The sequence below is a fragment of the Primulina tabacum genome, chromosome 13 (assembly GCF_025594145.1).
Source record: "Primulina tabacum isolate GXHZ01 chromosome 13, ASM2559414v2, whole genome shotgun sequence".
In the NCBI taxonomy this organism is placed as follows: domain Eukaryota; kingdom Viridiplantae; phylum Streptophyta; class Magnoliopsida; order Lamiales; family Gesneriaceae; genus Primulina; species Primulina tabacum.
Genome location: NC_134562.1, coordinates 6,581,794 through 6,653,882, shown reverse-complemented (window position 1 = coordinate 6,653,882; position 72,089 = coordinate 6,581,794). Strand labels below are relative to the sequence as shown.

General features: G+C 37.0%; 2 protein-coding genes across 4 annotated transcripts; both read right to left on the bottom strand.

Moving 5' to 3' along the window:
• Positions 1-9,129: 9,129 nt before the first annotated feature.
• LOC142521825 (uncharacterized) lies at positions 9,130-10,005 on the bottom strand. The gene has a single exon (XM_075625002.1). The coding sequence runs from the start codon at positions 10,003-10,005 to the stop codon at positions 9,130-9,132; it is 876 nt and encodes a 291-aa protein (XP_075481117.1).
• A 6,912-nt stretch (positions 10,006-16,917) lies between these two features.
• Positions 16,918-31,509, bottom strand: LOC142521684 (nucleobase-ascorbate transporter 3-like). 3 transcript variants are annotated; one of them, XM_075624813.1, is made up of 15 exons: positions 31,299-31,509; positions 30,993-31,184; positions 30,233-30,330; positions 29,960-30,136; positions 28,836-28,936; positions 28,616-28,691; positions 28,460-28,519; positions 28,188-28,372; positions 22,699-22,795; positions 22,173-22,259; positions 22,002-22,060; positions 18,543-18,634; positions 18,260-18,337; positions 18,019-18,179; positions 16,918-17,261 (listed from the first exon to the last, which is right to left on the bottom strand). In XM_075624813.1, exons 2-15 carry the CDS (start codon positions 31,153-31,155, stop codon positions 17,043-17,045), a joined length of 1,653 nt encoding a protein of 550 aa, XP_075480928.1. In that variant the 5' UTR covers positions 31,156-31,184; positions 31,299-31,509; the 3' UTR covers positions 16,918-17,042. The 3 variants fall into 3 exon arrangements, with proteins under 3 accessions (XP_075480928.1, XP_075480929.1, XP_075480927.1); XM_075624814.1 differs by having other exon boundaries at positions 31,304-31,509; XM_075624812.1 differs by having other exon boundaries at positions 30,993-31,509.
• Positions 31,510-72,089: the final 40,580 nt, after the last annotated feature.

Here is a 72,089-nt window from a genome sequence, read left to right as displayed (position 1 = left end):
TCGGTATACGCCTTGGCTCCTCTCTTTGTTGATCGCCTTCCATTCTTTCCTTCGCTCTTTGCTGCTGTAGTCGACGTCTAGCTGTGCGTTCGATTTCGGGGTCAAAAGGCTCAAGCTTAAACTCGAGTCATCTTCGCATGCACCACAAGAAAAATCTGCAACACAATGAGAGTATCAAATAACAATAAAATAAATAATACTAAAGAATTTAACTGAAAAATAAAAAATTGTGAATCAACAGTCCCCGGCAGCGGCGCCAAAAACTTGATCGAGCAAAACTTGCACAGTGAATAATCCCAAAATTTATTTTATAAATGAAAGCTCGATTTAAATATCGCAAGTGCACGATAGTCAAGTTATAATAAACGTAAGTGAATACGAGTATCGTTCCACAAGGACTGCGTTACACTATTTTTATTTTCAATTAAAATTTCTTTAGTAACGATAAATTGAGTTGATGATTAAACTAATGTAAAGTAAACAATTAAAATAATTAAAATGCAAAGAAAACGTGTTCAAGAACGCAATGATTAATTTGGATTAAATCAAATGAGAAATGAATTTGTTGGGAATTATCAGTTCACCTACCGCTCGTGTTTAACTAATTACACTCGACGTTTACTCGTGCGTTCGACGGAATTCCCTAGACTAATTAATATACTATGTCGAGCTATATTAATACTAATCAAAAACATGCAGTACTCAAGTGTCCTCAAATATTTAACAGTTCAAGATTGCATTACATTCTATGGAATCCACTAGCTTTCATTCGGGTGAACTATCACTATCGACACGTACCCAATTCCGTATATCTACTAAAATTGTAAATCCGTGGTTTATACTATTTGATCGTATTATTAACTATTCTATCGAACTCATCAACAACATGAAATAATCAAAGGAAGTTAGCTAGGCTTCGATTGAAACACGAAAGAACAATAGCATAAACAAATCACTAATAAAAACGTCGAGAAATAATGTTCAACACCGAGTACGGGGTAGGATCCCCTCAAATCCCAACAAATCTAGAGTTTAGCTACTGAAATTCATGATAAAAACCAACAATCAATGTAAGAAATAAAATACTGAATAATGAAAATACTAAAGATGACGATGGATGACGGCCACGACGCGTGGAAATCTCGAGGTCTTCGAAATCTCCTTTGCTCCTAGCCTCCTCTCCAAGAAAAATTAATGAAAAGTCTGATAAAGTGTGTCAAAAAAAGGCTGATCTCGTGTGTTAGGTTATAGTGTAGGATAGAGTCCCTAGAAATTTGGAAACAAATCTTTCTCAATCTCGCTTCTCGCTAGGGCGGTATATTTTGACAGCCCTAGCGAGAGGTCCTCGAATAAGCTTCCTCGAGCTTGTCCCATGTTTTCGCTGGGGCGGTCACTTTTGACCGCCCTAGCGAGACACTTGCGCAAAATAATCCTCGGCCAGACCACAATGCTCGCTGGTGACCGCCCTAGCGAGACCTCTTCGATATTATGCCAAAGTTTCTCCCACTTTTTGGTTCAATTCCTACAAAATAACCACAGAATACACGAGATTAGTCAAATGCTCAATAATGCTAAAAAATTGCAAAATTCAACTAAAACAAACTAATATGATGCATGAACGCGACTCAAAAACAACACTAAAAACACGTAAAAACGAGTCCTATCAATTGCCAAACCCAGTTTCGATCCATAGTCATCCTATAGTATCCATGATTATAAAACACCTTAATAACTGGTACTTACTAAAACCTCATTCTTGTATATGCCGATTGTCCTTAACACCATCATCAATATATATTTGTTTTCTTAAATCCCAAGCATTCCAAGTACTTAAACGATTCAAGTCTATCGAGTCACCATTTCGCATCATGATTTCATTCTAGATCCCTCTGTAATATCAAATACTTTTATGTAACCTCGGAACCCAAGATTATGTCATATGGCCTTACAGTTACAAAATCTTAACACTCTAAGGACAAAAACTTGTATCCACCTTCCCAAAATAATTTACTCTTAGTATCTTATAAATGCAAAACTTATTATGCTACTCTTTCCTCAATGCTTGTCTATATTTTGTGACTTATTTCACGTAAGGTAGTTATCTAATTGTTATCCTTAAAGGTAGAGTAATTTCCTTATCCCGAAAATTTTATTTCTTAACTTACTGTAGTCAAGATAATTCAAGATTCTACATAACCCAATTTAAGTTTTTAGCATTACTAAAATCAAAACTTTATATTCACAAGGTGAATCCTTGACCCAAAAATAATATGTCCTGTATTGGAACTCGAAAATTTATCCACAAGGCTTCAGTTCCATCAATTACCATAAATCTCATAGTCCACAGAACCTAGCATCCATAAAATCATTATTATTTACCTAATAAAACTTACTACATAATCCCAATGCATATTTACAATTGGTCATAAAATAATTGTCTCATAGTAACAACTATACTCTTGATCACCAATTAGAACTTGGATTTTCAATTTCATAATCTCAAAAGAATTAACTATTTTATGACACTACGAGTTGTTTCTTAACAACTTTAAATATTTCCCCAAATGAATCCATCCTTATAAGTTTTAGTGAAAAAGTTCAAAAACAAAAGTTTCTGAAACCTTAGAAATCATAGCAATCTCGCATTGTCAACCCAAAAATGAAATTATTTCTTTTTAACTTACTTCTCCAAATTTTGCAATTACCTCTGTTGGAACATTTTATGATCGCAATCTTGATTTTGTTGTTAACAAAACTTGTAATTTTGTTTCTAATGAATTTACCTAAGTGTGCAGAAAGCTACAAAGTCTAAACTGAAGCTATCGAGACGCAAACTGAAAGTGTCAACTGATTGCCCAAACTAAACAGTTCAACTGATTGTCCAGCTGATAGGTAGTTCAGCAGAAGACCTTCAGAAGCCCGGTCAGCTGATGAAGAACTCAACTGATAAGAGCCCAGCTGACCAGTTCAACTGAAGCAGTGAAATTAGTTCAGCTGACAACCCAACTGATCACCAAACCAGTTCATAGCATCAGTTAGGAGCCGACCAGTTTGTAGAACACGACAAGCTTATCTAAGTGGAATACAGCTGTGTGCATTAAGGAAAGTAATTGTCCAGTCAAAAGGACAATAATGAACGTTGCAGCAGAGCTTAAAATCAAAACATTCTAGAATGACTATCAGAAAGGAAAAGACACAAATATCGAGGAACAGATTCAAACTGCAACAGACATATTTTATGAGTCTTGAAGAACGGTCACGAAGCCTCTATAAATACAAGATCATGATCATCAACAAACAAGTGTGTGAAAATCATGAGAAAAGAAGAAGGGCACGCTCAACTTATATCAGCTTACAAGAAGCAATCCGTCCCATATTTGAGGAAACACTTCAACGTGTTATCAGCTTAGATTAGAAGCACAAATCCCTCAGTGTGTGAGAACACTTGCGTGTTGTATTCGTAGATCAGTTCTCTCACATTCACACACAATCACTCACATATATAGAGATTTAAGCTTATTGAATAGCTGAGGGAGTCTTGCACAATGACATTAAACTTGTGTATGTAGTCTTTAACACATAGACGTTAAACAAGTGTTGGATAGAAAGTGCTGCCTTCAGTCTAGGCTAGTAGTTCAGTTATGCAGTAGCGTAAGTCCTAAGTTGAGTGGGTTTGTAAAAGTTGTTGTTTTAATCAGAGTCTTCTAGTGGAACCTACCTGAGGTGGTAGAAGGGGTGACGTAGGAGTAGTTAAAGTCTCCGAACATCCATAAACATATCTTGTGTAGTTAACTGTTTAACTATAATTTTCTAATTGATTTGATCAGTTCGAGCTGATATCAGTTCAGTTTTCACCATAACTGAACTGATACAAGCAAGAACTGATCCCCCTAATTCAGTTATTCAGTTCACACAAGGTAATAGACTTTAAATTAATCAACTTTCTTAACAAAGGATTTTTTCGAGTATTTTTCGCTTGATTTAAAACCAAAATCGGTCTAATTCATCGGTGTTTACAATCTTAGAACACGAGCTATTGCAGCTCATTGAGAATGTTTAAAACCAAACTCGATCTAATTCATCGGTGTTTATATTATTAGAACACGAGCTATTGCAGCTCATTGAGAATATTATGTTTGAAGCACCTTTGCAAGTTTTAGAACCGATCCATCAACCTCGTATAGTCTCCAAATAATATTTTTCTCAAATCTTATAAACCGAAGCTTACAAAAATTATCCGAACTCCGATATTCTTAGCTTGTACTCCTCGACTCCTTCATAACATTATCTCCATAATTTTGCCTAATATCCCAATATACACGAATTCCGTTTACTGATTTTCTCCTCTCAATTGTCTTACCTAAATTCTGGAATCAAGAGTACAAAACTCCAAAACTTCTTGATATAAAAGCAATCGTTGAACCAAGGGTATTTGTATCTTACGATAAAACCAAAAATAAAAATATAGTTGATTAAATCTTATCTTTAATATTTATATCCTTCGTGTTTCACGACATACGCTTATAACACCTATAATACAATTGTAATTCCCTATAATCCACTATGGTACACAAAAGTTAATAATTTGACAAATCTCACTTTCTCATCAAAAATCGCTAATATCAATTTTTCTCGTTCCTCCTAGAACATCCTCATACTTACATATCTGTCTAATTTCCTCAACCACAATTCTTTATGTAACCTGTCATGCCCTGAGACCGAGACGTCAGCCAAATACCTGTCTATTTCATAAAATTCCGTTGTATGTACATAAAAGGAAAAATACAGAGGTTGCGGAAGCAAAAAGTACAAACATTACTAAGAAAGACAAAGGAACACTAATGGGCTTGAACATCCAGAACTTGAATTACTTCCTTCTAATTCTTTACCAGCCCCAGAACTGCTCGTGCTCCTTATGTTCTACATGTTCTTCCTCATCTTGAGAGGGACGTAAGGGAGGTGAGCATTTTGGGAAACACTCAGCACGTAGGCCGATCGAATACCAGAAAACATTTGATACATAATACTTTTAAAACATTCTTCTTTTTACGTAGCATAGTATATCAGAGTTGAATGAACAGAAGTCAAACATTGAACAAATCAGAGCTTCAGAGTTAGATGAATAGAAATCAGACATAGAACAAATCAGAACTTCGAATCAGAACATTTCAGAACAGAATTTATCAGAACGTATCAGACAAACAGATTATAATGATCATGGGCTATCTTTGATCTTGAGCTCCCTCTGGGGCTTCTCCTGTAAATGGGCTCCTTCTGGGGCCTTTTTTCCCGCATTCAAACTCCCTCTGGGCCTTCTCCCATAGACAGGCTCCCTATGAGGCCTTTTCCCTCACAGGTTTTTCCGATGCACCATTATCAGATTCAAACAGATAACTTATCGTTCGGAGACAAACTGGTTCGAATGGAATGACACCAACATAGAACGAAACGGAGAAGCATAAACGAACAAACAGACGAAACAAAACGATTTTGAAGTAACTTAGTGATTTTCTAAATCCACACTTATTCACATCATGCAGTAGAAGATCGAATTTTAAATCATACATAATCTTTAAAACATATAAACCCACTTACCTGAAAGATTGTTCCAAAAATCTTGAAATGAACAAATTGGAGTTTGACACTAAAAACCAGTCACCTTGCAAAAATGTTTGCGCCTAATTGAACCGTTGGATTGATCTGAATTTTGGATATGTTGTTCCAAACACGTGTACGTATATTCTAAACGGTGAAAATCGGATTTGGACGTGTAAAAAAATGAGAAACACTTTCTGAAATTAGGCAGAATTTTTGGTACTCAAAAATTACAACTTTTGGAGAGAACTTTTGATGTTGTTTTGGTGCGATTTCACTCATTCCATTGCCACTATTTATACGCACCAATGTGACTTTAGGCCTTCCTCCTACATACCAAAGTTTGCATGATTTATGGCATTAATCATCATGTGACTTTAGGCCTTCCCTCTCCATACCAAAGGTTGCATAGTTTATGGCATTAATCACCAATGTGACTTTAGGTCTTCCCCTTCCATACCAAAGGTTGCATGTAATTTATTCTCCTCTATGACATAATTCATCTTCAATGCAAAAACTAAAATCAACTTGGTACTTTGTCTCTTTGTATAGTAAAATTTGGTTCTACACATCCTTCCCTCCTTGTTTAAAGTTTCGTCCTTGAAACTTGAATTAGCTTGGTCTTTAAAAAGGTAGGGATAAAGGGTGTGCATCTTCTCTTCTAGCTCTAATGTTGATTATCGTTCAGTATGGTTTGACCATTGTATTTTCACGTACGAGATGGTGCGGTGACTTAGCATTTGTTCTTTGGTGTCCACTATACGAATAGGGACTTCTTCATATTTAAATTCTTCATTCAGGTTGCCGTTGAGTAGCAGTGGTGCAACCTCGAGAATATGACTCGAGTCGGGAATGTAACTTCTTAGTTGCGAAACGTGGAAGACGTTATGTATTCTAGACATGTCAGGCGGCAAGGCTAGCCGATAAGCTAGGGTTCCGATTCTTTCCAGAATTTCGAAGGGTCCGATGTATCTTGGGTTCAATTTTTCCGATTTTCTAAAGCGGACCACTTCTTTCAAACCTTGACATAAGCCTTTTCTCGGACTTCAAACTCCAACGGTCTTCTCTTCAAGTCAGCCCAGCTCTTTTGTCGATCATGTGCTGCTTTGAGTTTCTCCCAGATAATGGCTACCTTTTCAACCGTGATCTGTACTAGTTCAGGCCTGGTGATGGATTTTTCCCCGATTTTGTCCAAATACAGGGGTGATCTACATTTTTTCCATAGAGCGCTTCATAAGGGGCCATCTCCATGCTACTGTGGTAGCTGTTGTTGTATGCGAACTCTATTAAAAGTAGATGTTCACTCCAATTTCCTTTGAAATCTAGAGCACACGCCCTTAACATGTCCTCTAAGGTTCGAATTGTTCTTTCGGTTTGGCTATCTGTTTGCGGGTGAGGCCATGCTGAGGGTGACTTTGGTTCCCATGGCTTCTTGGAAACTTTTCCAGAATCGGGACACAAACCTTGGATCCCTATCAGATAGTATACTTGCTAGAACTCTGTGTAATCTTACTATGTGTCCATGTACAAGGTGGCTAATTTATCTAGGTTGTAGTTCATTCGCACCTGTAAAAAGTGTGCCGATTTGGTCAGTCGATCGATGATGACCTAGATCCCATCATGGTTATGTCTTGACTTTGGTAATCCTACCACAAAGTCCATGGAAATGTGCTCCCACTTCCATGTTGGGATCTCTAGCGGTTGTACGAGTCCTCCAGGTCGTTGATGTTCGGCTTTGACCTGTTGACAATTTTGGCATTTAGCGACAAAGTCAATTATGTCCTTCTTCATTCCATTCCACCAGTAATTCTGTTTCAAGTCTCGATACATTTGGTGCTCCCAGAGTGACTTGAGAACTTTGACTTGTGTGCCTCAGACATTACTTCTCGTCTTATCTCATCAAGGTCTGGTACACACAAACGTCCTTTCATCCACATGACGCCCTTCTCATCAGTTTGGAATTCTTGAGCTTTTCCTTCTTGAAGTTGCTCCTTAATTTTTGCTATGGAAGGATCGTGATTTTGCTTCAGCTTGATGGTTTCTTGAAGGTATGGTTGAGCTGAAAGAGCCGATAAATTAACTTTTCCTACGTCTCTTCTTCTCAAGGCATCTGCTACCTTGGTGGCTTTACCCGAATGGTAGTTGATTGTTAGATCATAATACTTCAAGAATTCAATCCATCGTCTATGCCTCATGTTTAATTCCTTTTGAATGAATAAGTATTTGAGGCTTTGATGATCGGTGAATATCTCGCATTTAGCGCCATATAGATAATGTCTCCATATTTTTAGTACAAATACGATGGCCGCTAACTCAAGATCATGAGTTGGGTAATTTTGCTCATAAGGTTTTAATTGTCTTGATGCGTAGGCAATTACCTGACCTTCCTGCATAGGTACACACCCTAATCCTCCCTTTGATGCATCACTATATATGTTGAAGTTCTTGCCATCTTCAGGAAGTACTAGCACTGGCGTAGATGCAAGTTTTCTTTTAAGAATCTGAAAACTCTTCTCGCATTTTTCGCTCCAAATGAATCTAGAGTTTTTTTCTGTGTTAGTTTGGTGAGGGGAATGGCTATTAAAGAAAATCCTTCAACGAATTTCATATAATACCCATCTAAACCCAGAAATATTCGAATCTCAGTTATTGATTTTGATCGAGGCCAGTCCACAATTGCCTCTACTTTCTTGGGGTCCACTGAAACACCTAGTTCAGAGATTATGTGTCCCAATAATTCGACACTTGTTAGCCAAACTTCACATTTCTTAAATTTGACATATAGTTATTTTTCTCTGAGAGTCTCTAGAGTGAGGCGAAGATGTTCCTCGTGATCTTTCTTATTTTATGAGTACACAAGGATGTCGTCTATGAATATGACCACGAACCTATCGAGGTATGGTTTGAAGACTCTATTCTTGAGGTCCATGAATGCTGCTGGAGCATTGGTCAATCCAAACGGCATTACCGTAAACTCGTAATGGATGTATCTCGTCCTGAAGGGTGTTTTAGGAATATCTTTTGCTTTGACCTTCAGTTGATGGTATGCTGACCTCAGATCGAGTTTTGAAAAGACCTTGGCTCCTTTTAATTGGTCGAAAAGGTCATCTATCCTCGGGAGAGGGTATTTATTCTTAATTGTAATCTTGTTCAACTCTCTATAGTCGATACATAATCTCATACTCCCGTCTTTCTTTTTCACAAATAGTACAGAGGCTCCCCACGAAGATGCACTGTATCCAACAACTCTTGGAGTTGGTCCTTGAGTTCTTTTAATTTTGTTGGGGCCATTCTATATGGTGCTTTTGAGATAGGTGCAGTCCCATGAATCAAGTTGATCTCAAACTCCACTTCACGGTCGAGAATCGTTCCAGGCAATTCTTCAGGGATGATGTCCGGAAATTCCTGAATAACTGGAATTTCCTCTATCTTCAGGGTAACTTCGTCATTTACCTCCCTGATCATTGCTAGGTAAATTTCTTCACAACTTTTCATGGCTTTCCAAGTTTGTGATGCCGATAGAAGAGATTTTTATCAAATTTTGCAATTTTGATGTACCTTATAGGTTTCAATCGTTTTTCTAGCAGGCATTGATACTCTTAATGGTTCACTAAGAGTTTCTCCTTCTATTTTCAGTTTCTTAGCAAATATTTTGGATACAAACGAATGGGTAGCACCACAATCAAACAGCACATAAGCATGCATTTTATTGATCAGAATAGTACCTGCTACCACGTCGTTTGAATTATCTACTTCCTCTTGCATTATGGCGAAGATCCTGGCATTGGGCTTGTTCTCCCTCGGCTTGTGATTTTCTGTGTTTGGTTTAATCCCTTTCTCCTTGTTCTCTGGACAATCATCAATCCGATGGCCTAACCTCCCACACTTGAAACAAGCACCAGTGTTCCTGTAGCATTCTCCTGAGTGTCTGATGTTGCAATTTGAACAAGGCCTGATTTCCTTGTTGTAAGGGGTTGGGAAGGCTCCTTTTGACGGTCCACTTGTCTGGTTGGGTCTTTTAAAATCCTGTCCTCTAGGGGATGACTGACCAGGAAAGGGTCGTTTGTGCTTAACCTCTTCATCTTTGCGCTTGATGTCAGTCTCAGCGCTCATGGCAGCTTCCATTAAGTCAGCAAAATTTGTTGGTTTGAATACAGCTAACGCTGACTGTATTCGACTGTTTATCCCTTTCTTGAAACAATGCATCTTTAGGGTCTCATCTGCCATAATAATTGGAACGTAAGTTCCGAGGTCATTGAACTTTGAGGTGTACTCAATCACCGTCATGTCTGAAGTTTGTTTAAAGCTTTCAAATTCACTCAACTTTTGCAAACGGAATTCCGCCTGATAATACTGCTTCAGGAATTCCCTTCTAAATGATTGCCATGTAACTGGCCCATCCTCGGCCATAGCTGGCAAAATAGTCTCCCACCATTTGTGTGCTCTTTCCTCAAGAAATGGTATCACCACTTCTACCTAGAGTTCTTCGGGCACTTCCAGCAGATGAAGTTGGCTTTATACATTTTTGAGCTAGTTGTGGCCAACTTCCGGGTTGGGATTCCCATCATAGGTTGGGACTCGGTTTCTTCGTAGGGATTCATAGTGGTACTTAATACCACGTGGCTGGGGTTCAGGTGGTTGCTGGATGGCATTGCTAGTGTTTGGGTTCACAATCCCTTGTAAAGTCGCGGCCACAATAGTGGCAATTGCCATCATGTCTCCTTGAATAAGGTTAACTCCGGGTGGTGGTGGAAGTAGGTTCTCTTCATCATCCTGATTGGCTCTTCGTGGGTTACGATTGTTTCTTGGTGGTCTTCCTGCCATTTCCTATAGAAATCAAATGAAAAGATTTAGAATCAAAGTAAAGTCAAAATTCAACATTGGACAAATAATTGGGTCGAACAAAATCTTTCGTTGGATTTTTCACAAGTGGAAAGAAGTGGTAGTTTCGCATAGATTGAAAGCAGTGACAAGATTGAGTTTCAAGATTCTATGCGGAGGAATAAGCCATCTAACTATGGAGACAGCTGGAATTTGAGAATTTAAACAAACGGAGATGATTATGATGTATCGGAATAATTTGGATAGAAAGGCATGGGCATTTGCCAAAATTTTACTTCGTCAAATTTTGTCTATCAAACTCCCAGCCTGATTATGAACATGGCGGCTCTGATACCACTTAAATGTCAAGCCCCGAGACCGAGACGTCGGTGACATCCGGCATTGTTAACCAAATAACAATAAGCCTCGTAGAAAATAGCCAAATACCAGTCTATTTCATAAAATTCCATTCTCTTTACATGGAAGGAAAAATACAAAGGTTGCGGAAGCGAAAAGTACAAACATTACTAAGAAAGACAAATGAACACTAATGGGCTTGAACATCCAGAACTTGAATTCCTTCCTTCTAATTCTTTACCATCCCCGGAACTTCTCCTTCTCCTTATGTTCTACATGTTCTTCATTCTCATCTGGAGAGGGACGTAAGGGGGGTGAGTGTTTTGGGAAATACTCAACAAGCGGGGCCGATCGAATAACAGAAAACATTTGATACATAATACTTTTAAAACATTCTTCTTTTTACGTAGCATAATATATCATAGTTGAATGAACAGAAGTCAAACATTGAACAAATCAGAGTTTTAGAGTTGGATGAACAGAAATCAGATTTAGAACAAATAAGAACTTCGAATCAAAACATTTCATAACAGAACTTATCAGACAAACAGATTATAATGATCATGGGCTATTCTTGATCTTGAGCTCCCTCTGGGGGCTTCTACTGTAAATGGGCTCCTTCTGGGGCCTTTTTTCCCGCATTCGGACTCCCTCTGGGCCTTCTCCCATAGACAGGCTCCCTATGAGGCCTTTTCCCTCACAGGTTTTTCCGATGCACCATTATCAGGTTCAAACAGATAACTTATCGTTCGGAGACAAATTGGTTCGAACGGAATGACACCAACATAGAACGAAACGGAGAAGCATAAACGAACAAACAGACGAAACAAAACGATTTTGAAGTAACTTGGTGATTTTCTAAATCCAAACTTATTCACATCATGCAGTAAACGATCGAATTTTAAATCAGACATAATCTTTAAAACATATAAACCCACTTACCTGAAAGATTGTTCCAAAAATCTTGAAATGAACAAGTTGGAGTTTGACACTAAAAACCAGTCACCTTGCAAAAATGTTTGCGCCTAATTGAACTGTTGGATTGATCTGAATTTTGGATATGTTGCTCCAAACACGTGTACGTATATTCTAAACGGTGAAAATCGGATTTGGACGTGTAAAAAAATGAGAAAAACTTTCTGAAATTGGGTAGAATTTTTGGTACTCAAAAATTACAACTTTTGGAGAGAACTTTTGATGTTGTTTTGGTGTGATTTCACCCATTCCTTTGCCACTATTTATATGCACCAATGTGATTTTATGTCTTCCTCCTCTATAACAAAGGTTGACATTAATAACCAATGTGACTTTAGGCCTTCTCCCTCCATACCAAAGGTTGCATGTAATTTATTCTCCTCATGACATAATTTATCTTCAATGCAAAAAGTAAAATCAACTTGGTACTTTGTCTTTTTGTATAGTAAAATTTTGGTCTTCACATAACCCTTAATTGGTAATTTACTTGCTAACTACATTCAAATAGACCCTTTTATTTTTCAGTCCCAAAGTTCTCGTATTATTTGATTAAGCCTAATTTATGGCATTCCTAGCTCCTTAAACTATCGAATTTAATGCAAAACGGCTCCCATAGATTTCGAAAATTGCTAAATGACCCCATAATTCTCCTAAAATTTGCAATCAAGACCCAAAAATTCTCGAATTCTCCAATTTTGCCCCAAATTTTCGTATTTTAGCCCTCCAAGTTTTCGAATTCATACAACTATGCCCCTATATTTTCGAATTATAGCAAAATCACCCTCAATATTTCCAAAAAACTTGCAATTAATTCCCTCAAAGTATTATAATTCAGTCCCTAAGTTCATGATTCCTAAAAATTCAACCCAAAACATCAGCTTCAAAATTCTCTTCATACACAATGTCGAATTCGAAACAAACAGTCCTAAATCATCAAGTTCAATTCGCCTCAACTTAATCTAAGATAGTGCAAAATTTCGAGATACACAAAAATCAAATTCTCTCCACGTCTCTGAAGAATAACTGTACACACCGTCCAAACCACGTAACCAACATGCATTTAATTTAGAAAAAGCTACCTCCAAATCTCTATATGGCAAAAGCATTTTAAAAATTTTCCAGCATGAAAAATTCAAAGCAGTAAATACTCAAAGACTTGAGGCGTGACTAAGCTTCTCGGAGTGGCAGTAACACATTACGTGAATCTGTGTGTACGTGTAGGTATGTGTATGTGTGTTTAGGTCTAGGAGTCTTTATTTTATTTTTATTTTTGTTTATTTCTTTAAATAAATAGTAAAAGTCTTTCCAAATATTTATTTAATAGGATTAATTAACTTTAGTTTTTAATTAATAAATTAAGCCCATTAAAATTTATAAATCATTAAGCTTCAAATTAAACGATTTAATAATACTTATTTCTAAAAAAATCCTTTATAAAATACATAAAATTCCTTACTCTCATTAATTAATTTAAACTTGAAATTAAAAATGCAATAATTCTTAAAATATATAAAATAAATATTATCTTAACTAAAAAAATAGCTTTTAAATCTTTAACACTTTAATCGTCTCCGGTCATCTGTCCCCAGCCAACCACCGATATTCGTCTGAAAATCTTTTAAATTATGAAACCAAGCAAAATTACACAATTTATCATTTAGTCACTCAAATATATCATTCATGAATCTAAAATTATTTAATTAAAATATTTTAGCAATTTAATTATTTTCATGCATGCGGTTTACATGGACTGATTTTTGGACGTTACATCTGCATTCTTCACATACGTGATATCTGATCGTCAATCAAGATTAAAATTTTTTGATGGATTAGGCTTTGAGTATTCTAGTAAAATTATAACTAGTAGATGTCCTAGATAGAGAAAACACCAAATATGAGTTTTTACTCATTGGACTGAAATATCTTAATCAAACTATAAATATATGAGATCACATAATCTAGATGTGATCTAGATAAAATTTTATATAGATAATTTCTAATGTTATGTAAATCTCCAATTGGCACGTTGGAGTTTACTTGAGCTGAATTTTATGAAACATGAAGGGTTGATGTAACGTCCAAAAAATTTGAAGATCCACGTGAACCACATGCATGCGAGTTATTAAATTTCTTAGGTATTTTATTAAATTGATTTAAAGCATTAAATGCATGTGTATTTCATTAATTTGTGTTTAATTATTTTTATGCATTTTATGCATAATTCATGCATGATAGGATTCAATTCATGAAATTTTATAAGTTCACGCATTAGGGTTTCTAGGTGCATTTCACGTTCGAACGAGGATCGGACACCGGAGAATTTTCAGGAAAATTATTTTAATACATGATTAATTTTTATAAATTAATATATGGTGTTTTAAGTGGATTTTTCAAATAATGGGATTTTACTGGGTATTCTTACCCGCAAAACTTTATTTTTACCTTGTACGCAAATTTTATCGAATCAGGGGACTTTTTAATGATTCGTCTAATATTTTCAAAATCTTTTCAACACAAAATATTTTCCGGGAATGCGTTTGGACTTAATAGGCTTACGTTTAAGCTTGTTGGGCTAAAAAATTTTTTTTAAAACTTTTAATTATCAAAATTAGGCCCATTAATTGGTTGTTAACTATTTAAATATTGCCTAACCTATCATTAACCTAAACCTAATAATCCACAACAGCCGACACTATCCCCAGCTGCTGTCATTCTCGGTTTCAGCAAGAGGCCCCATAGGTTTTGCCTTGCTCTTGCATTAGAATTTCCTCCAACATTCACCTCGGGTTCCTCGTGTTTGTACATCATTTCAGGCACGCTTTTACTCCTCTTTCTGCATCATACACGTTTATATTGCTGATGATTTGCTTTTGTGCATGAAAGTTTCGATCTAGTCTTGTGCTTAAAGGGTTTCGGATTTTTAGTGTTTTTCTTGCAAACCGTGGTTGTTATTCACGTTTTTACTGTTCGTTTGTGCAAGGGGCTTCGAATGCTGTCTGTAAGAGATAGTGAATTGTGTCAAGGGGGCGTCTGAGGGTTGAGATGGGTCAGGGCCTGTGGTAGGCTGAAGAGTTGAAGGGATGTGCGAATTGTGTCTTGTTCGGGTTGGGAGCTTGGACCAAGAGTGAAGCCGACGGGGCGTGGGAACCTACAGGTCGGAGACTAGCCTCTGAGGAGTCTGAGTCACGATCTGGTAAGGCCCGCACGCCGCTGGTCTTGACTCAAGGGCTGCGCGAGGGAGCCGTGGCAAGGAAGGGGGAAGGGCCGAGAGTTGAGAGGAGCCTATCGAGAAGCTTGAGCCTCCAGCGTGCATGGGCTGATTTGCGTGGGTTCAGTAGGCTCGGGATAGTCCTAGGATGGTCCAAGAAAGGTTGATGGGGGGCTGGAGCCATCGGCTTTGGTGAAGGGGTGGTGATCGTGTGCTAGTGGCTCGGTTAAGGGTGAGGGATGAGTTGCTGGATTTTTCCAGCAGCTGCCCAAGGGTAATTCGAACGTTTAAAAGCTGGGTTTTGGGGTTTTTAGGGTCTTTTGAGTGTTTTTAAAATATGGTAAAAAGTTAGAAATTTTGGGTTAAAATCGGGACTCCGGTCCAAGTTTCAAAATGACTCGATTAAGTTTTGTATTGAGCTCGAGTTTAAGTCTAAGGAATGCTTAAAAAAATGTTTTGGGACATTTTAAGTAGTTTGGTAAGCTTCGAGTCAATTTTAGAGGTCAATGGGTGAAACAATAATTTTCGGATTTCTATGGGCAAAAATTTATGACATTTTAAATGTTTATGCATCATGTTCATGATTTTTATGGAATTACGATAAATACGTTGCATGCTTGGTTTAAAGGAAAAGTTAAGCATACGTATGTTTTTATTAAGTGATGAAAATGATGATATTTTAAAAGGATGAGAATTGGATGTGACTAACGATGTATATGTATACGATGACATGAGATATGATGAGCTGAGGCCCGGGCTCAGTGGGCGGGTAATGCTGTCGCTGATGTCCCCCGCCGCCGGGTACCACGGTTTATAGATGGATTCATCGATAGAGCTGATACGATAGAGCTGATACGAAAGTCACAACTAATGAATTGAATTCAATTAAAAGAAAATGTTTAAGTTTATGATGACACGATGAGCTGTCTTGACACGTATATGATGATTTGACATGACACGTTTACGAATATGATGATATGAGATGACATGCTTTGACACGATATGATTTTAGACAACACGTTTACGTTATGATTTTAAGTTCATAAAATATATGTTGAGTATGATATTTTTCACTGCTGTGTGCTATGTATATGTACTTGTTATTCCTGGTACAGGTGTGTTGAGTCCTTAGACTCACTAGGCGTGTGTGATGCAGGTGAGCTTCATGATGAGGAGACTGGAGGTACCGAACTCTGAGCAGGCAAGCCTGGTGCGACGACACGACCCGAGAACTGCATGTTTTCCGCATTATAATTTATGAAATTGAAAGGAGATGAATGTTTTTATACATGATGATTTTAAGATTTTTATTCGTTTATGTTTATGTATGATTTTGAATGATTTTAAGCTTAAAAAAAAAATATTCCGCACTTTTAAAAAGGAGTAGACGTTGTCAATTATCAGGTTAAAAGATGGAACAATGTACTGCGATCAGAAATGGTCCGAAACAAGACCAGAAAATCGCATCAATTTTGCAATCGGGGAAAAAAAAACGAAACGAAAAGAATGTGGCCTGAGAAATTAGATCCGACCTTTCTCTTTCATGCGAAAATATGTTACATATTGTATATTTCTTCAATAGTATGCACATATATTTACTTACTTGCAAAGCAAGATCAGTCCTAGAATTAGAAACTTGCTATAATTTTGGGATTCCTACCAACTAATCCCCTAATCTAATCTATGGCAATCAAATCAAATATACATTCAAAATTCAAATAATCAATCTAGTGAATCAATAATCTCCAACATAGACTTTTCCCAAGTCAACTTTTGAATAGCAGCACTTGCATTAGGCCATAATCCCAGAAGGAGAGCCTAAACTGGATAGCCAACATTCTATGTTTCGCGAATTCCTTAAAATTATTAAGGACTTCACATTTTTATCGTAGAACGAAGGTAGGATACACAACGCATTTCTCTTACCTCTTTCTTAAATTTAATTTAATTCTCAACAAATGTAGCAAAATGAAGCATATAGAGATCAAACATGACTTGAAGCAAAGCGATGCCGCCTATTCATACATTTGAGCACACGGATTGTCACAACTGTAACTGATCGAGAATGTACAAAACCAAAGTCTAGTCAGAGAAATCTTGAGGGAATATACTCATTTATTCTCAAAGGATAACTGTAAAACTCTTCGTTTCTACTATCGCCCTTCCGACGCTGGAAAGGCACAAACCATGGAAGGCCTCGGTCTTCAAATGAATGATGAGCTTCAAGAGTGTTGTCTAGGAACGTCCCAACTATTAGGGCCACGGCAGGTGGTGAAGAGAATATCGTATTCAATATATCATTGAACTGCATGAAACCAAAAAAAGAGAGATACATCTCATTTGAATTTTAAGCAATACTGTAAGCACTGAAAGGCAAAAGGAGATCACAAATGGAAATGAAAATTACTAAATATTTTCATAGTTTCATATTTCTAATACAGGATGAACTTTCTCTAGTGCGCCTACCAATGGTCCATAACAATAGATATTAGACTAACAATATAGTTTCTCCTACTCAGCTGATCAATCAATTTGGTAGGTGAAATTAATAGTAGTTTTTATTTTCCAACAGCATAAAATTTGCTTAGGTGCTTCTCTACAGAAACTTAGGGCACTGGCAAAGCTTCAAAAATAGATGGAAGAAGATCTTGTAGCACAATTTAGAAGAAATAGGTAATCTACCATCACCATTCTTGAGCAGGTAGACTCCTCGCTAGTTGGGGTGTCGCATAAAAATCATAAAAATAACCTACCAAAGTATCCTGTGTTCCATGCTAATATAATACGGAGCCTCATGCACACTTCAATATCCTTAATATTTTTTTAAGATGTAAGTTTTTACCCCAATACATCAGATGCTTTTCGGCTAAACATATGGATCCATCCATGTTCAAACTAAAAGGAGAATACCTCAAGTGAATTACAGAAAATCGATCCATACCTTTCCCATTGTTGCAGGATATGCAAAATTGGCATCCGTAACTAAAATATCCTTCATCCCAAATTGTAATGTGTTTTCAACGTTAACATGAAGAAATCAGAGAAAAAGTCAGGACACCTACCCATCCTGCCTTCGTTCTGACAGGTCCATGTCCAGACATATCTGTGTTCATCACAAAATATTGAGGAATAGATATACCCAAGAACAAAGAGACGCCCAATACGTAGATGTTTCGCATTGAGTTGCTATTTGCGAACTGTATAAATGAAATCCCAACAGCAGCTGCAAAAAGCGTGCAAAAATGATAAAACAAGTAAAATACATGATGGTAACAGGTATTACTGCTCAGACAAGTGACTCACCAACAAAGCCGTATAAGACACAATATATAGCAGCAAATATTGGCAATGGAATTGATGCGAAAAACGCACCAAATTTTCCTGCAAGGCAAGAATTATAAAATCATAAATTCAAGAATTTGTGCCTCCACCCAAACAACCTTCCGTAAAATACCACCCAGGCCAATAAAGAAAAATTCACACTTTAATCTTATTCCAATTATCATCTGCGACTTGCCTAATCTTACATTAATAAACAATTTAAATGAAAATAGAAAAAGAATCAAGTGAGGCTCAGTTAACGAACCAAATATGGAAAAGAAGATCATAAAAACGGTGGATATCTGAACCACTCTTCTGCTCCCAACACGTGTTAATCCCAGTAGCCCAACATTTTCTCTGCATAAAGGAAGACCAACAATCACATAAAACTTGTTTCATAGGAGTTTTCACAGCAAGGCTGCTTAACTCAAATTAACCTTGAATTACCATAGTCCTACTTCTTCATACTCTTCTCCACTAATATTAGAGACACAATTCAATATTTTAAGCATTTCATTAAGCTTTAGAGTAATGTTTGCTAACAGAAAAAAATAATCAAGTAGAAGACGAAAAAATTTCTTAAAACTATCAGTTCTAAGCTTTGTCGTTTGATCATTTGAGAAGGAAAGCCTGTGATCAGTCATCAGTTGAATATTCAGTTTTCACAAACTGAGCTAAGTAGCATTCATGATACCAAACAATTGTACCTACACATCAAATGTTTTAGTTCTATTAAATAATGTTAGAAACTTGATCTCTTTTAACAAGTGTTGTGAGACATTTTTGGGCCTGATTTTGATGGGGATTTAAAAGTTGACGTGGAAAGCAAGAGGTATTCCTGAAGGATTGTCATGAAGTAGTGCATGCAAGCTTCTTTAATTTTTTTTAGGAAATGAAATTATATCAAGATAGGAAAACAGAGTACATGGAGACAGATAATATATCCGCAAAAGCACAATACAAGAAAAACTACAATGTTGATCCCTGACTAGATCTGAAATAGAGAAATGATTAAACTCTGCAAGCTTTCTTGTCCAACTAGCAACCCTAAATCTGATCTTTTCCCAAACCTCATCTATAGACTCTGTTGTATCGTTGAAAATTCTTCTGTTCCGCTCAACCACATTGACCAAAAAAGGTAATGAACTACCACATTCCAAAAGGTCCGACATTTCCATCGTTAGGTAATCCGGATCCAAAAGAAACATATCGTGCGTTGCTCTTGGGAATATCCACCCCATACTCAATTCCTGCAATACTCTATTCCAAATCCCAGTCGTGAACGAACAATGCAAAAATAGATGATTTCCCCCTAATGGAGGTGCCTACATAACAGTAGAATTAACTGGTCGACGCTCGGCTTCCTTAGGTTGAACAAAGTCTTCTTATCTTTCACCAATTCCTCATTGATGCCAATCCCGATACCTTCCACTCTATCTCCTAAATAAGGTTCACGCTCTCGCCTTACATCAGATTCTTTGATAGCAATATTAGAGCAACTGATAGATCCCGCAACTCCGTCTTGTTTTCTACGAATATTTGAATTCCCCAATTCCGCCAACATCCTCTTACCATTTACCACGACCTAAGCATACGATTGACGTTCGTAACACTCACAGGCTGCTAAATCAATAGAACCAACCTCGATTTTGATCTCTAAAATCCCTTTTTTTAATGGAATTTGCATCCCACCGTTAATAAATCCTCCTTCGGTACCTCTCACATTAATCTTTGCTGCCCCACGATCTCTAAAGCATGCAGTGTCATCATTTATATCCAACAAACCACCGCATTGATCCCCGATAATTTCGAAAGTATCAAAAGACCAAATATTCCAAGGTAGACCAAAAATCATAACCCAACTGCTGCAACATTCGTAAACCATGTCCTTCTTACTGATTTATGGTCTCCACTCAAAAACCAAAGACACCCTTCTATCAAAAAAACCTCTCAAGGTTTAGAAAATATGAATATTTTGTTTGATTGGAAGGCCACCACACTGCCTTACTAGCATGAAAAGGAAAGAGCTCAATCCTCTCGTTGACAAAATTACCAAGAACAGTCCGAATCTGCTCCCATGAAGTGTTAACACTTCCCTTAGTAACAATAAGTGTTTCATACCAGTTCTTAACCAGCCTCTGCCTACTACCGTTCTCGATTTCCTTCATCCCTCGATGATGCCGCCACTCAACTTTTTTGTCTTTCTGAAATGCGTTGTTAACTCTTCCTCGAGCAACACCGCAATGAAAATAGGCTGGACCTTCATCTGATTTTTTATAGACAATATATTTAATATTCTTTTACAACCCCACAAATTAAGAATGCTTGGCACTATGATGAGTTGTTTTCTACCGAGCTGGTTATGTTTGGACACTCCAGTAAACTTTCCCGTTTATTGGTATATCTTTCAATGGTAAACACAACATTAGTATCCCCGAACCAATTGAAAGCCGGACACAAAGATGGAGAGTAGATTAAGTCCTTTCACTTGGACCAGATCCAATGTGCCCGTTTTCGATCTAATTCAACAACATAACTCGCATTCCTAGTTCTCTCTGACCAACAAATCGAAGATCCCCCACTACCCAACCTAAACCGGAACACTTTTTGTTTGATCTTCATTTCTTCATCCCATATCTCATTCCTTGATGATTGATACAGCCTCCGCTGCTGGAACAGATCCCTGCTCAGAGCGTACATCCCTGTAGCGTTACTTGAGATCAGGGAACCAGAAGAAAGAATCTCGGAAGTGTGATTCTCAATGAAAATACTGAACGAGGTAGCAGCAACATCAAAAGGGCAGAGAAAAGACGAAGAAACGAGGAAAGAAAGGATAGACAAAGTCCACCAGCGAAGGTGGTCGGATGCCTGCAGTGGTCGCTTACAACAGGAAAAGAAAAAAGGGACGAAAGAGGAAGGAAAAAAACAGAAGGGTAGGACGCCACCGGCTGTCGGCACCGTGGTCAAGGACGCAATAGGTACGAGGGAAAAGGTGGGTTATGGAGTAATCTGCCACCAAACTTCAGGAGCAAGAGGAGAGCATTTTCAAAAAATTATCTCTCTAGGGTTGACAAGTTGCATCAAGTTTCTTAATTTTGATCACGAAAGGCAGAATATTGTTTGGGAGTGTTTGATAATTAAGTTGTATACTTCCCAGAAAACTTTTCAAGTGCTTTTTGGTCATTACTTTACAGAATTTTTTGGATATAAGAAGCTTTGTAGATGATTACCAAGAAACTGAAAGTGAGATATCTAACAGATCACGTGCCTAGCCCATGAGAAAGCAGGCCTAGCACATCTTGCTAAAAACAATAATAGGTCTCCATTGGATTGTGAATTGTAGCATGTGGTCCACTACAATTCTTCAATACGATCATCCAGTTTGCCATGCTGGCAAATAGTACCAGGCTCCCAGCCTAGTTTACCTTGAGACGAGGGAGGAGTCCTATGGAGGCATTATTACTTTTAGCAGGAGATTTTACAGGTTCTCCCAACTATCACAATTTCTATAACTAACAAGATCTCTGAGATTGACACTTGATGAGATGGGGTGGAGAAGAAAGAGAGCGAAATTGCCAGACGCTTGGAGTTTATTTTGTTTTTCTCATCTCCCCTCTTTACGAAAAAACATACATATGTACTCAAAAGTACTAGTTGCGGGAAAAATTCGAACTAAAAACAGATGTGAGAAAGTAAAAAATTCAAGAATGGCATCAGATCTTACACAGAAGCTGTCGTCCCAACAATGGAACCAAAGATTCCTTCAAGCAGCTGGCCTATACCCTGAAAATGAAACACAGAACAGTTTCACATTATCAGTCATCATAAAGGGGTTAAAATATACCCTTTATCAGAAAACAGCAAAACAAAATCATTAGCTTTCATGAGCTAAGACCTGTAGACCAATGCTCCGGCTTAGGACATACGCAGGAGGTGAAGTAGCACCAGCAAGCCGGGATGCAGCATAAAATGTTCCAGTCGACTGCAAATGACCTTAATTATAGCACTTACAAGCAAATAAAACTCGAAGTGCGACTGCATTAAGATTATCAAAAAAAAACTGAAGCCGAATGACATTGCCAATGCTAATATACAGTGATAAGCTAATATACCGTGATAATTAGTAATGCGGCATCCAAATAGTTTTCATCAATAACCAATACTAGTCTCCTGCGCATGCACTGTAAATGTTTGTATATAAAGGATGTTTCTGAAATGTTCTTTTGTAAATTTAGGAGTAAAAAGTATAATATGGACTGAAGGATATTTTAAAAAACAAATTTGGGGCATTTTGCAAAATCAGTAAAAGATTCAACGGGAATTTTTGTGTTTCCTAATAAGGAAGACATGTTTAGATTTAGGTACTTCCTTGCTGAATAAGGCAAAGTAGGGATAAGAGTTTTGGAAAAGGATCAACAAACCTCTGCAGAAGAAACAAGAGCAGCACCCATCATCCCAAATACATGACTTGCTCTGAATATTGGTGTACCCCACTGGAAAGGATATGGAATCTTGATCCTGAAATGAAGTAAACCGAGCAAAACGTAAGAGAAAAGTATATTCCACGACCCATAATCCCTATGTAAGATGAATCTTTTGTATTTAATCCCGCTATGATGAATAAGGTATTATACGAAATTTCATTCAAAATAGTCCATGAGATCGGAGGTTCTCTCAATCGAGCCTCATCACACATTCACCACCATAGGTCGACGAAGATGAAAATCTAACAAGCACAATTACTCGCTGGATTATCAGGACTTCGTGGTAAACTGGCCCATTTAAGATCCATCTCACAAGCACGTAACATAAACCCATAAATTTGTATTTCTTCTGGCATGGATAAGTACATAGATGTTTAGCATGGCCATATATGAATCACATTATCAAAACCAAGCTGAACAGCCAAAGCATTTCAAATTCTGGATCTCCAGCAGGCGATGAAGTTCAAGTTGTCAAAGATGTCGCATTTCACTGAACTTATTGTATGTCCCAGTGAAACAGTCCTATGAAAACACCTGTTAATCATTAAGCACTTTCAAAGCCATTTCCTCCATAACCATACTCCTAATCGGCTCTACCTTGAAAAATGGTACTTTTGGGCTGGAGGGCGTTAACCCCCAAGAGTTATACCTTCCCAAGCCATGCTCAAGGTAAGAAGATTGTTACCTTTTCCGTAGATCATTGATTGTTTCATGTTTGTCAATTTTGAAAGTTGTTAAAAGCTAATTGGTATGATACTGTTACGCATTCTGTTCTCAAGCAAGGTTGTTATGTCAGTAAATGGTAAATAACTCAGGTTATTATAATGCTTTGTACGATATTGATGTTGTGGCAAATGAGCGTAACAATCTCTGCTTCTAAAATGGATATGATGATAAAAAGAGGCTTATGTAGAGTTTAGTTTGCCACATTAACTATATGATTGAAACTATGTTTATTGTCTGCCCGTATAGCTGAATCTCTAAACTTTAAATAGGGTTAATTATGCTAAAAGTGTGATTATCGATGAATAGCTGAAAATGTTGAGGGAGCATATTGCTTTTAAATCCTGAATTTTAGAGCTATGAGATAAAACCATTGGCTAAACAAGTTATTGATCCTGAATTTGATGCTATGATAAGACGCCTCGAGCAATCCAGCTTAAGCAAACGAGTTTAAAGTATGTTATGATCCGTAACATGTGGCAGGTACCATATTTTGGGTAACACAGGTCGCCTCTGGGCTAACGTTATTACGTGGTAAGTGTTAGAGTAATTGCCGAGCAAACTAACTTGTCGCTTAGGCTTTTATTGAATTTAATGTAAAACGATCTTTATTTTAAAATTTTTTACAATTTTATTCAATTATGTTATTATGCTTTATCTGTATACTCATGCAAGCTGCATACACAAAGTCCTTGAATATACAATAGGTACCATGAGGTCTATCTCGCAACGTAAGACAATGAAACTCATTAGGAGGTGTATTGTATATTCTAAACGGACACCTTGTCGAATCAGCCGCCTAATAAGGATAAAGATCGCTTGAGCTCGAGACTAGTATATGTAATGTAAACGTCACGTTTCATTGGCAAGGCATGGAGATGTCCATTCATACAGATGAGCGATCATATGATGATATACTGAACAACCATCCCTCGGACTGCCCAAGTGGTGCTCACTTATCGAGTAGAATAGTTTGCGGTTATGGTTATACGCCATTAGTCCTTGACCCGAGACAATGTAGGCGCCATACGTACTAGCATGCACTTTGATCCGTTTACCGACTTCATTGAGGGTCAACAGGTAGCGAGGTTGGGTGTAGTTTCGAAATACGTGGGAGCAAATACATTTTAGTTGGGAATTCACAGTTTGTCTATAGGTAAAGATATCCTATGTAATATGATGAGTTAATATTGCAAGGAGTCTCTGGCCAGAGCAAGAATGTGCTTTAGGGAAAGGTGTTTTCCTAGTTGCACATACAATACCATACCACTGTTAGTACTCAAAGATAAATCACATCGTTATCGAATTCATATGCAACTCTCGATACATCAATGGTTGCACATTCGATCGGGATATATATATTGAAGGGGCCGTACTGTACGCTAACCATGACTAAAGGTTCTTGCAGGTACTATCAGCGATACCTAGGGGATCATGAGGCGATGCTAGTAGACGCTCTTACCACGATCCGATGGGTACGGGTGCAATCAGAAACGAGTTCTGACATTCTTGATCAAGGAGTTGATGAAAAGAATTGGGCTAATTAGAGTAAACTCGAATAAGAATAAATGTTATTCTGAATCAAATGGAGATGTGAACTCATGGCTAGTTGTATCCCTAAATCATTGAGAGTCACACAAGTATCGGACTCTGTGTTCTTGTTGAGAAAGTCAAAGTTCAAGAAGTTGAATTTGGCGGCTATAGTTTGATAAAGATCAAACAGGATGCTTATAAAGGAGTTTATAAGTTGATTCATAAGATGTAAAAAATGGAAGTTAGCATAATTGTTAATTAAGGAATGAGAGTGGAACTGCCTGTTTTGGTGAAGGAGTTCACTACGCTGGCAGTTTGCCCAATATGGTAAGTGAAAATTTTAATCTTCGAAATTTTTCGTTTCATTGTATGAACAAGACTTATATCCTTGATACATCGCGTTGTCGGATCTTCGATCGGGGTTATAATGAGTTCGAAATCATTTATTTAGTGAATTTAGAATTTATTGATTAAATGATGGTACTAGTAGCTCGATGATGTTTGGCCAACTCACAATATTCACAATGCAAAGTAGAAAATTTGTTATTGATAAACAACTTGGGAAATATTTTCTTTAAATAAATAAATTTCGGATGACATAACCTACTATTCCATAAGAAAATATCATCGACACTTTAGTGGGAAACGATAGCGAGACACTCGTCTGGATCATGTCTGCCAAGGAAGGAGTTGGCAGTAAGAAAGTAGAGATCACCATCCTGTTTAGCATTGCCAATCATCTTTCCCAAGGCTAGGTCCTGAAATTCACAATGAGAGGACAAAAATATGACTCGACGCATAAAGATTAATGGTGAGTTTGCTGATTGACAAGAGATTGTATGATAGTGGGGGGACATGTAACACATTTGTAGTAATCAAAGATGAGGAAATAACAACGGTTCCTTTCCCTGCAACAGAGCCATCAGCAAGTTTAATCTTTTGGTTTCCTGCACACGGAATATATGAGGAGAACACTTGCAATGAACCTGTCATATGATCTGTTGCTCCGAAATACAGAATCCAGACACTGTCAGTGGTCGAATTAGCAATATTTGCACAAAGATAAATACATGTCTGGGCCAAGGAACATGAGAGTTCGGATTTATCACGTCTAGAATCAAACAATTGGAATAATTGGTCTAACTGATCCTTGGTGAAGGGAAGAAAATCTGGGCAATCCAGAATCTTCACCACCTGCTTGAAGAGCTCGACCACCAATATTCGACCTGTTGGTGCCAAATTTTTTCTTAAGATGGGCTGGTTTCCCATGTATTTTCCAGCATGTTTCTATAGTGTGCCATGGCTTTTTGCACTTCTCGCAAAATGGTCTCCCATCAGACCCCGTCTTTCGACTTACAAGGGCCGAACCTGCAGACTCCATGGGGTGTTCAGAATGTTTCAGCATCACTTGGCATCGAGTTTCTTAACGTCGGACCTCGGAAAACACCTCCCGAAGGTTGGGCATAGGTTTTCGCCCAAGTACACGTCCTCTAACCTCATCAAGATCCTTGTTTAATCCCGCAAGGAAGACAAACATCCTATGTCTGTCTAGTTTTGCCTTCTAGCGGGTACAGTCCTTGCTACTCTCCCACTCATCTGCATCGAAGAGGTCCAATTCCTGCCATAGAACTATCAACTTGTTATAGTAAGTTGTGACGTCTTTGTTACCTTGTTGCGTCTGCCATACCCGAGTATTTAACTCGTACAATTGAGAGTAGTTTTCAGAATCGGAGTAGGTTTCTCGGACCGCCTCCCAAACCTCCTGAGCCATGGGTAAAAACATGAATGGTTTACCGATTGCTGGCTCCATCAAGTTGATCAACCATGCTGTTACAAATGAATTCTCGAAACGCCACTACTTGTATCTCAGGTCAGTTGAAGTCGGGGCTTTCACTTCGGTTTCACGAATCCTAGCTTTCTTTTTCCATCAATCACAAGTCGGACTGATTGTGCCCACTCCAGATAATTTTTCCCATTCAATTTGTGGATTGTTATTGGAAGAGAAGAATCTGGGGGTGTGACATGTGATTGAGTTCCACCGTCACTGCTTGAACCGCCTTCACTACTAGAACTAGCGCCGACCACGGCTGCTTTGAAATTCATAGCCGATTCTAACCTAGAAGCTCTGATACCATATAGAACAATATGACAAACAATACAAGGAGAAATAATTCTCTTATTTCTTATTTTCTAAAGACATGGAATAGTACACTTTATATAGGTCAACAAAGAGACATCAAATCCCACTAAATCTGGGAAACATCCCATCATACCAATAATATAAGATCCTATCCTATCATACCAATAATATATGGGAAATATCCTATCATATTATTAATATAGGATCCTATCATCATAACAATAATATATGATACTAATTCAAAATAGAGCCTATCAAATCTCTATCAAATCCTAACTATTTCCACAATTCACATAGTATAATTACCTTGATTGATATTTAGCACCTCGGATAAGGGGTTTTGCATAACTGGAGAAAGTGATGGGTCGTAATCTAGGACGTGTATGATCCAATAGGACTTTATTCAGCATAGTAGTCTTAGTTGATGTTGCTTTGAGCTACGATAGGAAGTATATCCCCAATATGATCGAAAAGATGAGTGTGGTAATCACCCATATTTTTATTTGGACCCATGTGGTTCCTTGAGCATGAATACTGCATCATACCTTAACTTTATAAACTGTTGCACACTATTGCAGAAACATGTTATGTTGTCCATTTCCTAGAATTTCTCATGCTACATGACATACATGTCAACCGCTCACATGCTGTTTCATGGGACCAACTCATCACCTTGGATAGCTTTCTTGTTGATTGGAGTACAGGTATTATTAGGCTTTGAAGCTGAGCAACTTGGTCAATGATGAAGGATAGTCGATCTTGGAAATAGTTCAGATTGGCCTTTCATTAAAATGAAAAGATTCAGCTAGTTTGGGGGAGTCAGTCTCCATGTAAACCATGGTTCTTGAAGCTTATATTATGCATTGTGTGCACTTATTAGTAATTATGTATTGTTTTGTATAATCGTGGAGTCTGTCACCGTTAATATGCCCATCTTAACAACTGAAATAAACGTTGTTTACCAAAATTAATGAAAAATGCATGATATTAAGATGAGGATCTCAGGTCCCACACCTCAATGTAGGCTTACCATGGTGCAGACGACATGAGATGAGAACGGTCTGTGCGGCAGCTTAACTTAGTCTGCTCACGAACATTGTTGTAAGCACCCGCAACAGTGAGAATTGCAGCAAAAGCCCAGACAACTGCAACGCACACAAGCAAAGCATATCTCTCCACCATAGGTCGAGCAACTGAATGGATGTGTTGCAGATACTGCATGTAGTATATATCTATTCTTGAAATTTTCCCAATTAGAAGAGAATAGAGACATAAATTCTCGCAAGCAAAATTAAATATTACTTGTTGAGAGACAATAAGCAAAATCAACATGGGTAGGCCAATTTCCATACAATTAGCAAGCTGCACAGAATGCAAAGAGACGAGCTTGAGCCAAATAAAATTCTTGTATTGATCATTATTTACTTTGATGAAGCTTGCAAGAAGAATACAAAATACCTGCGGAAAGCCTCTAGCAAATAAACCAAGACCTACCACACAGACAGCTGGCACTATAATCACTGGACTAAAGTACCTGCAAGGAGATAAAGTTGATCAAGAAAAGAGACAAAAATGAGAAAACTAACAAATAGTCCAAAGTTGATGCATGTAAGTTAGGGTAAATAACGCCTACTAAAGTTAAATGCACAAGAAGAACGGAGAATATAAATATGTTTACCTGGTAAGCTTTCCCCAGGCACTGCTATATCCGAGTATGATGTTCACAAACGATGACACTATCAATGCTCCTTGAATAGCTCTTATGGAGTGAGTGAACCTCTAGAAGCATCCATATTTAAAACAATTACAAAGAAAATTGCATGTCAAAACAAGGGTAAAAGGGTCGGAGAAGTATATATGACCAAGGCATCGTAAGGCACAATCTAGAAGTCCTTAACCAGCTCTCAAAAAGGACCAAAACTATGCTCATCAATACATGAAGTTTGCGGTTGCAACATAAGGTTGACATGTGTAAATGGAAGCCCAGAGTTTAAGTATTGAAGCTGAACCAGAATCACCCAAAACACAGAATCTTAAGACTGATAAGGTATTGGAATTGCTAGAACGAAACAATATAATATCAAGGAAATGAAAATATATTCTCTCTCTCTCGCTGCTCTTTTTTCCTTCTAAATTCTTCTTCATTTTTTCTTCTTTTCTTGGACTTTGACTTCCTTTAAGAGTGCTTTAGCGATCTGTATATTTGAATTCTACAATTAAGTCAACGTAGATGTATGTTAATGCTAAAGGGTGACTATGACTACATCCAGAAATGACGATATGTAAAGTCTGTAAAGATATCTGTGGATTTCAGAAAGAGGGCAACTTCTACAGATATACCTAGCTCGAAACTGGGTGATAATTTAACAAGAAAAACTTTATTCATTTTGAGGCAAGAACGGATTGATCCTAATGGTAGGATAAAACATCAGGTTGAAGATAAAAAAAAAACATAGAATAATCAGAACTTTTAATAGTACCCAAGAAATTGCATCGAATGCTTAAAAAATTACAATCAAGTTTGCACTAACAGATTAATTACAAGCATTATTGACATATATGAACAGAATAAGGTGAATTTCTAAGAATCACGAGTAAGAAATAATTTTTCTATCCGATTAAAGGCATTTTACCTCCTTAGAGATGGCTACAATAAATAAGGCAATAGTAAATTTCAAATCAAGAAAAGGTGCAGGAGTCTATACCATTAAAAAGAAAAGAGGGACAATAGAGTGTTTGAGCAAGCACACAGGCAAAAAATCTAACACCCTCGTGTTACATCTAACAATAAATTTTACATACATGTTGGTCATCTGGAAATGTATCACCAGATATATCGTTGACAATTCCCAGTACCGATATAACATAAGAAAATGAAGGGCCCATCACAGTTGGAAGGCGTGTGCCAAACCATGTTTGCAAAAGGGTATTCACTCCTGACATAAAGAGCAATGACTGAATCACTCGAGCTCTATCACCCTGTTTACAAATTTTGAAAATTTCCATTATAAAGCATTAACAAACCACTACAAATAATCAAGCCTCCCAACAATGTGAGCATTACAAAAAACTTACAGAACCACCACCCATCGGAGTTCCGATTGTATTGGCGATCAATACAGTTGTTCCAAGCATGACGACGAAGTGTTGGAAAGCTAATGCCACAGTTTGTACTGCAATATGTGAATTAAAGAATCAGCTCAAATACATCAAATAACTTTTGGTTATTGTTTTGTGGTTTTATTGCCCACTCACTCCACTAAATGAAACCTAAAGTCCATTCTGAGTGAAACCAGTTGTATCAAAACTGAGCCATTTGGTTGACTTTAAAAAAAATTGGATGATGGATTGCCAAATGTGTCCATATTCAAAAAAAGACCGCATACCACGGGATGTGAATATGAGTTTTTGAACCAGGAAATTGACAATGGACAACAAAATCCATACTATAATTTATACGCCTAGAAAACAAAAGGTGAACATTTATGATTGGTTACAATTCAGCACAAGGGACCAAGTAAAGCAAGAAGAATCATCGATTCTTATTCAAAAGAAAGTCGAAACAAGATTCCATCATCAAGGGCAGTCCATCGTTGAAAAGATTAGACATTTTTAGTCAGGATACACTTTCTTCCACTTTTGACAAGATCAAAAATAATAAAATACAATTCACCAAACCTTTTTGTCAACAAGATAATATAACACAAAACCCACAAAATCAAATAATCAGCCAGAGACAAAACAGCATTAGCACTAGTACACCAGCGTTAAACACAGCTCCACTCTGTGTGTGCGTGTGTGTGTGCAGGTGACTTTTGGGTTAATAAGTACAAACCCAAAGATGGGTTGGAGTGGATGCAGTAATTGAGCTGCAGAAGCTGTTCCGCAGGTGGGAACAGAGGCCCTCTTGCAGAACCAAGTGGCGGTGCTACTACCGCCGGCGGTGGCGGCTGACTCGGCGGTGGCTGATGGTGATGATGATGACCCGTCTCCACCATCTTTCTCCTTGATTAATACTTCTTTCGGGCTGTGGAAATTACAACTTCCGGTAGTTAAAAAAAAAAACAAGTTTATAGCACCGACACACACTCTCGAGCTAAAATGCAATCTTTCTTTCTGGGGGATTTCCAAGAACATGTACCGTACACAAACCCAACTCAGCTACACAATTTTCGGCTTCAATTCTTTGAATTTCCCTTAAACGAAACACAAATTTCTTGGAAGTTGAGATAAACAAATTCAAGTTCACTGGAAAATTTTAGTTCCTTCTCTTTTAAGTTTTTTTCTTTTTTTCTTTTTCCCCAAATGAAGTTTCCCAACAGAGCCAAGTAAACTGTGGATGAGATATACAAGGAATTTGTTATATATATTTATAAATAAGAGTTGGAGGTTTTGTCCTTATCAAGGAAAGCCCGTGAAATTACCGAGAATGCCCTCGTAGTCCTTTCTCAATTTTTGCCATTCACAGCAAGTCTACCAGATTCTTTTATAGCTGGTCCGGTCCGATCCGATCTGGTTGAAGTGTTTAAAATTATATTCCTCCCGAGCATTTGTAAATTGTAATAATATATTTTTATTATAGATTTTTTAATGAAGATTTATTTTTTAGTAAAAATATTTTTGAGACTTGAAGTATCGATAAAATGTCAAATTGTTATATAAATTATTAAAATTATTTTAATTGATATATGATTCACCTAAAATAATTTAAGTGCTTGATGTTAAGGTAACAATAATTGGATATAAAAACGGTTTACATTAAGGGTAAACATTAATTTTTTTTATTAAAATTAATTGGAATAGGGAAGAGTTTTAATTTTAAAATATTTTATATTGGATTTGAATATAATATAACAACAGATTGTTTACAGGGAATTATTTATTTAAAAATATTTGTTATTTTTTATTATTTAAAACGAGGGGACAGAAATTCAAAAATTGTGGAAAAGGTAGATGGGTATTAAGAAGAGCTCGATGTTTAAACTTACATTTGGAAAATGGAAAAAGGAGGTTTAAAATGAACTTTGTTCTCTTTGTTTGGTGTTTTGCAATTTCAGCGATACATTCTTTTTATAAATTATTATTATGTGATTGGGAGAAGTCTTTGTGATGGAATGATAACTGTTTTCAAAATAATAATAATAATGTTGGATCTCGATTTTCTCGTGTCCAAAACGCAGCGGAAGTTTCAAAATTTTTATTTTTTTTTGACAATCAAAATATATTTGTTTGAGCACTCATATGGTTTTATGATTAAACATTCATAGGGAGTTTAATAATATACATTTAGTGAATTGATTCACTTGGCTCCAACTAATTCGGTATAGACGGATATAGCTCTTGATGAATTCCCAACGAACTTTCTTCAATCCTTCTAATTAGGTCCACGACTAGAAGATTTGTTCATCTTCTAATTTGCACTAGAAAAATTAGAAGAAATTTTGACGTTGGAGATCAAAATATTGAGAGGCGGCTCAACCCTAAAATCTAATCAAGGTGGCCTAAATATTGAGGGAGAAAAGGAGGTGATTTTCGAAAATCACAATGGTGGTGGCTAGAGTTATGGCTTGATCACTCCTATTTATAATTAAGCCAAGACCTAATACAAATAATTAACATTAATGGGCTTGATTAATTAATTGGACTAGCCCAACTAGTTTAATTAATTAATCAAAGTCCATTAAGAACTTTAATTATTTAGTATGTTGGACTTGTACTCCTACAAGCCCATTAAACATACTTCTCACTATATTTAATTTAATATTTAATAAACTCAACTTTTGAGCTTAATAAATTAAATACATTATAAATTCAACATTTGAATTTAATATTTAAATTATAAATTCAACTCCTTGAATTTTATCACCTCTAAAATTTAATATTTAATAAACTCAATTTTTGAGTTTAATAAATTAAATTCTCAAATTTTATAAATTCAACTTCTTGAATTTATTTTCTCAAAATTTAATTATCATAAATTCAACTCCTTGAATTTACTATATCATAATATAAATTCAACTCTTGAAATTTATTCTCTTCACGGGAACAAATGATCATGTACTTGTTTGATCCTCAATAGTTTAGGAATACAGCTAGCCGTGAGTTCACAACTTCTTGTGATTCAGGACATAATCTTTTATTCGGGCTTACCCTTATTTGCCTCATTCTATGTATCAACAATTGATCATGAGAATGTCAGAAATCATATTTCTGATTAAACCTATCGAATCATGGTAATAGCGTCTAGTAGCATCGCCCCATGATTCCCTAGGTATCACTGATAGTGCCTGCAAGAACCAGTCGATTATAATTAACGTACAGTACGGTCCCTTCAGCTCATATATCCCGATCGAATCTGCAACCATGGGTTCATCGAGTGTTGCATATTGATTCGATAACTATGTGATACATATAAATAGTGGCATCGCATGTAGCATTGAAAAACTCCTTCTCCAATGTACATCTCATACTCTGGCCAGATATTCAACGCACTATTATTTCATCAGATCACATAGGATATCCACACCCGCAGGTGAGCGGTGAATCCCCGATTACAATGCACTGGCTCCTATATATGTCGCAATTGTACCCAACCTCGCCACCTAATGACTCTCCTAGAGTCGGTAAACGAGTCAAAGCACAGTCCTAGCATATAGAGCCTCAGTGTTGTCCCGGGTCGTAAGGACTAATGGTGTACAATCATAACCACGGACTTATCCTCTCGATGAATGATAACCATTTGGAAAGTCCGAGGGAGGGTTGTTCGGTATAATTATCATATGACTACCCATATGCATGTTTGGACATCTCTATGCCCTTACCAAGAAACGCAGTACACAACATCACAGACGCTAGTCTCGAGCTTAAGCGGCCTTTATCTTTAGTTTAGGTGGCTGAATCGACTAGGAACGAATTTAGAATATGCAGTGTTTACAAATGAGTTTCAACATCGAATTACGATTCATTTGTATTAAAGCATAATCAAGGACTTTATCTATGTTGATTGCATGGGTATACAGATAAAGTAAAACGAAACCATTAAAAAGTAAATTATATTAAAATAAAGATTGTTTATTACATTTGAGTCGATAAATTACCCAACCAACAGTTGGCTTACAGGACATCTACTCTAACAATCTCCCACTTGCCCTAGGGCTTTGTAAGTGGATCAGCAACATTATCTGCAGAGGGGACTCTTTCGACTGATATGTCTCATCTTCCTACTATCTCCCGTATGATATGGAACTTCCTCAATACATGTTTGGATCGCTGCTGAGACCTTGGTTCCTTTGCTTGCGCAACGACACCATTGTTGTCCCAGTATAACGGGACTGGATCAACTCCATTGGGAATAACACCCAACTCTTGGACAAAATTCCTCATCCAAACTGCCTCTTTTGCTGCAGCAGATGCAACAATGTATTCAGCTTCAGTGGTGGAGTTCGCAACGGTGTCTTGCTTGGAACTTTTCCAAGAGACAACCGCACCATTAAGCATGAATACAAAGCCAGAGGTCGATTTCGAATCATCTACGTCACATTGGAAGCTAGAGTCAATGTAGCCTTCCAATTTCAATTCTCCACCCCCATAGACCATGAACAAGTTCTTAGTCTTTCTCAAGTACTTAAGAATATCTTTCACAGCCTTCCAATGCATTGGACCAGAGTTCGCCTGATATATGCTTGTAACACTCAGAGCGTAAGCAACATCAGGACGTGTCGATATCATACCATACATGATACTACCAATAGCTGACGCATATGGAATACGTGTCATCATCTCTATCTCTTCATCAATTTTGAGACACATAGCTTTAGATAGAGTAATACCATGACACATTGGTAAGTATCCTCTCTTGGACTTTTCCATAGAGAATCGTTTCAAAATGGTATCGGTATAAGTGACTTGGGTGAGTCCTAGCATCCTTTTGATCTATCTCTATAGATTTGTATTACCAATACATAGGATGCTTCACCCATGTCTTTCATAGAGAATTATTTTCTAACCATACTTTAGTTGATTGCAATAATCCTACATCATTCCCAATGAGTAGGATGTCATCAACATAAAGTACTAGGAATGTCACTGCACTCCCACTAACTTTCTTGTACACGCATGGTTCCTCAGGATTCTTAGCAAAATCAAACTCTTTGATAGTGCTATTAAACATGAGGTTCCAACTCTTTGATGCATGCTTGAGACCATATATTGATCTCCGAAGTTTACATAGATTATGCTCACTTCCTACTGATGTGTATCCCTCAGGTTGAGTCATATAAATTTCTTCTTTGATGTGTCCATTGAGGAATGCAGTCTTTACATCCATTTGTCATATCTCATAGTCATACCTTGTTGCTATGGCTAGCAGTATTCTAATTGACTTAAACATAGCAACTGGTGAAAAAGTTTCCTCATAGTCAATTCCTTGCCTTTGAGTATAACCTTTTGCAACCAGTCTTGCTTTGAAGGTCACTACCTTCCCATCCGCTCCAAACTTTCTTTTGTAGATCCATTTGCAACCTATGGGAACGATTCCCTCAGGTGGATCCACTAATGTCCAGACTTGGTTTGAATACATAGAGTCCATTTCAGACTGCATGGCTTCAAGCCATTTGGTTGAATCAGTATCAGATATTGCTTCTTTGAAATTCATTGTATCACATTCAACACAATGCTCATCACGGCTTTGTTCATGAAGAAGCGTATATCTTGCAGGTGGTCTAATAACCCTATCAGACCTTCTAGGAGCTTGTACTTCAACTACTGGTTGTTGGGAAATGGGTTCAACTTCTATAGTTCAGGGAGTATCTTGAATTTCTTCAAGTTCTATCATCTTGCCTTTTCTATCTAATAGAAATTTCCAAAAAGATGGCATTTCTTGAAACAAACACTTTTGCTTCATTGGGATGATAGAAATAATATCCAACAGAATTATTTGGATATCCTACAAATGTAGCACAAAATGGATCTACTAGTCAATTTGTCTCTCACTGTCTGCTTCACGTAAGCAGGACATCCCCATATTCTCATGTAAGAATATTTGGGAGTTTTTCCCATCCATATCTCATATGGTATTTTATCCACTGCTTTAGTATGGACATTATTCAAAAACATTTCTGTAGTTTCAAGTGCAAAGCCCCAAAATTATATAGGCAATTCAGTGAATCCCGTCATGGATCGAACCATGTCATTCAAGGTTCGATTTCGACGTTCAGAAACACCATTCAATTGTGGTGTTGCTGGTGGAGTCCACTGTGAGAGAATCTCATTCTCTTTTAGATAACCCAAAAATTCAGCACTTGAGTATTCTCCACCTCGATCAGATCGAAGTGCCTTAATACTTCTTTCTAGCTGGTTTTCTACTTCAGATCTGAACTCTTTGAACTTTTCAAATGCTTCAGATTTGTGTTTCATCAAATAAACGTACTCATACCTCGAATGATCATCAATAAAGGTAATGAAATAGGATTGCCCATATTTTGTGCTAACACTTAGCGGGCCACAAATGTCTGTGTAGATCAAATCCAATAGACCATGCGCACGTTCCATGTTTCTATTGAATTGAGTCTTTTTCATTTTTCCTTTTAGACATGATTTACAAATAGGTAGAGAATTTATGTCTGACAAGTCAAACATGTCTTCTCCCACTAGTTTGTGCATCCTTCTTTGGGAAATGTGACATAGGCTAGCGTGCCATATTTGTGTGGGATTTGGATCATCTAACTTTCTTTTGTTTGTTGTTGAAATCTTGTTTACTTGGACATTCACTTATCATTTCCAGAACATTTCTGGCATACATAATTTCTTATGTCCGGACTTCTTGCAGTGAAATAAATATGTTCTGACTTATCGGGCTTTGTAGGCCTTTTAAGTGTCCTTCAGAGTTTGCCTCTTATTGGGTTTGATTTTCTTATGAGGGGCAGAACATTTATTTCCCTTAATTTGTGGGTCATTTTTCGTCTGACGAGAGGCCTATTAGAAAAACAACATTTTTCTCTTATATGGTGATCTCATAAGTCATAAGCGTATTGACTAGCTCTTCAAGGCTATCATATATCTTATTAAAATTGAAGTTCACCATAATCTCGTCAAATGAGGAAGAGAAAAACAAAAAATTGTTGCTATCTAGTAACTTGTTATGAATCACATATTCCAGGCCCACCACATTCTCAATAAGCCCAATCATATGTATATCACGCTCATGGGCCAGAGCCCCATCTTGCATGCATGTAGTCACGAGCTTTTAAAATGGTGTATATCACTCACTATACGAGTTTCATGTACCATGCAACTCTTGCATGTGTATTCGAATGTCAGCAGCATTCAACATTTCCTCAAACTGTCCATACAGTTCATTTGACATAGAAGCGAGCATGTTACACTTTAGCTTGCATACTATGGTCCTACCGTCTTGCATGCTTTGTCAGTTCAGCAGGACTGACATTAGTGTGTATGTCATTTTCTCCGAATTCAGAACAATTTTCTCAACCAGTCTTGAAAATTAGATTCGGTTAGCTTGTTAATAATAGAAATGTATTACGTGACGAAATCGAAAATATACTGATATAGAAACAGAATAATGGTTGATGATTATTTTAAAATAATTTTAAAATATAAAATATGGATTTCATTTTAGAAATTTCCCTTCCACTATTTTGACATTTTCATCACCCTCTGATGAAAAAGGAAAATCGTATTTCTTTATTGGGTACGTAGAGTCTAATTAGCAAATTAAAATCCCGAATAATATCAGCCAATTATAATTTCTAAAAGGTAGAATCCAATTTCATCTTATGCAACCTCCGTGTGTTTTGCCTCACGTTTAAGGACCCAATAATATGACGCCGTTTATTTTCACGTGTCAAACCGACCCATCAATATTAAATTGTAGTGGACGGTCGCCATGAGTTCTCCCAATAATATGAGCCGAAGTCATGGGAGTTCCACTTAATTCATATCATATGTCCGGTGGAAGTCATAGCTTTCCGGCGTCCAGGCCTCCCCAATAATATGAGCCAGACACTGTCCGCGGGTAGCGATCAACATGCAACCACGGTTGATGGAAGGCAAGGAAAAATTAAACTCTTTAAATTTTTACTTTTACGGTTTGATATGAATTTTGAATCATATTCAAAATGAGGGATTTTAATTTTAAAATTGTCTTATCATTTTAATTTTTAAAATCGCTTGCCACGAGTTTGTATGTTTTCCGGATCCATGCAACTATATTATCTAATAATATACATACATGCATACTACTATATATCACATATATCATAATATGATATTCAATAATAAATAAGGATGATCGATCGCCAACACTATTAGATCCATGTGAGCCATACATGGATCCAACTCCAAAACTTAGGTGAATGCAGGGATGCAAATGCAACTATTACAAGAGCTTCCAATATTTTACATGTCTTCATCTCGTTCCCCGGGCCCACCATCTTTCAGTCTTGATCTCCCACTATTTCTATTGATTACATTTAAATATCCATGGCACATAAGGGATACATCTCATGGGGTGGTAACGGACCATAAACCAAGCCCACTTTAATAATATCAAATATTAACAAAATGAATAAATAAATAGTAAAATATCATAACATACACCAACACATTGGTCAAGACTCTCGATCATCCTTCATGCATTTAATATCAAATATTAACATCAATTTAATTAAACAAATTAAATTAATTGATAAATCATATATCTAATAATTTTATCACTAACCACTTCAATTATTAAAAAATTTAATAAATTAAATAAACTCTTTTATTTAATTTTCAATTAAATCAATAATAATTGATTTTTGTAAAAATTATTTTACCATAAGTAATTAAAATCATATTCTAATTATTTATTTTACAAGAAAATTATTAATTTTTCGAAAATAAAAATTGAATCAATTTTCAAGAAATATCAATTTTGCCCAAATATTTGAAAAATTAGAAAATTGTACCCTAGGCCCAAACAAATAAAGCCCACTATACAGCATGCTTCCCGAGACACTCCCGGACAGCCAACCGCTGCCCGCCTGCTGCCTGAACGTTTCGGACAGTGGCAGGTCTTCTGTGCGCGCAGGCGCGCATAGGCGTGCGCAGTGCCGCGCGCAGCGTGCGGACGCTCTGCACGCTGCGCTGCATAGCGCGCCGCCCTGGGCGGCGCATGGCGTGTGGACATGTGCGCGCTTGGCGCTGCACGCGCGGTCTGCCCGAAACTGTTCAGGGTAGACCCAAATTTTTTTTTATTTCCGAAAAATAATTTTTGTGGTACTATAATTTTCTGAAAAATTTTCTTGTGTGGTTAGAAATAAATTATTCAATATCAAAACCATACGATCTAGAAAAACCTTGGCTGTGATACCACTGTTGGATCTCGGTTTTCTCGTATCCCAAACGCAGCGGAAGTTTAAAAATTTTTATTTTATTTTGACAATCAAAATATATTTGTTTGAGCACTCGTATGGTTTTATGATTAAGCATTCATAGGAGTTTAATAATATACCTTTAGTGAATTGATTCACTTGGCTCCAACTAATCCGATATAGGCGGATATAGCTCTTGATGAATTCTCAACGAACTTTTTTCAAGAACTCTTTCTTTCAATCCTTCTAATTAGGTCCACGACTAGAAGATTTGTTCCTCTTCTAATTTGCACTAGAAAAATTAGAAAAAATTTTGACGTTGGATATCAAAATATTGAGAGACGGCTCAACCCTAAAATCTAATCAAGGTGGCCGAAATATTGAGGGTGAAAAGAGGTGATTTTCGAAAATCACAATGGTGGTGGCTATGGTTATGGCTTGATCACTCCTATTTAGGCCATCCACCGTAGTAAATGTATTTCCTCCAAATATTTGTGGGTCCCATAGTCCACGTAATCAATCAAATATTTTATTACTCAAATATCTCACATTTCACAATCAAATATATCACCAATCAAATATTTATGGGTTCCACTGTCACTTTAATTAATAGTTTATTTTCATTTAAATAAAATAACTTACAATTTTATAAAAAATATTAAAAATATTTCTGAATATTTTTGAATTTTTTTGAATATTTAAAAAATATTAAAAATATTTTTGAATATTAAAAAAATATTAAAATGATTATTAAAATTAGAAAGTTTAATTAAAGGATATTCACTTTGCACACAAATCAAGAGGACACAATTGTGAATATTTGGTGGTGAAAAATATTTGGATAACATGGCACCCACAATACCCACTATTATGGATGCCCTTACAATTAAGCCAAGACCTAATACAAATAATTAACATTAATGGGCTTGATTAATTAATTGGGCTACTCCAACTAGTTTAATTAATTAATCAAAGTCCATTAAGAACTTTAATTATTTAATATGTTGGACTTGTACTCTTACAAGCCTATTAAACATACTTCCCACAATATTTAATTTAATATTTAATAAACTCAACTTTTGAGCTTAATAAATTAAATACATTATAAATTCAACATTTGAATTTAATATTTAAATTATAAATTCAACTCCTTGAATTTTATCACCTCCAAAATTTAATATTCAATAAAACCAATTTTTGAGTTTAATAAATTAAATTCTCAAATTTTATAAATTCAACTCCTTGAATTTATTCTCTCCAAATTTCATAAATTCAACTTCTTGAATTTACTATCTCATAAATTCAACTCCTTATATTTATTTTCTCAAAATTTAATTATCATAAATTCGACTCCTTGAATTTACTATATCATAATATAAATTCAAGTCCTTGAATTTATTCTCTCCACGAGAACAAATGATCCAGTACTTGTTTGACCCTCAATGATTCAGGGATAAGCTAGCCGTGGGTTCACAACTCCTTGTGATTCAGGACATAATCCTTTATTCGGGCTTACCCTTATTTGCCCCATTCTATGTATCAACAATTGATCATGAGAATGTCAGAAATCATATTTCTGATTAAACCCATCAAATCATGCTAAAAACGTCTAGTAGCATCGCCCCATGATTCCCTAGGTATCACTGATAGTGCCTGCAAGAACCAGTCGATTATGATTAACGTACAGTATTGTCCCTTCAGCTCATATATCCCGATCGAATCTGCAACCATTGGTTCATCGAGGGTTGCATATTGATTCGATAACTATGTGATACATATAAATAGTGGCATCGCATGTACCATTGGATAACTCCTTCTCCAATGTACATCTCATACTCTGGCCAGAGATTCCACGCACTATTATTTCATCAGATCGCATAGGATATCCTCACCCGTAGGTAAGCGGTGAATCCCTGACTATAATGCACTGGCTCCTATATGTGTCGCAACTGTATCCAACCTCGCCACCTGATGACTCTCCTGGAGCCGATAAACGAGTCAAAGCACAGCCCTAGCATATAGAGCCTCAGTGTTGTCCCTGGTCGTAAGGACTAATGGTGTACAATCATAACCACGGACTTATCCTCTCGATGAATGATAACCACTTGGAAAGTCCGAAGGAGGGTTGTTCGGTATAATCATCATATGACTACCCATCTGCATGTTTAGACATCTCTATGCCCTTACCAAGAAACGCAGTACACAACATCACAGATGCTATTCTCGAGCTCAAGCGGCCTTTATCCTTATTTTAGGCAGCTGAATCGACTAGGAACGAATTTAGAATATGCAGTGTTTATAAATGAGTCTCAATATCGAATTACGATTCATTTATACTAAAGCATAATCAAGAACTTTATCTATGCTGATTGCATGAGTATACATATAAAGTAAAACGAAACCATTAAAAAGTAAATTATACTAAAATAAAGATTGTTTATTACACTTGAGTCAATAAATTACCCAAACAACAGTTGGCTTACAGGGCATCTACTCTAACAAATAATATATCATAACTCTCAGCATCATTGTATTTTTTTTTACTTGAATTAGAGACAAAAAAAGAATCAGCATATGTAGATCTTGGGGTGTCTCCCTCTACTTAATAAAAAATAAATATGTAGATATTTGGGTGTTCCCCATCCTACTTGATAGGGGTGTCAATTTGGGTGAGTCAGGTAGGTCGGGTGGGTTGAAGCATATTAAAACCTAAAAAAATCTTAACCCGAACCCGAACCAACCCGAAAATAGTGAACCCGAACCTGAAACCGAAGCAACCCGGTTAACCTGAATAACCTGTGTAACCCGACCAGATACAATATCATTGGATGGCAAGGAAAATTTAAAATGGTTTTTTTATTCTTAAACAATATAATTTTTTAATTAACTTATCCAAATAAAATTAAAAATATTTTTGTATGAAGAATGTAAAAAAAGATATGAACATTTTAGGAAACAAAACTCAAAACTAAGATGATAATTAAGAGAGTTTGATCATATATTTATTTATATTATAATTCATTCAATTTCAACAATGACCATATATCTTAACAATCTACAAATCCTCAAAAATTTCTTATTTTTTGTCATTTTTATTGAATAAAATTCTATTTTTGTTATTTATATAAATTATAATTATAAATTATTATACAATTTTATTGTCATATAGCTAACATTTCTAATAATATCCTCACAAGTTTCTCATTAAGAGTGTGTAATGTTATGATTGTGTGTAAAAGAATTTTAGTTATCTATCTGTAGTATTAATTTTTCATCACAATAATTAGATAAATATTCAAAACACATAATAATAATAATAACATTTAATTCAAACACATACTAACAAAAGCTATTCAAAAAGTCTTCAAACATAACAAAATAATTTTCAACTTTCAAATGACAATAATCAAGCTCCACTTCAATCTTTTGACTTCTTCATTGTTCTACATTTGTTTGTAGAAGTCAAACCTTAAAACAACATTTAAAAAAATTAAAATAAGAAAGGGTGAAAGTTTTCAAAAATTATGAATTTATAAAATTTAACTTACTTTTCAATACTATATATCTTAGCATTGTTAGAATCATCAATCATCTGTTGCAGCATAGTTTGATCCAGGATCCTCATTTATAAATAAATTCATAATATTTTCAGTCAAATCATCCAAACCCACCTCAGTAATTTCTACAAAAATAAAATATTAGTAAAACAGATAAATTTAAAATGAAAATAATAAGAAGAATCACTAACTTTCTGTCCAACTAACCAATCTCTACAACAAACCAACGCCTCAACAACATCATGCTTCATTGCACTACGATATTGGTCAAGTATCCTACCACCTGTGCTAAAAGCTGATTCAGAAGCAACTGTAGAAATTGGAACACTCAAAATATCTCTAGCCATTTGTGTGAGTTCAGGATACCTAAATTGGTAAGGTTTCTAAAATGCAAAAACATCACATTTTGAAGATCTGTCAATTTTCGGTTCATCCAAATAAAGATCTAATTAACTCTTTTGAGCTCTATCATTGAATTATGTTCTTTGAAATGTGTCAAATTCTAAATCATAAATTAAATGTATTGGTAACGAAAAGTAAAAAATAGTGAGAAAAAAAAAAATTATCATAAATACCTTCAAAACATCCATGCATCCACTGTCTGAATTTAGAGGAAGAGAAGCATTATCATCAATGCCACTGTGAGAACTCGTAGATGTGTTGCTACTACTTGATTTGGAAGCAAGGCCCATACATTCCTCAAACAAAGAAACTAATTTAGACTTCACCAGACTTAATTCCTAACTACTAGGTCCGTATAACTTGTTATCTTTCCAGTACTTGTCAAATTTCTGAAACATCTGATTGGCCATTGATCTCATGAAATCATCAGAGCTTTGCAAGGCTTGACTTAATGTCAATTGAACCGTAAAGACACGAGGAAAATAAAGGTTGGCAGTAGGATATTTTACCCCAGAAAACAAAATTGTTGTCTCATAGAAAACCTCAAGAAATTTGCATATTTTTTCAGCTTGACCCCACTCGTCAACTAATGGCCAGTGTGTGAAATTAGTATCAGTCAATTTCAAATGATTAAAAGCACGTCGATAATATATGGAACTAGAAAGCATCAAATACATAGAATTTCATCTAGTTGGAACATCTTACCCAAGTGATTTCTTAGGATCCAGCGAAGTTTGGGTAACAGATTCTACAAACTTTTTCTTTCTCACTTGACTGCCTTTTACATACTTTACACATTCACGAATCTTATCAACGGAATGATCAATTATTTTCAAACCTTCTTGGACAATTAAATTGAGAATGTGTGCACAACAACGAACATGCAAAAACTCTCCACCATTCACTAATGAACAATTTAAACTAAGATGATCTCTTAAAAGGCCAACAAACACATCATTTGAAGCGGCATTGTCCAACGTAATTGTGAAAACCTTTCTCTCAATTCCCCAAGCATTGAATAAGCTATTGATTTTATCACACAATGCAATACCAGAGTGAGGTGGAGGCATGTAAGAGAAGTTGATAATATTTTTTTGCAAAACCCAATTAGAATATTTGAAATGCTCTGTCAAACATACATAGTCATCAGTGGTAATAGAAGTCCACAAATCGGAAGTGAAACAAATTTTTCCAGGGCATGAACACATTTCTTGAGCTAGTCTAATGTATTCATTTTTATGCATCTTGAGAATATCAATCCTGGCGGTGTTTCTAGTGAAATGATTGACTTGAGATTCCAAATATGTAAAAATTGATCTAATTGCCTCATATTCCACAAACTGAAATGGTAAATCATGTCTCACAATTGCTAATATTAGCAACTCTCTAAATCTTTCTTGGTTGAAATTTTGTGACCTTATGGCAAGACTTTTATCGCCTTGTTCTAACAAAGCCTGAGCAATATCACGAGTTCTCTGTCTAGGACACTGTTTGAGAATATGGTGTTGGAGATTACTTGTTCCCATGATACTGTCTGCTTTGTACGTAGTCCCACATGCTTTACATTTGCAATGCTTTTCTTTTCCTTCTACTTCTGGAAGCATCTCAAAATATTGCCACCATTGTGATTTTAAAGGTCTCTTTCGTTTAACACTTCTGGAGGCTCGACCTTGCAAGTTAGTACATGTTTCTTCATCAACATCTAAATCCAACACGTGTACACCCTCCACACTATCCTCCTCGTGAACAAAACCAATAGGTTTTGAACTCGTTCTATCAATTAAAAGGCACAACAATATGATTAGCTACAAGCAAAAAATTGACAATTCCTTGAAAACTAAGAGCAAAACTGAAGAACACAAGCTTTTACAATTCAAATCTGTGGCATCAACTATACAGAATGCGTGCCCTCGACTTACCTGGTGTAGGTAGATGGGTAGACGGTAAATCAAGTGGAAGACTTCATTTGGTATAGGCATTACAAGAAACAAAAATAAATGGATGTCAATTTTAACATGATCATATACTCCAAGAATTGTACCAAAGAAAATGTGTTCATACCCCTGCTCAGTGACATAAATTAGCTGATTCTGAAGGTGACCAACTATTAAAGTACAACACTAAAACAAACTAAATTCAATATAATCTGGTCACATGCATTCCTCATATGGTCAAATGCGGGCAATTATGTCCCAAACTTTCAATCATTAATGTTATACAATGATACCCAATTGTCACTGACTTTATTTAACAAAAGAAGTTGTAAAAAAAGTTTGCTTCTTCCCTCATGTCTCGCGCTCCTCCCGCACACGGCACATGTAACCAAAACAATACTCATCTGCACAAACTTCCTTACTATGAACAACGAAAAAGAAACTATTCAATATCATCTTCTGGGAACAGAACAAATATATTGAAGAACAGAACAAATATATTGAAGAATATTCAAATTTCAAATTATATGTTCAATAAAAATATTTGAGAGCGAACCCAAACAAAGATTACTTTAATAAAACTCAGTTTTTCACCTAGACGGCTGGACGAGTAACGGATTTGCGGAGAAGGCCGAAGGGTATCACTTGGACGCCTGAGTGAGAAGCGGAGAAGGATACTCACGAGATAGGAATTGAGAAATGAGAAGCCTACAACAACAAGGGTTAATACTTAGATGCTTGGGCTTTATTTTAGTTTAGAAAGTGAGAAAGCCTATACAATAGTTGTGTAAATTGTAAAAAAAAAAATTAAATAAAATGATGGGTCGGGTGGGTTCGGGTCATTGGGCGACCTGATATTTTTTTCAGGTCAACCCAGGTCAACCCAAACCCACCCGAGATTTTTTTTAACAGGTTTTCATTCGGGTCTGACCCGTTTTGACCCTAACCCAAAAATCATAAACCCAAACCCGATATTTTTCGTGTTGTCCCTTGTCGGGTTAGCGTGTCGGGTTCATTTTTGACACCCCTACAACTTGAGTATTTTGACCACCACCTTGACACTAAGGTGTCGTCGAGCCACCATAACACCACCACAACGCCGCCTCTCTATCCCCACAGCACTGCCACCGACCCACCGAAATTTTTAATTTCTGGTGATTGATCATTTATTCTCAACTCATAATTTTGTATGTATTTCAAATACAATCCACATGAGCAACAAAGTTTCTTATCATGTACCTGATTAAAAGGTTAAAGAAAGTTCTTATTGATTTATAAGAAAGGTCAACTATGCTAATCTCAGAATAATTTGGTGTCTATCATTCTTAAATACAAAGGTAAATCAAATCTAAACACATTATAAATGGTTTAAATCATACGATGCCCAAGAACGTTTTGAATGTCAAAAAATAAATTTAAAAACTTCTGATGCATCTTAGGTGCGAGAAAACAACACTCCAAAAGTGTTATCAGAGACCAGATTTATCGATCGTATGATTTTCTATTGTTTAAACTATGTTGAGTAATTTATTTCTAACCGTTTAAGAAAAATTTTCTGAAAATAGAAGCACCTCGAAATTGGATTTTTTTTAAAAAAAACTTATTTCATTTTGCCCGGAATAGTTTTGGGCAGCCCTGCCCAGGGCAGGCAGTGAGGTCCAGTTATTATAATTACAATTAATATCAAACATTATTTATTAAGTTAAACATTGCATCGAAATGGTTTAAAATAGTTTAAAATAGTCCTTAGGCCTATAAAATTTCGACATGACCTCCCTGTAAATAGGACATACCAAAAATTTAAAATATCTGCAAAAGAAAAATGACTCAAGGACGACGCTGTGGTATCCATAAAGACTCACATGCAAATGTCTGTCATGGACAATCCAACAATCCACAACAACTGTTCAAATAAAGCCTACAAGACTCAACACAACATAAACTAAATCCAAACATACAAAATTAACTCTAGATAATAATACAGATACACTGAGCATTTCCTCGAAGAATATAATACGATATAAAACTAACAAAGACTCAAAATAATACGTATAGATTAACTGAGAGATTCCACAGTAAATGTAAGGTCCAAAATTAAAACGACGTAATCCAACTGCATGAAAATATAGGAAAAATGGAAAATGACTAATTACATGATTTTAATTGCTTACATTAATTATGTTTGACATGTTTTTATGGTTATGAAGTAGTTTTCTACTTGAATACATAAAAATGTATTTTTAAAGATTATTTGAGATGCGATCGAAGAACGGAGACCGATGACTGAAAAATGGAAAATATTTTTTATTAAATAATTATGTTTAATTATTTAAAATAAGGTTGATGCTTTAGGATATTTTTAAGATTAAGGAGTTTTGACGTGATTTTACACGCCGAGACGTAATTTTTATCGGTATTCGGTTTTCAAGAAAAATATGAACTTTTTGATAACTCGGCTAATAATTTCACGAACTTTCCTTAATGAAATATTTAAATTATGCACTAATGTGCTTTTTGGGCCTATTTAACCATGTTAATGGCTGAAGCTTGCATACAAGTTTAATTATCATTAAATAAGCTAGTAAACCCCTACCCCAAACCCTTAAACACACGCCCCACTCCCCCTAACCACACAAACTATTTTCCTCCCCTCAAACACACGCACACACGAGTTTCAATCATAGGAAAGCATCAGTTTTTGCAAGAGAAATTCAGCCAAGGTTGTTCGTCGCCATTCATCGCATCGTCGATTCGTTTTCGAGCGTAATTAGACACGTCATAAATCTTTATTTTCTCATCTATCACACCCTAATATGTGTTTGATTATTGTTTGCATGAAAAACATGATTTTTATTGAATATTTTCGTTTTTATGCATTCATGTATGATAATATATGATTTTATGTTCCAAAACTTGATGTATTATTGCATGAAGGGGCTGCATCATACGGACACCAAAAGGGAAGATTTTAAGGGTGTTTAAATGTCCCTAGGCCACGGTTTAGAGGCTGCACAATAACAGGAACCGATCTTGATCGAATCGAAGCAGGTTGATGCACTAGGGCTCGGTGAAAGGGAACCACGGCTCATGGCTCGGCCAGGGCTTGAAAAGGGATGGGGCCAGATGTGGTTGGGTGTATAGAAGAGTCGTAGCCATGCTAGGACTCGTGCACATCGGCTAGGAAGGAGTCCTTGCGTGATAGGACTCTTTCCCATGCAAGCCGAGAGTGCAGCTGTGCGCAGGGATCATGGCTTGGCCAGGGTGGTCAGGGCTGGGCTAGGCCAGGTCTGAGGGTGGTCCAGTGATGGTCATGAGGGTAAGGGCTCGGGTGGTTATTGGGCTAAGGGTCCTAGCTGGATTTACGAAGAGTCCTAGTTTGTTGCTACTAGGTTCGCACGGCTCAGGTTCGTTTTACAAGGGGATGCAACAAGTTAGGTCAAGTCCATTGGGTTCAATATGGTCCAGGGGTGGTATGGGAAGGGGCTGGCTCGGGGTGGCTCGGGTGCGGCTCGAGGAAAATGTGAGATGGTTTGAGGGAAAGGGGTTAGGTTCGAATTTTTGGTTTTAATGGCTAAGGTTTCAAACAATGGTCCACGGAGGTGGAATCATGGTTCACGAGGGTAATTTAGGTATTAAAAATCTATGTTTAAAATTTGGGAATTTATTAATAAAGTTGAAAATTAATTCGGGATTAAAATGCACTACGAATTAATAGTTACGAAATAAATAAAAATCCTTGAATTTAAGCTAAATAAAAATATCAAAAGATTTATTTAAGCTTAAATAATTATTTAGGATGGTCTTGAGTCAATGATAGTATGAAAAAGTCAAATCAAGAAATTTTACGTCTAGGGGTAAAACAGTTATTTTACTTCTGAAAAATAGTAATCGTCATGGAAGTGCCCCGAATGCTGTAATATATGATAAAATGATTATTTTAAATTTCTAATGAATTTTATGATAAAATGTTAAAGTTAAAAGATATGTTTCATGCTTGATTTTAAAAGAAAAAAGATATTTTGATGCATGATTTTTTTTAAGTGATGAAAATACGAAACATTGGAAGAGGTGAAGTAATTGTGACTATTATGATGATACTATGATATGAATGGGGATATCTTGAGGGAGAAGGCCCAGAGGGAGCCCATTTATGGGAGAAGGCCTCAGAGGGAGCCCGACGATCGTATTTCCATATGATGATGATAGACCAAGGCTCAGTTGACGGGTGAGAGTGTTGATGATGTCCCCGTCGCCTAGTACTGTGATTACATGTAGATGGATCCATCGACCTTATGATGAAACGAAAGTCACAATTTACTATCTGAATTCAATAAAAGGAAAATGTATATGTTTATGATGAAATGAAAAGGAATATGATTATGATGATATGAAAATGTTTAAGTATATGCATGATTATGAAATGTTATTTATGTAAAAGTATTTTCATTGTTGAATGTGATTGTGTACGTATTATTTGTTATTATGGTTATGGTTTGCTGAGTAAATAGATTAACTAGGTGTGATCGGTGCAGGTGAGCATGATACTGATATTAATTGAGATTTTGATGGATGATTTTACTGGACTGAAGGTGCACATAACCCGAGAACTATCGCTAGTTTTTCGCATTTATGATTTAAAGTTTATGTTAAAGATTTTCACGACTTTTATTATGCTTTTGAGTGTGTTTTGAAAGTTTGTTAGAGTTATCTTTAATTTGAAATATGGCTGAGTTAGGATTGGCAAACCTTTGACGATTTTATGTTATGAATTATTTCTTTTGAATTTTCAAATACCATTGGTCGTTTTATTTTAAAGTGGTGCAAGTTATTTTAAAAGTATATATATGTATATTTTATTTCGGCCGATCACCTAGGGAAAAAAAATTTAGTACTTTTTAAGAAAAACGAGTAGTGGATGTTTCAGTTGGTATCAGAGCAATGTTCATGTAAAGGTTTGCGTTACCGCAATTCTGGGAAGCTCAGTCATCAAGTCTTAAATTTGTAAGTTTAAATGTTTTATATGATTTTATGCTTAGTACATGCATGATGGCATGGTTTATAAAGATGCATGTTGTTACAATTTGATGATATTCATGTTTAAAGCTTAAGGATAAATGAAATTTAGACGCTAAATGATTAGAAACCTTATATTTAAATGCATGTTGGTTACGTTTAGAACTTGAAAAATGTTCAGATATAATATCTCCTAGACGTGTACCTATTACTGATGGGCAAGCTGAGAATACTGAGGACCTCAAGAGAATGCACCCCCACCTCCTCATAGGGATGCTGCTATCCGCACACTAGAGGGCATGACACGCTTTTTTGAGCAGCAGTTTCAGCATGCTCCTAAACCACAACATGACATTTATGATCAGGTTCGGAGGCTCAGTTCGAGGGAGTTTTCTGGCACTACCGACCCTTTTGCTGTTGAGGGTTGGATTTGATCTCTTGAGATTCACTTACATGATTTCGCTTCAAGGAAATTTTCTATGAGAAGTACTTCACTGCTGATGTTTGAGGCCGATTGAAGATGGAGTTTATGAGTCTCCATCAGGGGGATACGACTGTGGATAAATTTTTGATGAAGTTTGAGAGGGGCTATCACTTTGTGCCCCTCATTGCTAGAGACGCTGCTGAGAAGATGATGCACTTTATGGATGGTCTTAAACCTACCATCCGCGGGGATGCGTTGATGATGCTATCGGTGGACTACGCTGCTGCCACTACTTATGCATTTCAAGCTGAGCAATCATTGAAAGATATTGATTTTCAAGTGCAGCACAAAAGCCAGCTACACCAGCAGAGCTCACAGCCGAATAAGAAGCCATATAGGGGACCTCCTAGATCTCAAGAGCCGCAAAAGCCCCAAAGTCAAGTAAAGAAGCCTGGATCACCAAATCCAGCACAACCTGGAGCATCAAAAACTGCTGAGAGGCCCCTATGCAAGGAGTGCAACCGCCCACATCTTGGTAAGTGCATGTGGGGGACATACAAACGCTTTATATGTAAGAAGGAAGGGCATAAGGCTGCTGATTGCCGGAAGAAGAGAGGACCTATGGTGGGTAGAGCTTATGTTATGTATGCTGAAGAAGCCGAGGAAGAGCCAGATATGACTCTCGTCACCGGTAACCTAGTTATTTAATGTTTTTATATTCTTTTTATTGCATGAAATGTTAAATTGGTTATTAGAATTGATTTGGGATTAAGGATAACCTAGTGAAAATTAGGTTGCATGCTCTACCTTAGTTGAAATTAAGAAATGACAATGGAAACCTTAGAAATCGGACTTGAATTATGAGCCATAATTATGTAAGGAATGTAGGTATTCCCAAAGGAAAGTTTTAAGGCTTAAATTGAAGAAAATCAAAACCAAGGGCATGATTAGGAACTTTCGAAAATTTGGATGGACTAAATTGCAAATAACCGAAACTTTTGGGGCAAAAAATGTAATTTTTCCAAAATTTCAGGGACCGAAATGCAGTTTCTGAAAAATCTAAGGGCCAAAATCGTAATTTCAAAAAATTGAAGGACTAAAATGAAAATTTCAAAAGAATTGAAGGGTCAAAATGTAATTAATCGGAATTTATAAAGGGGAAAAATTCTGAATTTTCCTAGGAACAATAGGGTCCAATCAACAATCTTCATAATATTTTGGGAGAACAATGATAGAAATTCTTTAAGTTTCAACACGAATAAATCTAAAAGCGTTTTCGTCGCAGGAAGAATATTCATTCTAGGTGTAGCTACCTATACATTGCTGGATTCGGGAGCTACACACTCTTCCATATCTGAAACTTTCATCAAGCGACTGAATATTATACCTAAGGATATGAGATTGGGTTTCAAAGTTTCTATTCCTTCCGGCGATCAAATGGTCACTACTAGTATTTTGAAGAATCTGGAGTTTCGTTTATATAAAGATGTAGTTCGACCAGATCTTATTGTACTCCCTATTCTTGTTTCGACATTATACTTGGCATGGATTGGTTATTAGTGAATGGAGCTTCGATAGATTTTCGTCATAGCACAGTACTATTCGACCGCCTAGTGGGAAATCTTTTGTCTTTGAGGCGGCGAGAAATAAACAAATGCCACACGTTATCTCTTGTATGTGTACGAGGAAACTTATGACATGAGGATGCCAAGCTTTTCTAGCGTGTGTCACTACAGCACATGCTCCTATCGGTCAAAAGCTAGAGGATGTTGATATTGTGAGAGACTTTCCTAGTGTCTTTTCCGAGGACGTTTCTGGCATTCCACCTGACCTTGAGGTGGAATTTTCTATTGAGTTGATGCCGGGCACTGTACCCATTTCTAAAGCACCTTATCGTCTAGCACCCGCTGAAAAAACTAAAATATCAAATTCAAGAATTTCTATACAAGGGTTTTATTCGCCCTAGCTATTCTCCGTGGGACGCGTCCGGTATTTTTTTTGAAAAATAAGGATGGTAGTATGCGACTCTGTATTGATTATCGAGAGCTGAATAGAGTCATTAGTAAGAATAAGTATCCTCCACCAAGAATTGAAGACTTGTTTGATCAACTACAAGGAGAATCGATATTCTCGAAAATTGATCTTCGTTCTGGATATCATTAGTTGAAAGTGAAAGAGTCTGGTGTTCATAAGACAGTGTTTATGACTAGATATGGGCATTACGAGTTTATGGTCATGCCATTTGGTTTGACCAATGCACCGGCGATCTTCATGGATATCATGAATCACGTATTTCAGCCGTATCTGGATCAATTCGCCATAATATTCATTGATGATATTTTGATCTATTCGAAAAATAAAGAGGGGCATAGTTGGCATTTGAGGACAGAACTGCAAGTACTGCAAGATAGGAAGTTGTTTGTTAAGTTCAGAAAGTGTGAGTTTTGGCTTGATAGAATGACATTCTTAGGCCACATCATTTCTAGTGATGGAATCTAGGTTGATCCGAGTAAAGTGGAGGCAGTGAAAGAATGGCTAGTACCGAAGAGCATAACCGAGATCCGAAGTTTCTTGGGTCTAGCTGGCTATTATCGAAAGTTTATTTAGGGATTTTCATCTATTGCGGTATCCATGATCGCTTTGACAAAGAAGAATGCAAAGTTTGTATGAGGATCCAAGTGCCAAGATAGTTTTGACAAGTTGAAGCAAGCTTTGATTTCAGCGCCAATGTTATATATACCATCGGGGCAAGGAGAGTATGTTCTGTATACCGATGCTTCGAAACTTGGTTTGGTTACAGTTCTGATGCAAAATGATCGAGTTATAGCCTATGCATCGAGATAGTTGAAAGTTCACGAGAAAAATTACTCCACTCATGATCTTGAGCTTGCAACGGTATTATTTGCATTGAAGATTTGGAGACATTATTTTTATGGGGAGAGGTGCAAGATTTTCACCGACCATAAAAGTTTGAAATACTTCTTCACACAAAAAGAGTTGAAGATGAGACAGCGAAGAAGGTAGCAGTTATTACTCAATTATCACTTCAAATACCGCTGCAGTCCGAGATTCAGCGATTTAGGTTTACAGTATATGCTAGGGGCGAGGCACCTAATCTTGCCACCTTGACAGTACTATTGACTTTGAGAGATAAAATCCATGAGGGACAATATACTGATGAGCAATTGCAAAAGTGGAGAGTGAGAGATGAAGCCAAGGGCCAGAAGCTTTATTCTGAGGTGGATGGTATAGATCGTTATCGAGATCGATTATGGGTTCCTAGTGACGACTATTTGAGGGAGCTCATTATGAAGGAAGCTCATGACTTGCCATATTCCATTCATCATGAAAGCACGAAGATGTATAAAGACTTGCAATTATTATATTGGTGGCAGGATATGAAGCGTGATATCCTACGATTTGTATCCGAATGTTTGACATGTCAACAAGTAAAAGCACAACATCAGAGGCCAGCAGGGAAACTTAAGCCACTTCCTTTTCCCGAGTGAAAATGAGAAAATATTACTATGGACTTTGTTGTGGGATTACCAAAGACTTAAAAGTGGTTTAATTCTATATGGTTGATAGTGGGTCGTCTTACAAAATCAGCGTATTTTCTACCTATCAAGACGACATTCACTATGACACAGTACACCGACTTGTACATTCGAGAGATAATTCGTCTGCAAGGGATTCCTATATCTATCGTTTCTGACAAAGATCCGAGGTTTACATCGTCTTTCTGGAAGAGTCCAGCATGCAGCGATGGGTACTAAGTTATTATTCAATACAAAATTTCATCCTCAAATCGATGGTCAGTCTGAAAGAGTTATTCAAATTTTGGAGGATCTACTTCGAGCTTGTGTCATTGATTTTCAAGGAAGTTGGGAACCGAAGTTGCCTCTAGTGGAGTTTACCTACAATAATAGCTATCAATCATCTATAGGGATGGCTCCTTATGAGGCGCTATATAGAAGGAAAGGTAGATCACCTATTCATTGGGACGAGGTTAGCGAAAGAAGAGAAATTGGTTCTTACTTGATCGAACAAACAGTCGAGCAGTAGTCAAAGTCCGAGAGAGGTTGAAGACCGCACAAAGACGACAGAAAAGCTATGCCGACAAGCGACGAAGAGACCTAGATTTTGCGGTGGGAGACCACATTTGTGAAAATAGCACCTATGAAGGGTGTTATGCAATTTGGAAAGAAAGATAAACTTAGTCCAAGATTCACAGGGCCATTTGAGATTTTTGAGAGGATTGGAACACTAGCCTATAGAGTGGCGTTGCCACCGATGCTATCTGGAGTACACAATGTGTTTCGTATCTCGATGCTGCGAAAGTACATGTCGAACCCTTCACATGTACTAAATCATGAACATCTGCAATTGACTCAAAATATGACTTATGTGGAAAGACCTATACAAATCTAGGGTAGGCAAGAAAGAAGACTACGAAACAAAGTCACACCAATGATGAAAGTCAAATGGCTAAATCACTCGGAGGAAGAAGCCACTTGGGAAATCAAGAGGGACATGAGGACTCGCTACCCGGAGTTATTCGGTAAGTTCTAATTTCGAGGACGAAATTTTATTTAAGGAAGGGAGGAATTGTAAGGTCCAAAATTAAAACGACGTAATCCAACTGCATGAAAATCTAGGGAAAATGAAAAATGGCTAATTACATGATTTTAATTGCTTAAATTAATTATGTTTAACGTGTTTTTATGATTATGAAGTAGTTTTCTACTTGAATGCATAAAACTGTATTTGTATAGGTTATTCGAGATGCGATCGAAGAACGGAGACCGAGGGGTGAAAAATGAAATTTTTTATTATTAAATAATTGTTTTTAATTATTTAAAATAAGGTTGATGCTTTAGGATATTTTTAAGATTAAGGAGTTTTGAGGTGATTTTACACGCCGAGACGTAATTTTTATCGGTATTCGGTTATCAAAAACAATACGAACTTTTTGATAACTCAACTAATAATTTCACGAACTTTTCTATACGAAATATTTTAATTATGCACTAATGAGATTTTTGGATCTATTTAACCATGTTAATGGGCCCAAGCTTGCATGCAATTTTAATTATCATTACATAAGCTAGTAAACCCCCACCCTAAACCTTTAAACACACGCCCAACTCCCCATAACCACACGAACTCTTTTCCTCCCCTAAAACACACGTACACAATAGTTTCAAGCAAAGGAAAGCATCGATTTTTGCAAGAGAAATTCAGCCAAGGTTGTTCGTCGCCGTTATTCGCATCGTCGATTCGTTTTCGAGCGTAAATTACGAAAAGATACGTCATAAATATTTCTTTTCTCGTCTATCACACCGTAATATGTGTTTGATTATTGTTTGCATGAAAAACATGATTTCTTATTGAATATTTTCGTTTTTATGCATTCATGTATGATTTTATGTTCCAGAACTTGATGTATTATTGCATGATGGGTCTGCCATCATAGGGACACCAAAAAGGAAGATTTTAAGGGTGTTTAAACGTCTCTAGGCCACGGTTTAGAGGCTGAACATAAGAGAACCGAGCTTGATCGAATCGAAGCAGGTTGATGCACTAGGGCTCGGTGAATGGGAACCACAGCTCATGGCTTGCCCAGGGATTGACCAGGGCTGGGGCCAGACATGGTTGGGTGTATATAAGAGTCCTAGCCATGCTATGACTCGTGCACAACGGCTAGAAAGGAGTCCTTGCGCGATAGGACTCCTTCCCATGCAAGCCGAGAGTGCAGCTGTGCGCAGGGATCGTGTCTTGGCCAAGGTGGTCAGGGCTGGGCTATGATTGGTCTGAGGGTGGTCCAGTGAGGGTCACGAGGGTAAGGGCTCGGGTGGTGATCAAGCTAAGGGTCCTAGCTGGATTTACGAGGAGTCCTAGTTTGTTGCTACTAGGTTCGCGCGGCTCGAGTTCATTGTACAAGGTGCTGCAGCGAGTTAGGTCGAGTACATTGGGTTCACTAGGGTCCAAGGGTGGTCTGGGAATAGGCTGGCTCGGGTGCGACTCGAGGGAAACGTGAGATGGTTAGAGGGAAATGGGTCAGGGTTTGAATTTTTGTTTTAATGGATAAGGGTTTAAATCATGGTCCACGGGGGTCGAATAATGGTTCATGAGGGCAATTTAGGTATAAAAAGTCTATGATTAAAATTTGGGAATTTATTAATAAAGTTGGAAATTATTTCGGGATTAAAACACTACGAATTAATAGTTACGAAATAAATAAAAATCATTGAATTTAAGTTAAATAAAAATATCAAAAAATTTATTTAAGTTTAAATAATTATTTGAGATGGTCTAGAGTCAATGATAGTAAGAAAAAGTCAAAATCGAGAAATTTTACTTCTAGGGGTAAAACAGTTATTTTACTCCTGAAAAATAGTAAACGTCATGGCAGTGCCATGAATGCTGTAATATATGATAAAATGATTATTTTAAATGTTCAAGGATTTTTATGATAAAATATTAAAGCTAAAAGATATGTTGCATGCTTGGTTTTAAAAGAAAAGAGATATTTTGATGCATGATCTTTTTTATAAGTTATGAAAATACGAAACGTTGGAAGAGCTGAAGTAATTGTGACTATTATGATGATACGATGATATGAATAAGGATATCGTGAGGGAGAAGAAACAGAGGGAGCGCATTTATGGGAAAAGACTCCAGAGGGAGCCCGACGATCGTATTTCCATAAGATGATGATAGGCCAAGGCTCAATTGATGGGTGAGAGTGTCGCTGATGTCTCTGCCGCCCAGTACTGTGGTTACATGTTGTAAGGTCCAAAATTAAAACGATGTAATTCAACTACATGCAAATCTAGGAAATATGAAAAAATGACTAATTAAATTATTTTAATTGCTTAATTGATTATGTGACATGTTTACATGATATTTTAGTAGTTTTTTACTTACATGCATTAAAAATGTATTTTTGAAGGGTATTCAAGTTGCGATCGAGGAACGGAGACCGATGGCTGAAAAATGTAAAATGTTTTATTAAATAATTGTTTTTAATTATTTAAAATATGAGTGATGCTTTTGAAAATAAGAGGTTTTGAGGTGATTTTATACGTCGGGACGTAAATTTTATCGGTGTTGGTTTTTCAACAAAAATGCAAACGTTTTGACAACCCGGCTACTAAATTCACAAACTTAATTAAACAAAATTATTTTTAAAATATTAATTAAACACTAATGGGCTTAATTAAATTTATTAATGGGCCTAAGCCTTGTTATTGGATTATTTAAGTATAGAATATGTTAAACTCTCCCCATTAACCCTAAACCCCACGCCACTTTGCAGAATTACTCTCCCAAAATTCTCTCCAATCACACGACACACACACCTAAATATTCTAGAGGAAATTCAAAAGTTTCAAGAGGAAAATCAAGCCTAGGTTGTCGTCGCGGTTCTTCCCAATCGTCAACGAATAATCGTGCGTTAAATACGTAAAGGCACGCATATTTCTTTCCTTCAACATCTATCCCACCATATTAATCATCTAAACTTATTTTGAAGGAAAAACATGGGACACAAGTTGAATTTTTTGTAACTTCATGCATATAGGTTCTAAACTTATGTTTTTGATTTCCAAATTCATGTTTGTATGAGTTTAAGGTGCTGCCATGAAAGGGGTTGTTTAAGGGTGGTTTTTACACGCCTTAGGGAGTCTTAGATCATACCATACACGCTCCAAAAAAAACTAAGGAAGCTAGCTGGTACGAAAATTCTGTCACGCGATCTTAGGGGCTCGGTTTTGGGACATGTTGGCTTGGCTGGGTTTTGGATGGGACCAGGGCTTGGCCAGGGTCTGTGAAGGGTCAAGGGCAAGGTCCTAGCCATGCTAGAACTCGCGTCCAGGGCTGGGGAAATGCGCACACTTGCAGCAGCACGCAAGGGGCTCGGGGGCTTGGCCAGGGGGCTCGGGCTGGGGTAGGTCAAGGGGTTAGGGTCCTAGGATGGTGCTTGCAGAGCTGGTTCAAGGACTGGATCAGTGGGTTAGGTCCTAGGCACATAAACAAGAGTCCTTGTCTTCAAGGGGTCCTCGACCGAGTGCATGGTCTGCTGCTGTGCTTCGGGTCCAAGCTAGGGGTTGTGTCCGTGGGTTCCAAGGGTCTAGGAGGGTGAACAAAGGGGTTGGTTAGGGTTTGGTCCAGCATGGTTCGAGGGTGGCTCGTGAAAATCGAACCATGGCTCGGGGCTAATTTGTATGGGTCAAGTTAGGGTTTTAATTGAGTAAATTATTCGAAACGCGGCTCACGGGGGCGAGTCATGGTTAACGAGGGATAAAATTGTAAGGCCCGAGAATTTGATTATCATAATCTGAAATGATTTGTGAATAAATTGATGTGATTATAGACGGAACGGATTAGACCAGGAAAGACGGAAGGTGATTTGAATTATGTGCGAGGAAAAGACCTCGCGCATATGCGCGACCCTGCCGGGTGCATATGCGCCAGGCAGGCAGAACACCTCGCGCATATGCGCGACATGGTTCTGCGCATGTGCGCGAGGGTGGCAAAAAATTGTGAAGAATGGAAAAGAGCCTCGCGCATATGCGCCGAGTGATGGCGCGCATATGCGCGAGCTCCTGTGAAGGATACGCGCCGAGACTTAGGTCTCGCGCATATGCGCCAAGTAGTGTCGCGCATATGCGCGAGACGTGTATTGCAAAGAACAAGCCATGTTTGGAGAAACATGCATGATATACATATATATGTCACAATTCTTATTGTGATAATCACAAAGAAAGGAAACCGAGGGGAAGAAGCTCCAAGTCTTTACGTACGAGAATTTGAACGTTACGCAAAATCCGTCCGTCCGAATTTAAATCCGACTTTGATACCGGGTTCCTAGCGACGACAGCTACAACAGGACGTAAGTTTTATTGAATTCTGATATCGTTTGAAAGTATGATATTGGGAGAATTGTGATTTAACTGATATTATGTGTTTTGGGTATACTGATCAGTATATAATTGAAGTCAGATCGAAGAACAGATTGTGTATGTAATTGTTATGATTTTTAAAGTTGGTATGATCGAGATTATACAGATTTGAAATTGTTATCTGTTATTATTGAAGATTATGATTCGTATTGATATCGATTGTGAGCTGTGGTATTATATCTGTGATCTTGAGATTGACGGGGTTATCAAGACTGTATTGTTATGCCGTCGAAACATCAGTAGATTGATTTTGATCAGATTCAGTATTGATTGAGATGGTATCATGATATCGTTGATATGGATCAGATTATGTTTGATTTGAGTATTGATCAGAACAGGTTTTGAATTGAGTTATACATTGATACAGTGTATTCGATATTGTCGTTTCAGATTTGATATGGACAGATTTGACTTCGAGACTTCGACTTCGTCAGACCGAGAAGAGAAAGGTATAAATTGATGTTGATGCGGGATTGCACAAATCGAGTTAGATTCGACTTGAGTTTCCCAAAATCACATACTGAACTATCATTGCCTCGATATGTGCAATGTTTGAGATTGTTATGCTTATTTTATTGAATTATACTTAAGCAGATATTATGAGTAGAGTCTTGATTGATGTGTCTGATTAGGTTGGTAGAACCTGCCAAGTCTTTGGCAGCCCTGCCAAGACACCGGACGTTTGGTCATATCGATGTGACTTAGAAGAAGAGCGACTTCTATTTCCGATATTCGGTATAGCTAGGACCAAAGTCCGTAATAAGAACGCACTGTCACCGCGACCGAGGGAGTAGGTGAGAGATTGTTACGTTCTTATTCAGATCGGGATCCCTAGATTAGAAAAGAGTCGAGTCAGAGTTTATGAGTCAGAGATTGTGAATTACAGTTGATTTACAGTTTCGTATCGTTTTATGTTTTCAGATTGAATATATGTTATTGATATTTATTTCATGCCTTTATATCTGTTTATATGATTGCATGTATACATGATTTATACTGGGATATATTCTCACCGGAGTTTCCGGCTGTTGTCTTGTTTGTATGTGTGCATGAAAACAGGTGGGACAGGTTCAGGGTCAAGATTAAGATGAGAGATTTCAGTTTAGCGTGGAGATCCGGGCTCAGAAGTAGAATATGATTCAGCCCTTGATGTATAGTGGTTGAACCCTAGTTTGAGAAGAAGACATGTAGTACAAAACTTGTACTTTTATATTTACATGTATATCAGACTGATTTCATTATGTTTCCGCTGTTGTATTTTAAGAAAAAAAAATTTAGACCTTGTGTATTTAATTGATTTAATTATTCCCAAAACTGATTAAGAAATGAATTAGCGTCCGGGTCCCCACAAAAATAATATAAAAATTCTAAGTTTTAAATTTAGGAATTTTATATTAAAGTTTGGAATTTTTCGGGATTAAAACGCCTTAAAAAAACTAATTACAGATTAATTAAAAAGCCTAGTATTTAAGCTATATAAAATTATGAGAATTTTAATTTAGGCTTAAATAATTATTTGGGACATGTTAGAGTTAATGAAATTAAGAAAAGTCAAAAATGTGAAATTTTACATCCAGGGGTAAAACGGTAATTTTACACATAAAAATTAGTAAACGTCATGGCAGTGCTCTGATTGCTGTTTTATATGTTAATATGATTATTTTAAATATTCATGGATATGTATATGTTAAAATGTTATTTTTAAAATGTTTATGGATTTCATGAGTTTACGTGGACATTTAAAAGACATGTTACATGCTTGGTTAAAAAGGAAAACGTTATGTGCATGTTTAAATGTTATAAAGGGATGAGAATATGAAACGTTGAAGGAAGTGAAATAATTGTGACTAATACGATGATATGTTGGAAATATCGTGAGGGTTATGGTCCTAGTAGAGCCCGACGATCGTGTTTCCGTGGATACGAATATGTATACGATGTTATGTTAATACGTAAGGCTAGGTCTCAGTTGACCGGTGAGAGAGTTGTTGATGTCCCTGGAGCCCAGTACTGTGGTTACATGTAGATGGATCGATCGCCCAACACGTAGACGTAGATGAACACGAAAGTCACAATTAACGATCTGAATTCAACGAAAAGGAAAAAGGAATACATATATGTTGATAATAATATGTATATGAATATGTTGAGGATGATATGAAAATGTTTATGAAAATTTTCTTGTTTTGAAGTTTATGCATGTCATGAAAATGTTATTTTTACGTAAAAATATTTTCACTGTTGCTTGTGATTTTATACGTATTATTTGGTATCAAGAATATGATGTGTTGAGTCTTTAGATTCATTATGTGTGATTGATGCTGGTGAGTATGATAATAATGTTGAGGGAGGCTTGGATGCTTGATTTGACTGGACTGGAGGTGCACATGACCCGAGGACCAGCGCTTCTACTTTTCCGCTCTTATGATTTTATGTTTATGATTTGCGTTAAAGATTTTTAAGACTATTTATTTATGCTCTTTGAGAGATTTTTGAGAGGTTTAGTATGGGCTATACTTTTTAAATTTATTACTTTTTAGGTTTTGTAAAACGTTGGACGATTCATGTTTTGACGATTTCCTTTGACTTTTCAAATATTAGTTGGTTATTTTATTTTAAAATGATGTCAATGTATTTTAAAGTATATATATGTGTATTTTCGAAATACCAAGGAAAAAAAATTCTAGTACTTTTTAAGCAAAACGAATAGCAGACGTTTCAGTTGGTATCAGAGCATGGTTCTGTAAAGGGTTGTGCCACCATCAGCGTCGGAAAGATCAGTCGTCAAGCCTCAATTTGTAAGTTTTATATGCTTAATATGATTTAATATGTTGTTACCTACATGATGACATGAATACTATGTTTACGTTACATGTTTACTAGCTTTTTGAGTATATATGCCTTGCATGCTTAAAATTGCTTAATGGATTAATATATATCACATGATTAGAAAACTTAGATTTAAATGCATGTTGGTTACGTTAGTATTTGGAAAACGTTCAGATAAAATGCCTCCTAGACGTGCCCATATTAATGGGAACCGAGCTGAGAACAGTGTGAACCAACAAGGGAATGCAACCCCACCTCCTAATGGGAATGCTGCTACTCGTGCCTTAGAGGGGATGACTCGTTTCTTTGAGCAGCAGTTACAGCAACAGCAATTACAGCAGGCACTTAGGCCACATCATGACATATATGATCAGTTCCGGAGGCTAGGGCCAAAGGAATTTTCTGGCATCACCGATCCCTTTGCTGCTGAGTCATGATTTCGTGCACTCGATGTACACTTTCGTTATCTGAATATGGGGGATGCTGACCGTGTGAGGTGTGCCACTTACCTCTTTAGGGATGATGCTTCTTTATGGTGGGAAGGAGCCGAACATGGTGTTAACATCGCCACTCTTACTTGGGCTCAATTCAAGGAGATATTCTATGAAAAATATTTTACTGCCGTTGTTAGTGGCGACTGAAGAGGGAGTTTATGGGCCTTTGTCTAGGAGAATGGACTGTAGCTGAATTTGTGAAGAAATTTGATAGGGGTTGTCACTTTGTACCCCTTATTGCGAGGGATCCTTCTAGAAGTTGAGGCACTTCATGGATGGTCTACGGTCTACCATTCGAAATAATGTTATGATGATGCGTCCTTTGGATTATGCCACTGCTACTACTAATGCACTTCAGTCTGAACAATCTTTGAAAGACATCAATTTTGAGATGCAGCGCAAGAGACAGCAACACCAAAATAATAATCAGACGAATAAAAAGCAATAGACAGGTCCTCCTAGACCTCAAGACCCTCAAAAGCCTCAAGGTAAAGTCAAGAAACAATCACCACAAAAGCCTGGAGCACCAAAGCCTGCTGAGAGGCAACCATGCAAGGAGTGCGACCGCTTTCATTTTGGCAAGTGCATGTGGGGATCTTTTAGATACTTCGTATGAAAGGAGGAAGGGCATAAGGCTGCTGATTGCCCGAAGAAGAATGCACTTACTGTTGGAAGAGCATATGTTATGAATGCTGAAGAAGCTGAGGAGGAGACAGACACTACACTCATTACGGGTAACCTAGTCATTTAACGTTTTTATATTGATTTTATTGCATGAAATGTTAAATTGGTTATTAAAAATTGAATTGGGATCAAGTTTAACCTAGTGGAAATTAGGTTGCATCTTCTACCATAGTTGGATTTAAGATATGATTTTAGAAACCATAGAATTGATATGGATTTTTGAGCCTTATTTTATTTAAAGGGTTAACAAATCCAAATAAAAAGTTTATGGCCAAAAATTAAAGAAAAATCATAATTATGGTTTTTGTAGGGGTTTCGAAATTATTGAGGGGTCCATGTGCAATTTTCGAAATTTTGAGGACTAAAAATGGAATTTTCGATAAACTAAAGGACTAAAATGTAATTAACCGAAAGTTTAGGGACCTAAATTGAATTTCCGAATCCTTAAGGATCAAAAATGTAAAATTTTGAAAATATTAAGGATCAATATGCAACTATTCGAAAGTTTGGGGATAAAATGCAAATTTCAAAAAATTGAATGGCTAAAATGCAATTTTTCAAGAAATGCTTAAGTTCAACACACAATCTTTACCTAACTTTGGGATAATAAAGATAGAAATTTTCTTAAGCTTCAACACGAAAATATTTAAAAGGAATTTTCGCCGCAGGGAGGATTATCATTCAAGGGGTAGCGACCTATGCACTGCTAGATTCGGGAGCTACACATTCCTTCATATCTGAAACCTTCATCAAGCGACTGAATATTATTCCTCAAAATATGGGTTTTGGTTTCAAAGTTTCTATTCCTTCTGGTGATCAAATTCTCACATCTAAAATTATCAAGAATCTGGAGCTTCGTTTGTTCAAAATATTGTTCGGGCAGACCTTATTGTGCTTCCTATGCCTGAATTTGATATCATACTTGGGATGGATTGGTTATCAGCGAATGGAGCTTCGATTGATTTTTTTAAGCGATCAGTGTCTATTCGACCGCTTAGTGGTAAATCTTTTGTCTTTGAGGCGGCGAGAAACAAGAAAATGCCGCACATTATCTCTTGTCTGTGTGCGAGGAAGCTTATTAGACGTGGATGCCAAGCTTTTCTAGCATGTGTCGCTATCGCACATGCTCCTATCAGTCAGAAATTGGAGGATGTTGATATTGTCAGGGACTTTCCTAGCGTCTTTCTCGAAGACATTTCTGGCATTCCACCCGATCATGAGGTGGAATTTTCTATTGAGTTAATGCCGGGCACAGTACCTATATCTAAAGCACCTTATCATCTAGCACCTGCTGAAATGAAAGAATTAAAAGATCAAATCCAAGAGTTGCTAGACAAGGGTTTTATTTGCCCTAGTTATTCTCCATGGGGCGCACCGGTAATATTTGTGAAGAAGAAAGATGGAAGTATGCGACTCTGTATCGATTATCGAGAACTGAATAGAGTCACTATCGAGAATAAATATCCTCTACCAAGAATTGAAGATTTATTTGATCAGTTGCAAGGAGTATCGATATTTTTTAAAATTGATCTTCATTCAGGGTACCATCAGTTGAAAGTGAAGGAGTCGGATGTTCATAAAACAGCGTTCTGTACTAGATATGGGCACTATTAGTTTATGATCATGCCATTCGGTCTGACTAATGCGCCAGCGATCTTAATGGATCTCATGTATCGCGTATTTCAGCCATATTTAGATCAATTCATTATAGTCTTCATTGATGATATATTGATCTATTCGAAGAATAAAGAGGAGCATAGTCGGCATTAGAGGACAACACTACAAGTACTACAAGATAGAAAGTTATATGCAAAATTCAGCAAGTGAGAGTTTTGGCTTGATAGAGTGGCTTTCTTAGGTCACGTTATTTCTTGTAATGGCGTCGAAGTTGATCCAAGTAAAGTTGAGGCAGTGAAAGAGTGGCCAGTACCGAAGAGTGTTACCAAGATTCGCAGTTTCTTGAGACTAGCTGGCTATTATCGCAAATTCGTCAAGGGATTCTCATCTATTGCAGTACCTTTGACATCCTTGACTAAGAAGAATGCAAAGTTTGTATGGGGACCCGAGTGTCAAGACAGTTTCGATAAGTTGAAGCAAAACTTGATTTCAACGCCAGTGTTATCTATGCCATCGGGGCAAGGAGAGTATGTTCTATACACCGACTCTTCTAAACTTAGTTTGGACGCAGTTCTGATGCAAAATGACCGAGTTATAGCTTATGCATCGAGACAGTTGAAAATTCACGAGAAAAATTACCCTACTCGTGATCTTGAGCTTGCAAAAATAGTTTTTGCATTGAAGGTTTGGAGACATTATTTATATGGAGAGAAGTGAAAGATATTCACCGATCATAAAAGTTTGAAATACTTTTTCACCCAAAAAAAAATTGAATATGAGACAGCGAAGATGGCTTCAATTAGTGAAGGACTACGACTGTGAGATTAGCTATCATCCGGGTAAAGCTAATGTTGTGGCAGACGCATTGAGTCGAAAAGCAGTAGTTATCACTCAATTATCACTCCAAAGACCGTTGCAGTCCGAGATATAGTGGTTTGAGCTTACAGTATGCTATGGGAGAGGCCCCTAATCTTGCCACATTATCAGTACAGTCGACTTTGAGAGATAGAATACGTGAGGGACAGTCCACTGACGAGCAATTGCAAAAGTGGAGAACAAGAGATGAAGCCAAGGGCCGGAAGTTATATACAAACGTGGATGTTATAGTTCGTTATTGAGATCGTTTATGGGTTCCTAGTGACGATTCTTTGAGAGATCTTATTATGAAGGAAGCTTATGACACACCTTATTCCATTCATCCGGGAAGCACAAAGATGTACAAAGATCTGTAGTTATTATATTGGTGGCCGGTTATGAAAGAGACATTCTGCATTTTGTGACCGAATGTTTGACATGTCAACAAGTCAAAGCAGAGCATCAAAGACCAGCGGGAAAACTTAAGCCACTTCCTATTCCCGAGTGGAAATGGGAAAATATTACTATGGACTTTGTTGTGGGATTGCCGAAGACTATTAAGGGATTTAATGCTATATGGTTGATAGTTGATCGCCTCACGAAATCAGCACATTTTATACCTATTAAGATGACCTTCACCATGATTCAGTATGCAGAGTTATATATCCGAGAGATAGTTCGTCTGCATGGGATTCCCGTATCTATTGTTTCTGACAAAGCTCCGAGATTTACGTCATCTTTTTGGAAGAGCCTGCATGCAGCGATGAGGATCAAGTTATTATTCAGTACAACATTCCATCCTCAAATCCATGGTCAGTCCGAAAGAGTTATAAAAATTATAGAAGATCTACTAGGAGCTTGTGTTATTGATTTCCAAGGCAGTTGGGAACCAAAATTACCTCTAGTGGAGTTCACCTACAATAATAGCTATCAATCATGAATCGGGATGGCTCCTTTTCAGGCACTTTATGGAAGGAAATGTAGATCTCCTTTTCATTGGGACGAGATTGGTGAAAAAAGAGATATTGGTCCGGATGTGATTGAAGAGGCTGCCGAGCTTGTAGTCAAAATTCGTGAGAGAATGAAAACTGCACAAAGCCGACAAAAGAGTTAAGCGGACAAGAGACGAAGAGACTTAGAGTTTGCAGTAGGAGATCATGTATTTGTGAAAATAGCACCTATGAAAGGTGTTATGCGTTTTGGCAAGAAATGAAAGCTTAGTCCAATATTTATAGGTGTAGAGCCCAAACTCAGTACACGTAAAACTCATGCATTTAATTAAATTGTTAAATCATTTATTTAAATTTAAAAGAATTTTAGAGATGCATGATTTATTCAAATGCATTATTTTAAATTAATTTTGGTTTTGTGATGCACGTTAAAATGTTTTTTTTGAGTTTCATATTTCAGGCGATTATTCGATGCGGGATCGAGGAAAAGAGACCGACGACGATTTTGGCAATTTTAAAATGTGGTATTTTGTTTTAAGTCAAGAAAGTGTCATTTTAAATGATTTATTTAGTTTCTAGCATTTTTAAAGCCTAATTTGATTATTAAGTGATTTTATGAGTTTTTAAACTTTTAAAGATGTGTCACTTGTGCATTTTATTTTAAATTAGAGGTGTTAGAAAAGTTAGTATTAGATTAGTATTATTTTATTATTATTTACTCATGCATGATTATCCCCTAATTAGGCAATTAATTATTAATTAAGCACAATTTTGCCCCATTATTAATTATTTACCCATGCATGATTATCCCTAATTAGGCAATTAATTATTAATTAAGCTAAATTAATTCCCCTAATTACCTACAAACACACGCACACATACATTATCATCCACACACAATTCTCTCTTCCATTTCATTTCATTTTTTTAAGAGAAAAGCTTAGTGTTCTAGTGTACCAGCAGCCGTCCCCTTCTCTTAAAATTTTCCAACAATTCTCGTTGAGTTTTTTCTTCAAGAAAAATCGTGCCAAGTTCGTCCCGGATCAACCCTCGCATCCTTCCCGCTTCGATGTCGTCGTTTCGTTAACGTTAAATATCAAAAGACATGTATATTCATTCGTTTCTGCATCGATATTGCTATAGTAAATATTTTGATGTTTATTGTATGAAAAACATGTGAATGTTATGCAAAAGTTCGAGAAAAAAGGTTGGATCGATTTTGAAACGTTTTTGGATCTCAAAACTCGAAGTTTGCTGTCATTTTAAAAACTGCATTTTTTTGGTTGATTTTATGGAAAAACTTTCAACATATAAAATGTAGTATTTTTCGATACCTTTTATTTGACAGTAAATTCGTAATTTTTGGATAATAAATGAGTGAGTTATGATCGTTTTCGTGGGACTGCTCAAACTGCGCTTTTCTGAAAATGCGCTATTTTAATGTGTTCTTGAAGTTTTGGTTGCAGGCTTCGTTGGGATCTCCTGAATCCTTGCTGCTGTTGTTAGGGCAGCATGTCCAGAATGTTCCAACGAAGCCCTCGACGCTTTTAAGTATGTTCGACGTGCAAAAGAAAATATTTTAAGTTTTTTAGGTATGCTAAATGTCTTGTGACCAAATTATGAACGAGTTTGGAAGTCGGTGAACGTGGCCGAGGACCTCTCCACCCCGGTAAAGTATGAACGGGTTTAGATCAGGATTGGAAAGCGATAAGGCATGACTAGGGAGCAATCTGCCCGGTAAAGTATGACCGGGTTTAGATCAGGATTGGAAATCGGTAAAGCATGACGAGGGGCCAATCCACCTGTTAAAGCATGAACGAGGATCTCATGTATGTGGCAGTGGATCTTCCCTGTCAGCCCAGTACTGTGGTTTAGTCTGATCAGGCACATTTATGTATGGGTCACTTGCTTTGAAACATATCTCTACGCAAAATGATGTTATGTATGCTCAAGTATGTTTAAGAAATGTTTTATGATGACGGCACGTCTACGTTTATGCTACTACGTTCAAATTTCAAGTATGTTTATGCTACTATGTTCAAGTTTCAAGTATGTTTATGCAATTACGTTCAAGTTTCAAGTATGTAAGCCCTACCTTAAATATGCATGTGGTTTTATTATGTTGTAATTGCTATCTCCAATTTATACATGTTGAGTCTTTAGACTCACTAGACTTGATCGATGCAGGTGAGGATGACTTTGAGAAGACGAGGGGTGCGAACCAGTGAGCTGGCTTGGATTGAGTGGGAGGCTAAACCCGAGGACCGCCCAATGTTTTTAAGATTTCACGCATGACAAATTTTATTACTCTGATTTTATGTTTTGGGTTACGAGGTTTAAACAAGTGTTTTAGCAACCTCTATTTACGATCTTTTTATTGCAATCATTTTTGGATGAACAGTTTATTTTAAATCGTAATTTGAGAGTTTATTTCTTGTGTAAGAAAATTTTTATTTTTCCGCAAATTTTAAAGTAGTTAAAAATGTACGGTACGTTACAGTTGGTATCAGAGCGGTATTCTTGTAAAGGGTTATGCCTACTGCCGGTTGCGAGAAGCTCACGAAGTCACACCTCGAGTCTGTAAGTTTTAAAGTTTTAAAATTCTTTTATGTAGTAAGCATCAAGTTATGATTTCAGCATGTGCATGTTTTAAATTCAATTTAAGTGCATCTTAAGATATTTATATATGTACATGCATGTTGGGTTTACGTGATGGGTAAACATTGGAACAATATGCCTCCTAGACGTAGGATTGTGCGTGGGACAGGCGACGAGGGTAGAGAGCCTCAGGAGCGGAGGGATGGATTAAATCCATCATGGTGATTTTTACATTTATGGAGCTGCAAGATGCAGACAGGGTCAGGTGTGCCACATTTCTACAGACAAGGGACACCAGACTATGGTGGGAGAGCGCATCAATGTCAGTGAACCTGCAAACATTGACTTGGGATGGTTTTAAGGAGGTTTTCTACTCCAAGTACTTCACTGAGGAAGTACGATCCAGATTGACTAGGGAGTTTATGACGTTGCGTCATGGAGATAGCAGCATAGATGAGTTCGTGAGGAAGTTCGAGAGGGGGTGTCATTTTTTGTCCCTAATTGCAAATGATGCCCGAGAGAAACAGAGGCATTTTATTGATGGGTTACGGCCGATCATGCGTCATGATGTCAGAGTTGCTGGTCTTACTACTTACACAGTTGCCGTGTCTAGTGCTTTGGCGGCAGAGCAGGATCAGAGGGACATCAAGAGTGATAGGCAAGGCAAGAGGCCCTATCAGGCACCTCAGCAGGAACAAAAGTAGCGGCCCCAGTTTAAGAGACCCTACCAGGGTCAGCAGAGGAAGAGGCCATTTCAAGGACTGCCGAGAGTCAAGGGTCCTTGTAACGCCCTGAAAATTTAAAGGTCCACGCGAACCACATGCATACGATTTATTAAATTCTCTTGTATTTTAATTAAATGATTTAATTGCATTAATTAATTATGTGGTGCATTTTTACATGTTTAAAATATATTTTTCTACATGGTTGCATAAAAATGTATTTTTAAAGGATATTCGAGTTGCGATCGAGGAACGGAGACTGAGGGCTGAAAAATAGAAAATATTTTTATCGGCTAATTATTTTTAATTATTTAAATTAGGGGTGATGTTTTTTATTATTTTTGAAAATAAGGGGTTTTGAGGTGATTTTATACGCCGGGACATAATTTTTATCGGTGTTGGATTTTCAACAAAAATATAAACGTTTTGGCAACCCGGCTAATAAATTCACAAACTTATTTAAGCAAACTATTTTTTAAAATTCTAATTAAGCACTAATGGGCCTAAATTACCTACTTAATGGACCTTAGCCTAATGAGTGATAAACTAGACTATAAAATATGTTAAACCCCACCCTTAACCCTACATACTCACGTCCACCTCCCTTGAGCATTCAAAACTCTTCTCCCCACCACCAATATCACACGGCACACACATCACTAATTTGAAGAAATGTTCAAAAGTTGCAAAGGGTTTCAAGCCATCGTCTTCTCTCCTCCGTTCTTCGATTTGTCAACCTAAAATCGTGCGTTAAATACGCGAAGGCACGCCTATTCTTTCTTTCAAACATTATCACACCATATTATTTGTTTGTGCATGAATTGTTTTTAGAAAAACATAGCAGCATGTTAAAATTTCGTAACTTCATGTGCATGTGTTCTAAATTGGTGTTTTAAATTTCCATAATCATGTTTCATATGTGTTACAGGGGTTGCCATGATCAGGACATGCTTAGACGTTGTTTTTGATGAATTTAGACACCAAAAACAGCACCTAAAACACTACACACGAACCACAACACACGAGCTGATGCACCATTGGATGTCAAGGAGTATATGGTTCGGTTTTTGTTCTTCACGGCTAGGCTGGGCATTGGCTGGTTCCAGGGGCTAGCCAAGGTCGTGAGGGAGTCTTGGGAAGAGTCCTAGCCAAGCTAGGACTCGAGTTAAGAGGCTGGGAGGAGTCCTTGACAGCAAGGACTCCTACCCGAGAAGAGTCATGGAGGGACACGCCACTTCTGTTCTTCGCGCAAGCTTGGGGGCTAGGTCCAGGGGGCCTGGGCTGGTCAAGTCAGGTCTTTAGGGTCCTAAGTAAGTGCACAAAAAGTTGGTTTGATGGCTGGGTTCGTTGGTAGGGGCATGGGAGCTTGATCAAGAGTCCTTGTCCAACAAGGATTCTCGACCAGCTTAGGTTAGGGGATTGGGGTCTTCGTTTTTCTGTTTAGGGCATTTTCCTTGGGATATTTGGGTACAGTAGGTTACTTTAGGATGTTGATCAAGTTTTGAATCGACATGGT

Bases quoted from the DNA above. Each gene is read 5' to 3' on its own strand.
- LOC142521684 (XM_075624812.1), bottom strand. From the start codon at position 31,155: ATGGTGGAGACGGGTCATCATCATCACCATCAGCCACCGCCGAGTCAG. The intron at 28,520-28,615 runs GTATTTTGTATT...CATTCTGTGCAG, and splicing joins TTGCTAGAGGCTTTCCGCAG to CTTGCTAATTGTATGGAAAT. The intron at 28,373-28,459 runs GTAATATTTAAT...TACTACATGCAG, and splicing joins TGCTTATTGTCTCTCAACAA to TATCTGCAACACATCCATTC.
- LOC142521825 (XM_075625002.1), bottom strand. From the start codon at position 10,005: ATGGCCGAGGATGGGCCAGTTACATGGCAATCATTTAGAAGGGAATTC.